Source organism: Calonectris borealis, unplaced genomic scaffold (genome assembly GCF_964195595.1).
Source record: "Calonectris borealis unplaced genomic scaffold, bCalBor7.hap1.2 HAP1_SCAFFOLD_50, whole genome shotgun sequence".
NCBI classification, from domain to species: Eukaryota; Metazoa; Chordata; class Aves; order Procellariiformes; family Procellariidae; genus Calonectris; species Calonectris borealis.
Genome location: NW_027441459.1, coordinates 268104 through 329051, shown reverse-complemented (window position 1 = coordinate 329051; position 60948 = coordinate 268104). Strand labels below are relative to the sequence as shown.

Below are 60948 nucleotides of genomic sequence, written 5' to 3'. Positions count from 1 at the left end.
CAGCCCTGGGCTGCAAAAAGGAGACTTTGCAAACTACAGCTGAGCCTTTGGACCATAAAAATGAGGCGCTGGAAGCCAAACCGAAGGTTTTGCAAAGTAAAACGCGGCTTTGGACACTCTAAAGATAGCTTTAGACCCTAAAACAAAGCTTTCTTCCCTAAAAAATGAGGGTTTAGACCCTCTAAGTAAAACTGTGGGCCCTAAAAAAAGGCTATGGGTCACAAAAGACACGTTGGGACCTGAAAAATGAGGATTTCGGCCCTAAGCAGGAGGCTTTGGGCACAAAGAAGGATGGCCGAGGTGCCACAAATGAGGCTTTTGACCCCGCAAAGGAGGGGAACTTCTTGGTTCCTCTCTGGCCCCCAGAAGGGAACCTTCGGTCCCTAAAATAGGGCTTTGGGCACTCCAATGGAGGCTTTGACCTGTAAATGAGAGTTTCCAAATGAGAGTTTGGACCCTCAAAAGGAGGGTTTCGGGCTTAGAGAATGCGGCTTTGGGCCTTAGAAATGGGGCTTTGGAAACGAAGTTGAGGCTTTGAACCCTGAAATTAGGTGTTGTGCCCTAAAATGATGCTTTGGTACCAAACGCTAAGGCTTTGCACCCCAAATATGGGCCATTCAAAGCTCAAAAGGCGGCTTTGGGCCATCCAAATTGCAGACTGCCTCCTAAAAATGAGGCGTTGCTCCCTGAAAAGGAGGCTTTGGAAGCTAAAAATGAGGGTTTGGACCCTCAAAATCAGTCTTTTGGCCTTAAAAATAACCAAAGGCTCTCGGCCCTTAAAATGAGTCTTGGAACCTGAAAAGGGCAGTTTGGAACTATAAATGAGGGTTTGTACCCTAAAAATGAGGCTTTGGGACCCAAAAGCAAGGCTTTCAAGCCTAGAATCACAGCTTTGCACTCTACAAATGACGCTGGGGAAAAATGTTCCACCACCCGCCGCCCCGGACAATGGCAGGGACTCACACTTGAGGATGGCGGCCTTCCTGCAGAGCCGGGCGCTGCCGGGTCAGAAGTGGCGCCAGGCGGCCTCGCTGTCGCACACCTCGTGGAGGTAGCGGCAGGTCTGGCCCAGGCTCAGCAGGTGGGACATGATGTGCAGCAGCTGTGGGGAGAGACGAGGGGGAGAGCATCAACCCTGGGACCCCCCCTGCTTTCAGGGGCAGACCCCCGCCCCGCCATCCCCCCCTGCTCAACTCACCATCTCAGGGGGAGACGCTGGGTGGCGGCCACGTCCTCCCCCTCCTCGCCACCCTTCAGGCTGCTGTGGGGTCCCTTGCGCTGCGTGGAGGGGGTGTGGGGGAGGTGATGGAAGGCGGCCCCACAACAAGCATCACCCCCTGCCACCCATCCTCGTGTACCCCACTCCCACCCCGGCGGCCTCACCGTCACGTCCTCGTCACCGTCGGTCGGATGCCAGAGGCGATGGTGGCGAGAAGCCCGGTGGCCCATGGCTGCCGTCCAGCGGCACGGCCACGGGACACTGACTCTCTGTGAGCCGGGGGCTCCCATGGAGTCAGGGGGGTCCAGAACATGGGGGCGGCCGGGGAGGGGGGCACGGGAGAGACGGGGTGGACGGGGGGAAGAGGGGCCCCGGGCCGGGGGCTGCTCGGCCTCGGGGCAGGCCCCACATGCACCATGCTGAAGCTCGGCCTGGCTGCCGCCGGAGCCCGCCTTCTTCTCACATCGGTCTTTGCCGGCATAGGTCGGGAGGGCTGTCAGTCTCCTCCCCTGAGGGGATGCTGCCTCTGATTGGCCCCAGGCGGTCAGGCTGCTGTGCTGCAGTGCCCGCCCTTCACTTGAGCTGATGACGTCCGATTGCTGCCTGGGGCTGTCACTCTGCCCTGGTTTCAGGCCTCCCTTGAGGTGATGCTCTCTCTTATTGGCTGCCTGAGAGGCCACTCCCCCCACCACCAGTGCCCGCCCTTCCCCGCGGTTCTGTTTCCTCTGATTGGCTCTCTGGCTACAGAGCAATCACAGGCCTTGCCCCCGCCTCCTCAAATGCCATTGGCTGTCCTGGGACCTCTCCCACGGACTTCCGGCAGATGTTGCCAGGTGACCAGCTCCGCCCTTCGGGTTTAGCCCCTCGAAAGGGAACCGCGGGCCCTAAGAAAGGCCATGGGTCACAAAAGACAGGTTGGGACCCGAAAACTGAGCATTTCAGCCCCAGAAAGGCGGCTTTGGGCACTAAACAGGATGGGCTGGATGCTTTGGTCCCGCTCTTCCCAGGCTCAGCCTCCCTCCTCCCTTCCCGACTCCTCGGCCCCCTCTCCCCGCCGAGCGGCGCAGCGGGACGGGGAATGGGGCTGCGGGCGGCCCACAGCGCCTCGTCTCTGCCGCCTCGTCTTCCTCACGCCGTTCCCCTGCTCCCGCCTGGGCCCCACGGGCCGCAGCTCCGGCCAGAGAACCTGCTGCTGCCTGGGCTCCTCTCCAGGGGCCGCAGCTCCTGCCAGGAGCCTGCTCCGGCTGGGCTCCTCTCCACGGGCTGCAGCTGCCTGGTGGAGCTGTCGATGGCCGCCTGAAGGGGACAGCGTTGGTGGCTGGATCCTCTTCTGGGCACCCATTTCACAGAATCACCGGCTACTTGAGGCTGGCCGGGAGGTCACCTGGAGGGTGAAGTCACCTGGTCCAGTCACCCCCCTGCTCAAGCAGGGCCACCTGCAGCCGGTTGTCCATGACCATGTCCAGAGAGCTGTGGAACACCTCCAAGGCTGGAGACTCCACAAGCTCCCCGGGCAGCCTGTGCCGGTGCTCCTCACCCGCACAGCACCCTTGGCACTTCCTCTTGCTGAACTGCATGAGCTCCCTGTCAGCCCATCTCTCCAGCCTGCCCAGGTGCCTCGCGATGGCAGCACGACCCCCTGGCCTAAGCGCCACTCCTCTTGGTCTGGTGTCATCTGCCAGCTTGTCGAGGGTGCACTCTGCCCCATCACCCAGACATTAATTAATGAAGGAAGAGGTTAAACGGGGTCGCACCCAGGACTGACCCCTGGGCAACACCGCTCGTTACTGGCCTCGCCCTGGACTTGGTGCCACTGAGCAGCACCCTCTGGGCCCGGCCGTTCAGCCGGTTTTCAGTCCCGCTCGCCGTCGCCTCGTCCAGCCCGTTTCCGTTCGAGTGACTTGAACTCCATATTTAAAAAGAAGAGACGGCAAGATGGGCACATGCAAGCACGCAGCTTTCAAAATCCCGCAACATAAACCTCCCACACTGGCTATTTCCACGATTTCCTCAAAACCTACAGAGAACAAAACACACCCTAAATGACACGTGCAAGGCCAACAAGTGTTTTTAATTCTGGCTTTGGCTCTTCTGACTGTTGGTACCACATGAGTGTTGTTCACGCAAGGCGATCCCAAAGCTCTTCCTGGAGGGACCTGTGGGCAGGCGGGCCAGCCGGCAGAGCCGGCCAACGCTCTGGAAGGTCTCTCTGAGCTCTTCCTGGCCAGAGGCAGCACTGGGAGGAGGGACAGGGCGGGCTGCTGGTGCCCTTTGTGCAGCTTGGTGCCTGCCGGGGGCACTTTTGGTGCTTCCTGGATTCTTCTTCCTCCTCCTCCTCCTCCTCCCCGGCATTGCAGGAGTCAGACGCTGTGCTCTTCCCTCATCCAGGGTCGCAGTCTGTTCCCGCCACCACTGCAGCGCCCCGAGTGTTTGTCTGACGTTCACCTTTCACTTTGCGCTGAAACCCTCCTCCTCCTCCCTGCTGAGGGGTCACAGCCTGCGGTGTCCACAAACGGTCTGCGGAGATCATAGCCCTGCCGCAGGGATCCGCTCTGCTCTCTCTGCATGGGCAGGGTTTGCTCCCGAGCAGCACTGGGTGCGGGAGCCGACTGGGAGCTGCCGTTGGCGGGCCCTGGAGCTGCGTCATCCCTGGAAGCGTGCTCACCACTTTGAGGACAAGTTCTCCTCCTTTTCCCTGCTGAGTGGTCGTAGTCCGTGGTGTCCATGAACCGGCTGCAGAGATCATTGCCCCGCCGCGGGGATCTGTTGTGGGCCCTCTCCCTGGCACCGTTCCTCTGGCAGCGGGAGGGAGGGCTGAATCCGTGCTCCTCTTTGCTGCTCTCTTCCTGCTCGGTCACATGGCTGACAGCAGACCGGGCACGCAGCCTTCCTTCTGGACACCAGCCTTATGCAGCTGCAGAAGAAGCGATGCAAGCACAAGCCCACACAGAAGATGATGCTGAGCCTGCCTGGCCCGATGGGGCTCGGCCATCCTGCAGATGCCTCCCGTGCACCTGCCCAGGTTAGCTGGCTTGTGCTGGCTGTTGTGGAGGAGCTGCTGTCCTCTGGAGAGTCCTGCGTGCCCACCGCCATGTCCTGCAAAGAGAGCTGTGAAAAGGTCCTGCCCTTTCCTCCTGAGAGGACCAGAACAGCAGGGAAACCCCAGAAGCTCTGTGAGGGGACAGCCCTCCTGGAGGGCTGCAAAGGCAGGAGGGCCAAAGGCGGACAAATGGGATGGAGCTAGGTGGGATGCTTTGAGAGGGAGCAGCGTTGCGGCTGGGAAGCAAGCTGCAGCGTGGGAGGGAAAAGCGAGCAACGCCAAGATCCCAGAAAGAAATCCACTGTCCAGCTGGTGCCCTGACCCACCCCCCAGAGTTACCTTAGTCCTACGAGGCAGACCCTGCGGTCCCACAGAACCCACCTGCTTGCTGTCGGCCGCCCACTGACTGAGGACAGAACGGGCATATGATGGTACCGCTGAGGAAGAAGCCCTTTCTCCAATTTTCAGATCAGAACGCCTGGAGAAACAAAGAGCGATCGCCATTTAAGGCTGTTCTTGCAGCCTCCTCTGGGGTTCAGTCCCAGCCTGTCATTTTCATGGAGCCATTTCTACGACGGAGAGAAGACGTAACCAAGGCTACAAAAGGGAAACTCGATTGGGGTCTTCCCAGCAGGTCCGCCCCTGTCGGAGCAAGACCTCGTCTTTATCCCCCCTACGGCCTCCATTTCATAGAAACAGAATGGTTTGGGTTGGAAGGAATCATCTAGTTCCAACTCCCCTGCCACCGGCAGGGACACCTTCCCCTAGATCCGGTTGCTCAAAGCCCCATCCAGCCTGGCCTTGAACACTGCCAGGGATGACGGGGCATCCACAACTTCTCTGGACAACCTCTTCCAGTGTCTCACCACCCCCACTGTAAAGAACTTCTTCCTCATATCTCATCTACACCTTCCCTCCTTCAGTTTAGGGCGTTACTCCTCGCCCTATCACTACACTCCCTGGTAACGAGGCCCTCCCCATCTTCCCTGTAGGCCCCCTTGAAGCGCTCTTCTCTACATCAGCCACCTTCAGACAGCAGACAAGTAGCAGTTTACACCAGGGCGGCAGCCTGAAGCCCAGGAGGGAAAAACAGTGATTGACCTGGGGTAGTTCAGATTCGAGAGGAGCGAGTGATGCAGGGAGTAATGGTCTCCTGGGACAGAAAGGCAAACACTCCGGAGGACGAGAAGACAGGCAGCAAAACTAGGAAAGGAAACCTATTCTAAACACGTTTGATTCCTTGTTATTACCTGACATAAAACAGTAGGTAAGCTTGCCGCCTGAGAACTGTGTCCATGTCCTGAAGAACCACAGACTTATCGTTCATCTCGTACCACAGTCCGTTGCTGGCCTGCGAAGAAAAGCATCGATATCTGGAGATGAACTGCATGGTTTCTCCCCAAAAACAGGCAGAAGACTGCAGAACCAAGAGTACGTCAAAACAAATCCAATGCAGCCGGGAAGGAGACCTTCTCACTTTGGCAACGAGTAAAACTGCCGTGAAAGTTGGTCTTCCCAAGCACACATTTTCCCCTTCTTAGGAAGGAAGTTGCTCTATACCTTTGTGTAGCAGAAATAGTGTCCTGCATGACAGCTGTCACCGCTATGCACCAGGACAGCGTATAAGGCGTAGAGGAGCGGTTCTCCAGCTGCCTGAGAGGTGTATGGGCGAAGATCCAAGTACTTGGGATATTCTACAACCTACGGAGAGACCAAGAGGGCTCAGAGACAATCCTGAAATACTACACGAAATAGCCTTCAACACGTGATGCTTTGGGTGGCAGGAAACTGTTCTCGGCCAAAGCAGCTCTGCCAGAGCAGAGTACATGCTCATCTTCCCACGGGAAGTCTCCTCATCCCGGAAGGGAACACGAAAAACCCAACATGGCCAGCTTGTGAAAGAGCGCATGCTTTGGGAAACCTGCTGCTCCAGGAAGAGAAAGTTGCGCTCCAGTTGCGTATACACCTTGGGGAACATGGGGTTTCTTGGCAGCCAGACAGAAGATAAAACTGCCAACACTGAGCAGAGTGGAGACAAGCCTGCACAAACCTCCATTGCTAAATCTGTATTTAAAAACCCAAAGGCTAAAACTTAACATGGCAGAGGTTGAGCAACAGGGGCCTGCACAGACATAAAGGACTGCAAGAGAGAAAGAAAAACACGAGCATGGAGTGCTAAATGCCTACACCTCGCATGTTATGTCTATGGCTGTGGAGTTAAAAGCTTATATATTTTATTATTTTTTAAGACATCTAAAGAGGAAGGTATCTATGTGAGAGGGTGTTTTAAAGGATTTGATATGTTCTAAAGTCTACTTGAACATTAAAATGATGAGAAAGTGTCAAAAGATTTCCCGACGGTGAAATCGTCAAACCTTTTCAGACACACCGTGAGAACCTTGGGCACACGATGGATTGTAAACCTCTTGGAGGCGGCAACCATCTTGTCACACCTTGAAACCAAGCACAGAGCCAAGTGCTGAAATGCACCCTGAAATGCAGCCTTTTTCCCCGCCAGAAGGCCACACAAGCTTTCATGTCTCACACATCCTTACGCTATTTTAAGGCTATTCAGTACCATAAGGCCAGGTTAAAAAAAAGCTGCGTCTCATTGTCCAGAGAAGGGCAACGAAGCTGCTAAAGGGTCTGGAGCACAAGTCTTGTGAGGAGCGGCTGAGGGAACTGGGACTGTTTAGTCTGGAGAAGAGGGGAGACCTCATCGCTCTCTACAACTACCTGAAAGGAGGTTGTAGCGAGGTGGCTGTTGGCCTCTTCTCCCAAGTAACTACCGATAGGACGAGAGGAAATGGCCTCAAGTTGCGCCAAGGGAGCTTTAGATTGGACATTAGGAAACGTTTCTTTACTGAAATAGCGGTCAAGCATCGGAACAGGCTGCCCAGGGAAGCAGCTGAGTCACCATCCCTGGAAGTATTTAAAAGATGTGTAGAAGTGGCGTTTAGGGACATGGTTAGTGGGCATCGTGGTGTTGGGCTGACGGTTGGACTCGATGATCTTACGGGTCTTTTCCAACCTTAATGATTCTATGATTCTATGATTATTGTGCATGAAGCCTTCGGGAAAAGCTAACATGCGTGATGACATGCAGCACCTTCACGCAGGATCTAGTACTAATATGTCGTTAGAAATCATCTTACTGGCTGCACTTAAAGCAGTTTTCGCCATCCAGCTGCTCCGGTTTCACAAAGTCCTCCAGAGCTGCGGTGACAGATGGTGTTGTCCGAAAAGTGGATTCGTGCCCGGCGTGCAAGTAACCAATTCCACACGCTCAGGAGAGATATTGTTTTATTCAGGCCTGGGTGCTCGGTGGACTTGCCACAAATCAAGCACACCTGGTCTAGTCACCTTTCTGTTTATATCCATGCTTCTCATACATAATTTAAATTTCCTTGTTACATATTCATTACATTTCCGAGAACTAATTATAATATTACATCATCTTAAACACATGCGCACTAAAGCCTTTAGGGTCTTCTTGGGGGTCTCGGGTGGGCTCTGGTGGTCGGCAGGGTAGTGAACTCTTCATGAACTTATTTCCTCTTTTACCTTATAGGGTCGCAATTTGTCCCTAAGCCATGCTTGGACCACGTTTGTTTATAGTTTCCATAGCTCACTACCTCTAAAACACACAGCTTATAATTAATTACTACTCCACACAATTACAAACACACACCTGTTAGTTATCTAACTTCTAAGCAACAAATCTGCATTGTTTAAAATTACAGAAGCGAGCAATATAGAATCCACAACAAACTATCTATCACCATAGTGTTCTTAAATTAAAACACATACATCTTGATCTCCTCCAATCAAACACCCACTCACTAGCTTCATCATTCTGGTTTCTTATTAACTGGTCTTTTAACCCAGTTCTGGGTGAGGGCTATACACAGGATGATACCACTTTAAAAATTAATGTTGATTAAGATTAACATTAACAATGGGGCTGCCTGGAGGAGTGAGAAAGGGGAGCCCTGAGCTCGGGGAAAGGCCCTCACCCAAACACTTGCTAGGAGTTTACGCAAAAACCTAGCTAGATGACGCGGAGGAGACCCACCCTGAAGCCACAAGCAGTGTCCCGAAGGAGGCAGAACGAGGGTGTTATGCTGAACGTTTCCCTCAATTCCCAGGGATTCCCGGGGCTATCAAGAGTGACCTCTCTGTGGCACCGCTCAGTTCAGCTATTGATGGTGTGGAGGAGGCTCATCCACAACGAATGGCGGCTCCTGAGGCGGCTCCAGCGCGGACTCGGGACCAGAGGACAGGCGCGGCGCCGACACTGGCACCGACACCATGGCTGGTGGTAAGGCGGGAAAGGACAGCGGGAAAGCCAAGGCGAAGGCGGTGTCGCGCTCACAGAGGGCCGGCCTGCAGTTCCCCGTGGGACGGATCCACAGGCACTTAAAGACTCGGCCCACCAGCCACGGGCGAGGGGGAGCCACCGCAGCCGTCTACAGCGCCGCCATCCAGGAGTACCTCACCGCCGAGGTGCTGGAGCTGGCGGGCAATGCCTCAAAGGATCTGAAAGTCAAGCGGATCACTCCCCGTCACCTGCAGCTGGCGATCCGCAGGGACAAGGAGTTGGATTCGCTGACCAAAGCCACCATTGCTGGTGGAGGCGTCATCCCGCACATTCACAAGTCTCTAATTGGAAAGAAGGGACAACAAAAAACGGCATAGAGGGGGAAAAAAAAAAGCCAAAGGAAGCGGCCCGTTCCCTCCCGTCGTCGTACTGTACCTGGGACAGAAGAAATCTTGGGGATACGTGGAATTTTTTTTTAAGGAATAGTTCAAAGGAAGAGCACAGGCGATTGACTGTACCAAACATTGGTATGGGCTTTAGATTCAAAGTTTGACGCAAAGTTGTACCTTGTGGGGGGGCGGCAGTCGGGGCGGTGGGCGAGGGGCTCGGCTGCTCCCCTGGGTTTTATACAAAAATGGAAGGGATAAACCATTTTTTAATTTAAAAAAAAAAAAAACAAAGGCCACCCCCAGAAGGAATGTGGCGACCCAGACCGAGCCCCCACGCAAACATACATCTGTCCAGGTCTCCGGCTGCAGGGAGTGCCTGAGCCTGTCCCTGGTACAGGAGGGCAGCAGAGACAACACCTGTGTGCGCTGTGACCAGGTGGATGATCTGCTCAGCCTGGTGGCAGAGCTGAAGGAGGAGGTGGAGAGGTTAAGGAGTATCAGGGAGTGTGAGAGGGAGATAGATTGGTGGAGCCGCACCCTACCATCCCTGAGGCAAGGGCAGCAAGTGGAGGCTCCACAAGAAGCGGAGGATCCCCCGCCCTCTTGCCACCAGGCAGAAGGAGGGGACCCAGGCGACGGGGGGGTGGGGAATGGACACAGGTCCCTGCTCGGGGCGCCAGGCGAACCCCCGCCCGGCCTCCCTCACCCCAACCTTCCCAGTTGCCCTTACAGAACAGATATGGGGCCCTGGAACTTGAGGGCCAGACAAACGAGGACGCAGATGAAGGCCCATCCAGGGGGTTGCCCGAGGCGAGGCAGTCAGCCCCACGCATGACGACTGCCTCCGGGAAGGAAAAAAGGAGGGTAATTGTCCTAGGTGATTCCCTTCTGAGGGGGACGGAGGGCCCAATTTGCCGGCCAGACCCATCCCACAGGGAAGTCTGCTGCCTCCCTGGGGCCCGGGTTAAGGACATTACTAGGAAGCTCCCCAGTCTGGTACAGCCCTCCGATCACTACCCGCTACTGGTTATACAGGCTGGCAGTGAGGAGGGTGCAGAGAGAAGTCCCAAAGCGATCAAAAGGGACTTCAGGGCGCTGGGGCGACTGGTGGGAGGATCGGGAGCACAGGTGGTGTTTCCCTCAATCCCTTCAGTGGCAGGGAGGAATACTGAAGGGAACAGAAAACTCATCGGATCAACACGTGGCTCAGGGGCTGGTGCCATCGGCAAAATTTTGGCTGCTTTGACCACGGGGAGGTTTACACGGCACCGGGGCTGCTGGCGACGGACGGAGTTCAGCTGTCTCACAGGGGGAAAAGGATTCTCGCCTATGAGTTGGCGGGGCTCATCGAGAGGGATTTAACCGAGGTTCGAAGGGGGAAGGGGATAAAACGCGTTTCTTCTGGCGATGGCTTTTGGCCATCGAGTGGAAACCATGGCCGGGTCCTCTTCTGGGAGGGCGACGACCACGAGTTGAGCTCACCTCTAGAGCCTGGGGGCGGCTGCGCCCTGCCCGCCCGCACTGCCCGCCCCACCTGAGGCGCCACGCCCTGTTTGCCCGCCCTGTTCGCCGCGCTCCGGGTCGCTCGCGCTCCCTGGGGGCTGCTCCTGTACCCGAGGGGGTTTGGCCGCCGTCCCGCCTGTCCCCGCCCGCGCTGAGTCAGAGCCGCCGCTCGTCAGGAGCTCGCTCCCCCGGCTCGGGGGAGGGGGCTGGGGCAGCCTCTCTCTCCCTGCGCTTTTGCCTTGGCGGTTTTTGCCGCGGTTTTGCCGCTTCAGGAAGGGTCCCCGGCGCGATGCTCCGCTCCGGAGCCCTTCGCCTCGGTGGTTTGGACCCTAGAATCAAAGCTTTGGGCCCTTCAAATGAGGCTTTGGGCCCTACAAATGAGGCTTTGAAAATGAAAATGAGACTTTGAACCCTCAAATCAGGCTTTGTGCCCTAAAATGATGCTTTGGTACCAAAACCTAAGGCTTTGCAACCTAAAAAAACCAGGAGGGCTTGCAGCCTAAAAAAACCAGGGGGGCTTCAACCTCTGAAAAAGGAGGATAGCAAGCGTATAAGAAGGAGGATAACGAGCCTAAAAAAGGCGGGCTTGGACCTTAAAAAAGGGGGGCTTGGTCCTCAGGAAAGGAAGGTTTGCAGCCTAATAAAAGGAGGGCTTGCAGCCTAAAAATAAGGAGGGCTTAGAGCCTAAAAAAACCAGGAGGGCTTGCAGCCTAAAAAAAAGGAGGGCTTGGAGCCTAAAAAAAAGGAGGGTAATCCTGCGGAGGGCAATCGTGCCTAAAAAAAGGAGGGCAATCGTGCCTAAAAAAAAGGCGGGTAATCGTGCCTAAAAAACAGGCGGGTTTGGAGCCTGCAAAAAAGGCGGGTTTGCAGCTTGAAAAAAAGGTGGGTAATCGAGCCTAAAAAAACCAGGAGGGCTTGCAGACTAAAAAAAAGGAGGGTAATCGTGCCAAAAAAAACCTTGAGGGCTTGCAGCCTAAAAGAACCAAGAGGGCTTGGACCCCTGAAAAAGGAGGGTATCGAGCCTAAAAAACAGGAAGGCATGCAGCTTTAAAAAAAGGAGGGCTTGGAGCCTAAAAAAGGAGGGTTTGGACCCTAGAATCAAAGCTTTGGGCCCTACAAATGAGGCTTTGGGCCCTACAAATCAGGCTTTGAAAATGAAAACGAGACTTTGAACCCTCAAATCAGGTTTTGTGCCCTAAAATGATGCTTTGGTACCAAAACGTAAGGCTTTGCACACTAAAAACTCATCTTTGGAGGCTGAAGAGGAGGATTTGGGCCTTCAGAATTGCAGTCTGACTCCTAAAAATGAGGCCTTGGTCCCTGAAAATAACTTGTAAATACGGGTTTGCCCTCTACAAATGACACTTTGGACCCTCACAGCCAGACTCTGGGCCTTCAAAGTGATGCTCTGGGTCCTTAAGATGAGTCTTTGGACATTAGAAGCAGGGCTTGCAACTTACAAATGAGGGTTGATACCCCAAAAAGGAGGGTTTATACCCTAGAATCAAAGCTTTGGACTCTCCAAATGAGGCTTTGGGCCCTAAGAGAGGGGGTTTGGACCATAAAAAGGAGGGTTTGGACACTCAAGATGCAGCTTGGAACCTGAAACCAACTGGCTGGATCCTAAAAATGCTGGTTAGGAGCCTGAAAATGAGGCTTCGGCAAGTAAAAATGCAGCCTTGGGCTGCGAAAAGGAGACTTTGCCAACTACAGCTGAGCCTTTGGACCATAAAAATGAGGCGCTGGAAGCCAAACCGAAGGCTTTGCAAAGTAAAACGCGGCTTTGGACACTCTGAAGATAGCTTTAGACCCTAAAACAAAGCTTTCTTCCCTAAAAAATGAGGGTTTAGACCCTCTAAGTAAAACTGTGGGCCCTAAAAAAAGGCTATGGGTCACAAAAGACACGTTGGGACCTGAAAAATGAGGATTTCAGCCCTTAGCAGGAGGCTTTGGGCACAAAGAAGGATAGCCGAGGTGCCACAAATGAGGCTTTTGACCCCGCAAAGGAGGGGAACTTCTTGGTTCCTCTCTGGCCCCCAGAAGGGAACCTTTGGTCCCTAAAATAGGGCTTTGGGCACTCCAATGGAGGCTTTGACCTGTAAATGAGAGTTTCCAAATGAGAGTTTGGACCCTCAAAAGGAGGGTTTCGGGCTTAGAGAATGCGGCTTTGGGCCTTAGAAATGGGGCTTTGGAAACGAAGTTGAGGCTTTGAACCCTGAAATTAGGTGTTGTGCCCTAAAATGATGCTTTGGTACCAAACGCTAAGGCTTTGCACCCCAAATATGGGCCTTTCAAAGCTCAAAAGGCGGCTTTGGGCCATCCAAATTGCAGACTGCCTCCTAAAAATGAGGCGTTGCTCCCTGAAAAGGAGGCTTTGGAAGCTAAAAATGAGGGTTTGGACCCTCAAAATCAGTCTTTTGGCCTTAAAAATAACCAATGGCTCTCGGCCCTTAAAATGAGTCTTGGAACCTGAAAAGGGCAGTTTGGAACTATAAATGAGGGTTTGTACCCTAAAAATGAGGCTTTGGGACCCAAAAGCAAGGCTTTCAAGCCTAGAATCACAGCTTTGCACTCTACAAATGACGCTGGGGAAAAAAGTTCCACCACCCCCCGCCCCGGACAATGGCACCGACTCACACTTGAGGATGGCGGCCTTCCTGCAGAGCCGGGCACTGCCGGGTCAGAAGTGGCGCCAGGCGGCCTCGCTGTCGCACACCTCGTGGAGGTAGCGGCAGGTCTGGCCCAGGCTCAGCAGGTGGGACATGATGTGCAGCAGCTGTGGGGAGAGACGGGGGGAGAGCATCAACCCTGGGACCCCCCCTGCTTTCAGGGGCAGACCCCCGCCCCGCCATCCCCCCGCGCTCAACTCACCATCTCGGGGGGAGACGCGGGGTGGCGGCCACGGCCTCCCCCTCCTCGCCACCCTTCAGGCTGCTGCGGGGTCCCTTGCGCTGCGTGGAGGGGGTGTGGGGGAGGTGATGGCGGGCGGCCCCACAACAAGCATCACCCCCCACCCATCCTCGTGTACCCCACTCCCACCCTGGCGGCCTCACCGTCACGTCCTCGTCACCGTTGGTCGGATGCCAGAGGCGATGGCGGCGAGAAGCCCGGTGGCCCATGGCTGCCGTCCAGCGGCACGGCCACGGGACACCGACTCTCTGTGAGCCGGGGGCTCCCATGGAGTCGGGGGGGTCCAGAACATGGGGGCGGCCGGGGAGGGGGCACGGGAGAGAGGGGGTGGACGGGGGGAAGAGGGGCCCCGGGCCTGGCCGGGGGCTGCTCGGCCTCGGGGCGGGCCCCATGTGCGCCATGCTGAAGCTCGGCCTGGCTGCCGCCGGAGCCCGCCTTCTTCTCAGATCCGTCTTCGCCGGCATAGGTCGGGAGGGCTGTCAGTCTCCTCCCCTGAGGGGATGCTGCCTCTGATTGGCCCCAGGCGGTCAGGCTGCTGTGCTGCAGTGCCCGCCCTTCCCTTGAGCTGATGGCCTCCGATTGCTGCCTGGGGCTGTCACTCTGCCCTGGTTTCAGGCCCACCCTCCCTTGAGGTGATGCTCTCTCTTATTGGCTGCCTGAGAAGCCACACCCCCCACCACTACTGCCCGCCCTTCCCTGCGGTTCTGTTTCCTCTGATTGGCTCTCTGGCTACAGAGCAATCACAGGCCTTGCCCCCACCTCCTCAAATGCCATTGGCTGTCCTGGGACCTCTCCCACGGACTTCCGGCAGATGTTGCCAGGTGACCAGCTCCGCCCTTCGGGTTTAGCCCCTCGAAAGGGAACCGCGGGCCCTAAGAAAGGCCATGGGTCACAAAAGACAGGTTGGGACCCGAAAACTGAGCATTTCAGCCCCAGAAAGGCGGCTTTGGGCACTGAAGAGGATGCGCTGGATGCTTTGGCCCCGCTCTTCCCAGGCTCAGCCTCCCTCCTCCCTTCCCGACTCCTCGGCCCCCTCTCCCCGCCGAGCGGCGCAGGGGGACGGGGAATGGGGCTGCGGGCGGCCCACAGCGCCTCGTCTCTGCCGCCCCGTCCTCCTCACGCCGTTCCCCTGCTCCCGCCTGGGCCCCATGGGCCGCAGCTCCGGCCAGAGAACCTGCTGCTGCGTGGGCTCCTCTCCAGGGGCCGCAGCTCCTGCCAGGAGCCTGCTCCGGCTGGGCTCCTCTCCACGGGCTGCAGCTGCCTGGTGGAGCTGTCGATGGCCGCCTGAGGGGGACAGCGTTGGCGGCTGGATCCTCTTCTGGGCACCCATTTCACAGAATCACCGGCTACCTGAGGCTGGCCGGGAGGTCACCTGGAGGGTGAAGTCACCTGGTCCAGTCACCCCCCTGCTCAAGCAGGGCCACCTGCAGCCGGTTGTCCATGACCATGTCCAGAGAGCTGTGGAACACCTCCAAGGCTGGAGACTCCACAAGCTCCCCGGGCAGCCTGTGCCGGTGCTCCTCACCCGCACAGCACCCTTGGCACTTCCCCTTGCTGAACTGCACGAGCTCCCTGTCAGCCCATCTCTCCAGCCTGCCCAGGTGCCTCGCGATGGCAGCACGACCCCCTGGCTTAAGCGCCACTCCTCTTGGTCTGGTGTCATCTGCCAGCTTGCTGAGGGTGCGCTCTGCCCCATCACCCAGACCATTAATTAATTAAGGAAGATGTGAAACGGGGTCGCACCCAAGACTGACCCCTGGGCAACACCGCTCCTTACTGGCCTCGCCCTAGACTTGGTGCCACTGAGCAGCACCCTCTGGGCCCGGCCGTTCAGCCGGTTTTCAGTCCCGCTCGCCGTCGCCTCGTCCAGCCCGTTTCCGTTCGAGTGACTTGAACTCCATATTTAAAAAGAAGAGACGGCAAGATGGGCACATGCAAGCACGCTGCTTTCAAAATCCCGCAACATAAACCTCCCACACTGGCTATTTCCACCAATTGCCTCAAAACCTACAGAGAACAAAACACCCTAAATGACACGTGCAAGGCCAACAAGTGTTTTTAATTCTGGCTTTGGCTCTTCTGACTGTTGGTACCACATGAGTGTTGTTTACGCAAGGCGATCCCAAAGCTCTTCCTGGAGGGACCCGTGGGCAGGCGGGCCAGGCGGCAGAGCCGGCCAACGCTCTGGAAGGTCTCTCTGAGCTCTTCCTGGCCAGAGGCAGCACTGGGAGGAGGGACAGGGCGGGCTGCTGGTGCCCTTTGTGCAGCTTGGTGCCTGCCGGGGGCACTTTTGGTGCTTCCTGGATTCTTCTTCCTCCTCCTCCTCCGCCTCCCCGGCATTGCAGGAGTCAGACGCTGTGCTCTTCCCTCATCCAGGGTCGCAATCTGCCCCCGTCACCACCGCAGCGCCCCGAGTGTTTGTCTGATGTTCACCTTTCACTTTGCACTGAAACCCTCCTCCTCCTCCCTGCTGAGGGGTCACAGCCTGCGGTGTCCACAAACAGTCTGCGGAGATCATAGCCCCGCCGCAGGGATCCGCTCTGCTCTCTCTGCATGGGCAGGGTTTGCTCCCGAGCAGCCCAGGGTGCGGGAGCCCACGGGGAGCTGCCGTTGGCGGGCCCTGGAGCTGCGTCATCCCTGGAAGCGTGCTCACCACTTGGAGGACAAGTTCTCCTCCTTTTCCCTGCTGAGTGGTCGTAGTCCGTGGTGTCCATGAACCGGCTGCAGAGATCATTGCCCCGCCGCGGGGATCTGTTGTGGGCCCTCTCCCTGGCACCGTTCCTCTGGCAGCGGGAGGGAGGGCTGAATCCGTGCTCCTCTTTGCTGCTCTCTTCCTGCTCGGTGTGCGGCACACGGTCACATGGCTGACAGCAGACCGGGCACGCAGCTTTCCTTCTGGACACCAGCCTTACGCAGCTGCAGAAGAAGCGATGCAAGCACAAGGCCATGATGCTGAGCCTGCCTGGCCCGATGGGGCAGGGCCATCCTGCAGATGCCTCCCGTGCACCTGCCCAGGTTAGCTGGCTTGTGCTGGCTGTTGCAGGGGAGCTGCTGTCCTCTGGAGAGTCCTGCGTGCCCACCGCCATGTCCTGCAAAGAGAGCTGTGAAAAGGTCCTGCCCTTTCCTCCTGAGAGGACCAAAACAGTGGGGAAACCCCAGAAGCTCTGTGAGGGGACAGCTAAGGGCCTCCCAAAGGCTCTCCTGGAGAGCTGCAAAGGCAGGAGGGCCAAAGGCGGACAAATGGGATGGAGCTGGGTGGGATGCTCTGAGAGGGAGCAGCGTTGCGGCTGGGAAGCAAGCTGCAGCGTGGGAGGGAAAAGCGAGCAACGCCAAGATCCCAGAAAGAAATCCACTGTCCAGCTGGTGCCCTGACCCACCCCCCAGAGTTACCTTAGTCCTACGAGGCAGACCCTGCGGTCCCACAGAACCCACCTGCTTGCTGTCGGCCGCCCACTGACTGAGGACAGAACGGGCATATGATGGTACCGCTGAGGAAGAAGCCCTTTCTCCAATTTTCAGATCAGAACGCCTGGAGAAACAAAGAGCGATCGCCATTTAAGGCTGTTCTTGCAGCCTCCTCTGGGGTTCAGTCCCAGCCTGTCATTTTCATGGAGCCATTTCTACGACGGAGAGAAGACGTAACCAAGGCTACAAAAGGGAAACTCGATTGGGGTCTTCCCAGCAGGTCCGCCCCTGTCGGAGCAAGACCTCGTCTTTATCCCCCCTACGGCCTCCATTTCATAGAAACAGAATGGTTTGGGTTGGAAGGAATCATCTAGTTCCAACTCCCCTGCCACCGGCAGAGACACCTTCCCCTAGATCCGGTTGCTCAAAGCCCCATCCAGCCTGGCCTTGAACACTGCCAGGGATGACGGGGCATCCACAACTTCTCTGGACAACCTCTTCCAGTGTCTCACCACCCCCACTGTAAAGAACTTCTTCCTCATATCTCATCTACACCTTCCCTCCTTCAGTTTAGGGCGTTACTCCTCGCCCTATCACTACACTCCCTGGTAACGAGGCCCTCCCCATCTTCCCTGTAGGCCCCCTTGAAGCGCTCTTCTCTACATCAGCCACCTTCAGACAGCAGACAAGTAGCAGTTTACACCAGGGCGGCAGCCTGAAGCCCAGGAGGGAAAAACAGTGATTGACCTGGGGTAGTTCAGATTCGAGAGGAGCGAGTGATGCAGGGAGTAATGGTCTCCTGGGACAGAAAGGCAAACACTCCGGAGGACGAGAAGACAGGCAGCAAAACTAGGAAAGGAAACCTATTCTAAACACGTTTGATTCCTTGTTATTACCTGACATAAAACAGTAGGTAAGCTTGCCGCCTGAGAACTGTGTCCATGTCCTGAAGAACCACAGACTTATCGTTCATCTCGTACCACAGTCCGTTGCTGGCCTGCGAAGAAAAGCATCGATATCTGGAGATGAACTGCATGGTTTCTCCCCAAAAACAGGCAGAAGACTGCAGAACCAAGAGTACGTCAAAACAAATCCAATGCAGCCGGGAAGGAGACCTTCTCACTTTGGCAACGAGTAAAACTGCCGTGAAAGTTGGTCTTCCCAAGCACACATTTTCCCCTTCTTAGGAAGGAAGTTGCTCTATACCTTTGTGTAGCAGAAATAGTGTCCTGCATGACAGCTGTCACCGCTATGCACCAGGACAGCGTATAAGGCGTAGAGGAGCGGTTCTCCAGCTGCCTGAGAGGTGTATGGGCGAAGATCCAAGTACTTGGGATATTCTACAACCTACGGAGAGACCAAGAGGGCTCAGAGACAATCCTGAAATACTACACGAAATAGCCTTCAACACGTGATGCTTTGGGTGGCAGGAAACTGTTCTCGGCCAAAGCAGCTCTGCCAGAGCAGAGTACATGCTCGTCTTCCCACGGGAAGTCTCCTCATCCCGGAAGGGAACACGAAAAACCCAACATGGCCAGCTTGTGAAAGAGCGCATGCTTTGGGAAACCTGCTGCTCCAGGAAGAGAAAGTTGCGCTCCAGTTGCGTATACACCTTGGGGAACATGGGGTTTCTTGGCAGCCAGACAGAAGATAAAACTGCCAACACTGAGCAGAGTGGAGACAAGCCTGCACAAACCTCCATTGCTAAATCTGTATTTAAAAACCCAAAGGCTAAAACTTAACATGGCAGAGGTTGAGCAACAGGGGCCTGCACAGACATAAAGGACTGCAAGAGAGAAAGAAAAACACGAGCATGGAGTGCTAAATGCCTACACCTCGCATGTTATGTCTATGGCTGTGGAGTTAAAAGCTTATATATTTTATTATTTTTTAAGACATCTAAAGAGGAAGGTATCTATGTGAGAGGGTGTTTTAAAGGATTTGATATGTTCTAAAGTCTACTTGAACATTAAAATGACCAGAAAGTGTCAAAAGATTTCCCGCCGGTGAAATCGTCAAACCTTTTCAGACACACCGTGAGAACCTTGGGCACGCGATGGATTGTAAACCTCTTGGAGGCGGCAACCATCTTGTCACACCTTGAAACCAAGCACAGAGCCAAGTGCTGAAATGCACCCTGAAATGCAGCCTTTTTCCCCGCCAGAAGGCCACACAAGCTTTCATGTCTCACACATCCTTACGCTATTTTAAGGCTATTCAGTACCATAAGGCCAGGTTAAAAAAAAGCTGCGTCTCATTGTCCAGAGAAGGGCAACGAAGCTGCTAAAGGGTCTGGAGCACAAGTCTTGTGAGGAGCGGCTGAGGGAACTGGGACTGTTTAGTCTGGAGAAGAGGGGAGACCTCATCGCTCTCTACAACTACCTGAAAGGAGGTTGTAGCGAGGTGGCTGTTGGCCTCTTCTCCCAAGCATCTACTGATAGGACAAGAGGAAATGGCCTCAAGTTGTGCCAAGGGAGCTTTAGATTGGACATTAGGAAACGTTTCTTTACTGAAATAGCGGTCAAGCATCGGAACAGGCTGCCCAGGGAAGCAGCTGAGTCACCATCCCTGGAAGTATTTAAAAGATGTGTAGAAGTGGCGTTTAGGGACATGGTTAGTGGGCATCGTGGTGTTGGGCTGACGGTTGGACTCGATGATCTTACGGGTCTTTTCCAACCTTAATGATTCTATGATTCTATGATTATTGTGCATGAAGCCTTCGGGAAAAGCTAACATGCGTGATGACATGCAGCACCTTCACGCAGGATCTAGTACTAATATGTCGTTAGAAATCATCTTACTGGCTGCACTTAAAGCAGTTTTCGCCATCCAGCTGCTCCGGTTTCACAAAGTCCTCCAGAGCTGCGGTGACAGATGGTGTTGTCCGAAAAGCGGATTCGTGCCCGGCGTGCAAGTAACCAATTCCACACGCTCAGGAGAGATATTGTTTTATTCAGGCCTGGGTGCTCGGTGGACTTGCCACAAATCAAGCACACCTGGTCTAGTCACCTTTCTGTTTATATCCATGCTTCTCATACATAATTTAAATTTCCTTGTTACATATTCATTACATTTCCGAGAACTAATTATAATATTACATCATCTTAAACACATGCGCACTAAAGCCTTTAGGGTCTTCTTGGGGGTCTCGGGTGGGCTCTGGTGGTCGGCAGGGTAGTGAACTCTTCATGAACTTATTTCCTCTTTTACCTTATAGGGTCGCAATTTGTCCCTAAGCCATGCTTGGACCACGTTTGTTTATAGTTTCCATAGCTCACTACCTCTAAAACACACAGCTTATAATTAATTACTACTCCACACAATTACAAACACACACCTGTTAGTTATCTAACTTCTAAGCAACAAATCTGCATTGTTTAAAATTACAGAAGCGAGCAATATAGAATCCACAACAAACTATCTATCACCATAGTGTTCTTAAATTAAAACACATACATCTTGATCTCCTCCAATCAAACACCCACTCACTAGCTTCATCATTCTGGTTTCTTATTAACTGGTCTTTTAACCCAGTTCTGGGTGAGGGCTATACACAGGATGATACCACTTTAAAAATTAATGTTGATTAAGATTAACATTAACAATGGGGCTGCCTGGAGGAGTGAGAAAGGGGAGCCCTGAGCTCGGGGAAAGGCCCTCACCCAAACACTTGCTAGGAGTTTACGCAAAAACCTAGCTAGATGACGCTGAGGAGACCCACCCTGAAGCCACAAGCAGTGTCCCGAAGGAGGCAGAACGAGGGTGTTATGCTGAACGTTTCCCTCAATTCCCAGGGATTCCCGGGGCTATCAAGAGTGACCTCTCTGTGGCACCGCTCAGTTCAGCTATTGATGGTGTGGAGGAGGCTCATCCACAACGAATGGCGGCTCCTGAGGCGGCTCCAGCGCGGACTCGGGACCAGAGGACAGGCGCGGCGCCGACACTGGCACCGACACCATGGCTGGTGGTAAGGCGGGAAAGGACAGCGGGAAAGCCAAGGCGAAGGCGGTGTCGCGCTCACAGAGGGCCGGCCTGCAGTTCCCCGTGGGACGGATCCACAGGCACTTAAAGACTCGGCCCACCAGCCACGGGCGAGGGGGAGCCACCGCAGCCGTCTACAGCGCCGCCATCCAGGAGTGCCTCACCGCCGAGGTGCTGGAGCTGGCGGGCAATGCCTCAAAGGATCTGAAAGTCAAGCGGATCACTCCCCGTCACCTGCAGCTGGCGATCCGCGGGGACAAGGAGTTGGATTCGCTGACCAAAGCCACCATTGCTGGTGGAGGCGTCATCCCGCACATTCACAAGTCTCTAATTGGAAAGAAGGGACAACAAAAAACGGCATAGAGGGGGAAAAAAAAAAGCCAAAGGAAGCGGCCCGTTCCCTCCCGTCGTCGTACTGTACCTGGGACAGAAGAAATCTTGGGGATACGTGGAATTTTTTTTTAAGGAATAGTTCAAAGGAAGAGCACAGGCGATTGACTGTACCAAACATTGGTATGGGCTTCAGATTCAAAGTTTGACGCAAAGTTGTACCTTGTGGGGGGGCGGCAGTCGGGGCGGTGGGCGAGGGGCTCGGCTGCTCCCCTGGGTTTTATACAAAAATGGAAGGGATAAACCATTTTTTAATTTAAAAAAAAAAAAAACAAAGGCCACCCCCAGAAGGAATGTGGCGACCCAGACCGAGCCCCCACGCAAACATACATCTGTCCAGGTCTCCGGCTGCAGGGAGTGCCTGAGCCTGTCCCTGGTACAGGAGGGCAGCAGAGACAACACCTGTGTGCGCTGTGACCAGGTGGATGATCTGCTCAGCCTGGTGGCAGAGCTGAAGGAGGAGGTGGAGAGGTTAAGGAGTATCAGGGAGTGTGAGAGGGAGATAGATTGGTGGAGCCGCACCCTACCATCCCTGAGGCAAGGGCAGCAAGTGGAGGCTCCACAAGAAGCGGAGGATCCCCCGCCCTCTTGCCACCAGGCAGAAGGAGGGGACCCAGGCGACGGGGGGGTGGGGAATGGACACAGGTCCCTGCTCGGGGCGCCAGGCGAACCCCCGCCCGGCCTCCCTCACCCCAACCTTCCCAGTTGCCCTTACAGAACAGATATGGGGCCCTGGAACTTGAGGGCCAGACAAACGAGGACGCAGATGAAGGCCCATCCAGGGGGTTGCCCGAGGCGAGGCAGTCAGCCCCACGCATGACGACTGCCTCCGGGAAGGAAAAAAGGAGGGTAATTGTCCTAGGTGATTCCCTTCTGAGGGGGACGGAGGGCCCAATTTGCCGGCCAGACCCATCCCACAGGGAAGTCTGCTGCCTCCCTGGGGCCCGGGTTAAGGACATTACTAGGAAGCTCCCCAGTCTGGTACAGCCCTCCGATCACTACCCGCTACTGGTTATACAGGCTGGCAGTGAGGAGGGTGCAGAGAGAAGTCCCAAAGCGATCAAAAGGGACTTCAGGGCGCTGGGGCGACTGGTGGGAGGATCGGGAGCACAGGTGGTGTTTCCCTCAATCCCTTCAGTGGCAGGGAGGAATACTGAAGGGAACAGAAAACTCATCGGATCAACACGTGGCTCAGGGGCTGGTGCCATCGGCAAAATTTTGGCTGCTTTGACCACGGGGAGGTTTACACGGCACCGGGGCTGCTGGCGACGGACGGAGTTCAGCTGTCTCACAGGGGGAAAAGGATTCTCGCCTATGAGTTGGCGGGGCTCATCGAGAGGGATTTAACCGAGGTTCGAAGGGGGAAGGGGATAAAACGCGTTTCTTCTGGCGATGGCTTTTGGCCATCGAGTGGAAACCATGGCCGGGTCCTCTTCTGGGAGGGCGACGACCACGAGTTGAGCCTCTAGAGCCTGGGGGGGGCTGCGCCCTGCCCGCCCGCACTGCCCGCCCCACCTGAGGCGCCGCGCCCTGTTTGCCCGCCCTGTTCGCCGCGCTCCGGGTCGCTCGCGCTCCCTGGGGGCTGCTCCTGTACCCGAGGGGGTTTGGCCGCCGTCCCGCCTGTCCCCGCCCGCGCTGAGTCAGAGCCGCCGCTCGTCAGGAGCTCGCTCCCCCGGCTCGGGGGAGGGGGCTGGGGCAGCCTCTCTCTCCCTGCGCTTTTGCCTTGGCGGTTTTTGCCGCGGTTTTGCCGCTTCAGGAAGGGTCCCCGGCGCGATGCTCCGCTCCGGAGCCCTTCGCCTCGGTGGTTTGGACCCTAGAATCAAAGCTTTGGGCCCTTCAAATGAGGCTTTGGGCCCTACAAATGAGGCTTTGAAAATGAAAATGAGACTTTGAACCCTCAAATCAGGCTTTGTGCCCTAAACTGATGCTTTGGTACCAAAACCTAAGGCTTTGCAACCTAAAAAAACCAGGAGGGCTTGCAGCCTAAAAAAACCAGGGGGGCTTCAACCTCTGAAAAAGGAGGATAGCAAGCGTATAAGAAGGAGGATAACGAGCCTAAAAAAGGCGGGCTTGGACCTTAAAAAAGGGGGGCTTGGTCCTCAGGAAAGGAAGGTTTGCAGCCTAATAAAAGGAGGGCTTGCAGCCTAAAAATAAGGAGGGCTTAGAGCCTAAAAAAACCAGGAGGGCTTGCAGCCTAAAAAAAAGGAGGGCTTGGAGCCTAAAAAAAAGGAGGGTAATCCTGCGGAGGGCAATCGTGCCTAAAAAAAGGAGGGCAATCGTGCCTAAAAAAAAGGCGGGTAATCGTGCCTAAAAAACAGGCGGGTTTGGAGCCTGCAAAAAAGGCGGGTTTGCAGCTTGAAAAAAAGGTGGGTAATCGAGCCTAAAAAAACCAGGAGGGCTTGCAGACAAAAAAAAAGGAGGGTAATCGTGCCAAAAAAAACCTTGAGGGCTTGCAGCCTAAACGAACCAAGAGGGCTTGGACCCCTGAAAAAGGAGGGTATCGAGCCTAAAAAACAGGAAGGCATGCAGCTTTAAAAAAAGGAGGGCTTGGAGCCTAAAAAAGGAGGGTTTGGACCCTAGAATCAAAGCTTTGGGCCCTACAAATGAGGCTTTGGGCCCTAAGAGAGGGGGTTTGGACCATAAAAAGGAGGGTTTGGACACTCAAGATGCAGCTTGGAACCTGAAACCAACTGGCTGGATCCTAAAAATGCTGGTTAGGAGCCTGAAAATGAGGCTTCGGCAAGTAAAAATGCAGCCTTGGGCTGCGAAAAGGAGACTTTGCCAACTACAGCTGAGCCTTTGGACCATAAAAATGAGGCGCTGGAAGCCAAACCGAAGGCTTTGCAAAGTAAAACGCGGCTTTGGACACTCTGAAGATAGCTTTAGACCCTAAAACAAAGCTTTCTTCCCTAAAAAATGAGGGTTTAGACCCTCTAAGTAAAACTGTGGGCCCTAAAAAAAGGCTATGGGTCACAAAAGACACGTTGGGACCTGAAAAATGAGGATTTCGGCCCTTAGCAGGAGGCTTTGGGCACAAAGAAGGATAGCCGAGGTGCCACAAATGAGGCTTTTGACCCCGCAAAGGAGGGGAACTTCTTGGTTCCTCTCTGGCCCCCAGAAGGGAACCTTTGGTCCCTAAAATAGGGCTTTGGGCACTCCAATGGAGGCTTTGACCTGTAAATGAGAGTTTCCAAATGAGAGTTTGGACCCTCAAAAGGAGGGTTTCGGGCTTAGAGAATGCGGCTTTGGGCCTTAGAAATGGGGCTTTGGAAACGAAGTTGAGGCTTTGAACCCTGAAATTAGGTGTTGTGCCCTAAAATGATGCTTTGGTACCAAACGCTAAGGCTTTGCACCCCAAATATGGGCCTTTCAAAGCTCAAAAGGCGGCTTTGGGCCATCCAAATTGCAGACTGCCTCCTAAAAATGAGGCGTTGCTCCCTGAAAAGGAGGCTTTGGAAGCTAAAAATGAGGGTTTGGACCCTCAAAATCAGTCTTTTGGCCTTAAAAATAACCAATGGCTCTCGGCCCTTAAAATGAGTCTTGGAACCTGAAAAGGGCAGTTTGGAACTATAAATGAGGGTTTGTACCCTAAAAATGAGGCTTTGGGACCCAAAAGCAAGGCTTTCAAGCCTAGAATCACAGCTTTGCACTCTACAAATGACGCTGGGGAAAAAAGTTCCACCACCCCCCGCCCCGGACAATGGCACCGACTCACACTTGAGGATGGCGGCCTTCCTGCAGAGCCGGGCACTGCCGGGTCAGAAGTGGCGCCAGGCGGCCTCGCTGTCGCACACCTCGTGGAGGTAGCGGCAGGTCTGGCCCAGGCTCAGCAGGTGGGACATGATGTGCAGCAGCTGTGGGGAGAGACGGGGGGAGAGCATCAACCCTGGGACCCCCCCTGCTTTCAGGGGCAGACCCCCGCCCCGCCATCCCCCCGCGCTCAACTCACCATCTCGGGGGGAGACGCGGGGTGGCGGCCACGGCCTCCCCCTCCTCGCCACCCTTCAGGCTGCTGCGGGGTCCCTTGCGCTGCGTGGAGGGGGTGTGGGGGAGGTGATGGCGGGCGGCCCCACAACAAGCATCACCCCCCACCCATCCTCGTGTACCCCACTCCCACCCTGGCGGCCTCACCGTCACGTCCTCGTCACCGTTGGTCGGATGCCAGAGGCGATGGCGGCGAGAAGCCCGGTGGCCCATGGCTGCCGTCCAGCGGCACGGCCACGGGACACCGACTCTCTGTGAGCCGGGGGCTCCCATGGAGTCGGGGGGGTCCAGAACATGGGGGCGGCCGGGGAGGGGGCACGGGAGAGAGGGGGTGGACGGGGGGAAGAGGGGCCCCGGGCCTGGCCGGGGGCTGCTCGGCCTCGGGGCGGGCCCCATGTGCGCCATGCTGAAGCTCGTGCTGGCTGCCGCCGGAGCCCGCCTTCTTCTCAGATCCGCCTTCGCCGGCATAGGTCGGGAGGGCTGTCAGTCTCCTCCCCTGAGGGGATGCTGCCTCTGATTGGCCCCAGGCGGTCAGGCTGCTGTGCTGCAGTGCCCGCCCTTCCCTTGAGCTGATGGCCTCCGATTGCTGCCTGGGGCTGTCACTCTGCCCTGGTTTCAGGCCCACCCTCCCTTGAGGTGATGCTCTCTCTTATTGGCTGCCTGAGAAGCCACACCCCCCACCACTACTGCCCGCCCTTCCCTGCGGTTCTGTTTCCTCTGATTGGCTCTCTGGCTACAGAGCAATCACAGGCCTTGCCCCCACCTCCTCAAATGCCATTGGCTGTCCTGGGACCTCTCCCACGGACTTCCGGCAGATGTTGCCAGGTGACCAGCTCCGCCCTTCGGGTTTAGCCCCTCGAAAGGGAACCGCGGGCCCTAAGAAAGGCCATGGGTCACAAAAGACAGGCTGGGACCCGAAAACTGAGCATTTCAGCCCCAGAAAGGCGGCTTTGGGCACTGAAGAGGATGCGCTGGATGCTTTGGCCCCGCTCTTCCCAGGCTCAGCCTCCCTCCTCCCTTCCCGACTCCTCGGCCCCCTCTCCCCGCCGAGCGGCGCAGGGGGACGGGGAATGGGGCTGCGGGCGGCCCACAGCGCCTCGTCTCTGCCGCCCCGTCCTCCTCACGCCGTTCCCCTGCTCCCGCCTGGGCCCCATGGGCCGCAGCTCCGGCCAGAGAACCTGCTGCTGCGTGGGCTCCTCTCCAGGGGCCGCAGCTCCTGCCAGGAGCCTGCTCCGGCTGGGCTCCTCTCCACGGGCTGCAGCTGCCTGGTGGAGCTGTCGATGGCCGCCTGAGGGGGACAGCGTTGGCGGCTGGATCCTCTTCTGGGCACCCATTTCACAGAATCACCGGCTACCTGAGGCTGGCCGGGAGGTCACCTGGAGGGTGAAGTCACCTGGTCCAGTCACCCCCCTGCTCAAGCAGGGCCACCTGCAGCCGGTTGTCCATGACCATGTCCAGAGAGCTGTGGAACACCTCCAAGGCTGGAGACTCCACAAGCTCCCCGGGCAGCCTGTGCCGGTGCTCCTCACCCGCACAGCACCCTTGGCACTTCCCCTTGCTGAACTGCACGAGCTCCCTGTCAGCCCATCTCTCCAGCCTGCCCAGGTGCCTCGCGATGGCAGCACGACCCCCTGGCTTAAGCGCCACTCCTCTTGGTCTGGTGTCATCTGCCAGCTTGCTGAGGGTGCGCTCTGCCCCATCACCCAGACCATTAATTAATTAAGGAAGATGTGAAACGGGGTCGCACCCAAGACTGACCCCTGGGCAACACCGCTCCTTACTGGCCTCGCCCTAGACTTGGTGCCACTGAGCAGCACCCTCTGGGCCCGGCCGTTCAGCCGGTTTTCAGTCCCGCTCGCCGTCGCCTCGTCCAGCCCGTTTCCGTTCGAGTGACTTGAACTCCATATTTAAAAAGAAGAGACGGCAAGATGGGCACATGCAAGCACGCTGCTTTCAAAATCCCGCAACATAAACCTCCCACACTGGCTATTTCCACCAATTGCCTCAAAACCTACAGAGAACAAAACACCCTAAATGACACGTGCAAGGCCAACAAGTGTTTTTAATTCTGGCTTTGGCTCTTCTGACTGTTGGTACCACATGAGTGTTGTTTACGCAAGGCGATCCCAAAGCTCTTCCTGGAGGGACCCGTGGGCAGGCGGGCCAGGCGGCAGAGCCGGCCAACGCTCTGGAAGGTCTCTCTGAGCTCTTCCTGGCCAGAGGCAGCACTGGGAGGAGGGACAGGGCGGGCTGCTGGTGCCCTTTGTGCAGCTTGGTGCCTGCCGGGGGCACTTTTGGTGCTTCCTGGATTCTTCTTCCTCCTCCTCCTCCGCCTCCCCGGCATTGCAGGAGTCAGACGCTGTGCTCTTCCCTCATCCAGGGTCGCAATCTGCCCCCGTCACCACCGCAGCGCCCCGAGTGTTTGTCTGATGTTCACCTTTCACTTTGCACTGAAACCCTCCTCCTCCTCCCTGCTGAGGGGTCACAGCCTGCGGTGTCCACAAACAGTCTGCGGAGATCATAGCCCCGCCGCAGGGATCCGCTCTGCTCTCTCTGCATGGGCAGGGTTTGCTCCCGAGCAGCCCAGGGTGCGGGAGCCCACGGGGAGCTGCCGTTGGCGGGCCCTGGAGCTGCGTCATCCCTGGAAGCGTGCTCACCACTTGGAGGACAAGTTCTCCTCCTTTTCCCTGCTGAGTGGTCGTAGTCCGTGGTGTCCATGAACCGGCTGCAGAGATCATTGCCCCGCCGCGGGGATCTGTTGTGGGCCCTCTCCCTGGCACCGTTCCTCTGGCAGCGGGAGGGAGGGCTGAATCCGTGCTCCTCTTTGCTGCTCTCTTCCTGCTCGGTGTGCGGCACACGGTCACATGGCTGACAGCAGACCGGGCACGCAGCTTTCCTTCTGGACACCAGCCTTACGCAGCTGCAGAAGAAGCGATGCAAGCACAAGGCCATGATGCTGAGCCTGCCTGGCCCGATGGGGCAGGGCCATCCTGCAGATGCCTCCCGTGCACCTGCCCAGGTTAGCTGGCTTGTGCTGGCTGTTGCAGGGGAGCTGCTGTCCTCTGGAGAGTCCTGCGTGCCCACCGCCATGTCCTGCAAAGAGAGCTGTGAAAAGGTCCTGCCCTTTCCTCCTGAGAGGACCAAAACAGTGGGGAAACCCCAGAAGCTCTGTGAGGGGACAGCTAAGGGCCTCCCAAAGGCTCTCCTGGAGAGCTGCAAAGGCAGGAGGGCCAAAGGCGGACAAATGGGATGGAGCTGGGTGGGATGCTCTGAGAGGGAGCAGCGTTGCGGCTGGGAAGCAAGCTGCAGCGTGGGAGGGAAAAGCGAGCAACGCCAAGATCCCAGAAAGAAATCCACTGTCCAGCTGGTGCCCTGACCCACCCCCCAGAGTTACCTTAGTCCTACGAGGCAGACCCTGCGGTCCCACAGAACCCACCTGCTTGCTGCCGGCCGCCCACTGACTGAGGACAGAACGGGCATATGATGGTACCGCTGAGGAAGAAGCCCTTTCTCCAATTTTCAGATCAGAATGCCTGGAGAAACAAAGAGCGATCGCCATTTAAGGCTGTTCTTGCAGCCTCCTCTGGGGTTCAGTCCCAGCCTGTCATTTTCTTGGAGCCGTTTCTACGACGGAGAGAAGACGTAACCAAGGCTACAAAAGGGAAACTCGATTGGGGTCTTCCCAGCAGGTCCGCCCCTGTCGGAGCAAGACCTCATCTTTATCCCCCCTACGGCCTCCATTTCATAGAAACAGAATGGTTTGGGTTGGAAGGAATCATCTAGTTCCAACTCCCCTGCCACCGGCAGGGACACCTTCCCCTAGATCCGGTTGCTCAAAGCCCCATCCAGCCTGGCCTTGAACACTGCCAGGGATGACGGGGCATCCACAACTTCTCTGGACAACCTCTTCCAGTGTCTCACCACCCCCACTGTAAAGAACTTCTTCCTCATATCTAATCCACGTCTTCCCTCCTTCAGTTTAAAGCCGTTACCCCTCGCCCTATCACTACACCCCCTGGTAACGAGGCCCTCCCCATCTTCCCTGTAGGCCCCCTTGAAGCGCTCTTCTCTACATCAGCCACCTTCAGACAGCAGACAAGTAGCAGTTTACACCAGGGCGGCAGCCTGAAGCCCAGGAGGGAAAAACAGTGATTGACCTGGGGTAGTTCAGATTCGAGAGGAGCGAGTGATGCAGGGAGTAACGGTCTCCTGGGACAGAAAGGGAAACACTCCGGAGGACGAGAAGACAGGCAGCAAAACTAGGAAAGGAAACCTATTCTAAACACGTTTGATTCCTTGTTATTACCTGACATAAAACAGTAGGTAAGCTTGCTGCCTGAGAACTGTGTCCATGTCCTGAAGAACCACAGACTCATCGTTCATCTTGTACCACAGTCCGTTGCTGGCCTGCGAAGAAAGGCATCGATATCTGGAGATGAACTGCATGGTTTCTCCCCCAAAACGGGCAGAAAACTGCAGAACCAAGAGGACGTCAAAATAAATCCAATGCAGCCAGGAAGGAGACCTTCTCACTTTGGCAACGAGTAAAACTGCCGTGAAAGTTGGTCTTCCCAAGCACACATTTTCCCCTTCTTAGGAAGGAAGTTGCTCTATACCTTTGTGTAGCAGAAATAGTGTCCTGCATGACAGCTGTCACCGCTATGCACCAGGACAGCGTATAAGGCGTAGAGGAGCGGTTCTCCAGCTGCCTGAGAGGTGTATGGGCGAAGATCCAAGTACTCGGGATATTCTACAACCTACGGAGAGACCAAGAGGGCTCAGAGACAATCCTGAAATACTACACGAAATAGCCTTCAACACGTGATGCTTTGGGTGGCAGGAAACTGTTCTCGGCCAAAGCAGCTCTGCCAGAGCAGAGTACATGCTCGTCTTCCCACGGGAAGTCTCCTCATCCCGGAAGGGAACACGAAAAACCCAACATGGCCAGCTTGTGAAAGAGCGCATGCTTTGGGAAACCTGCTGCTCCAGGAAGAGAAAGTTGCGCTCCAGTTGCGTATACACCTTGGGGAACATGGGGTTTCTTGGCAGCCAGACAGAAGATAAAACTGCCAACACTGAGCAGAGTGGAGACAAGCCTGCACAAACCTCCATTGCTAAATCTGTATTTAAAAACCCAAAGGCTAAAACTTAACATGGCAGAGGTTGAGCAACAGGGGCCTGCACAGACATAAAGGACTGCAAGAGAGAAAGAAAAACACGAGCATGGAGTGCTAAATGCCTACACCTCGCATGTTATGTCTATGGCTGTGGAGTTAAAAGCTTATATATTTTATTATTTTTTAAGACATCTAAAGAGGAAGGTATCTATGTGAGAGGGTGTTTTAAAGGATTTGATATGTTCTAAAGTCTACTTGAACATTAAAATGACCAGAAAGTGTCAAAAGATTTCCCGCCGGTGAAATCGTCAAACCTTTTCAGACACACCGTGAGAACCTTGGGCACGCGATGGATTGTAAACCTCTTGGAGGCGGCAACCATCTTGTCACACCTTGAAACCAAGCACAGAGCCAAGTGCTGAAATGCACCCTGAAATGCAGCCTTTTTCCCCGCCAGAAGGCCACACAAGCTTTCATGTCTCACACATCCTTACGCTATTTTAAGGCTATTCAGTACCATAAGGCCAGGTTAAAAAAAAGCTGCGTCTCATTGTCCAGAGAAGGGCAACGAAGCTGCTAAAGGGTCTGGAGCACAAGTCTTGTGAGGAGCGGCTGAGGGAACTGGGACTGTTTAGTCTGGAGAAGAGGGGAGACCTCATCGCTCTCTACAACTACCTGAAAGGAGGTTGTAGCGAGGTGGCTGTTGGCCTCTTCTCCCAAGTAACTACCGATAGGACGAGAGGAAATGGCCTCAAGTTGCGCCAAGGGAGCTTTAGATTGGACATTAGGAAACGTTTCTTTACTGAAATAGCGGTCAAGCATCGGAACAGGCTGCCAGGGAAGCAGCTGAGTCACCATCCCTGGAAGTATTTAAAAGACGTGTAGATGTGGTGCTTAGGGACATGGTTAGTGGGCATCGTGGTGTTGGGCTGACGGTTGGACTCGATGATCTTATGGGTCTTTTCCAACCTTAATGATTCTATGATTATTGTGCATGAAGCCTTCGGGAAAAGCTAACATGCGTCATGACATGCAGCACCTTCACGCAGGATCTAGTACTAATATGTCGTTAGAAATCATCTTACTGGCTGCACTTAAAGCAGTTTTCGCCATCCAGCTGCTCCGGTTTCACAAAGTCCTCCAGAGCTGCGGTGACAGATGGTGTTGTCCGAAAAGCGGATTCGTGCCCGGCGTGCAAGTAACCAATTCCACACGCTCAGGAGAGATATTGTTTTATTCAGGCCTGGGTGCTCGGTGGACTTGCCACAAATCAAGCACACCTGGTCTAGTCACCTTTCTGTTTATATCCATGCTTCTCATACATAATTTAAATTTCCTTGTTACATATTCATTACATTTCCGAGAACTAATTATAATATTACATCATCTTAAACACATGCGCACTAAAGCCTTTAGGGTCTTCTTGGGGGTCTCGGGTGGGCTCTGGTGGTCGGCAGGGTAGTGAACTCTTCATGAACTTATTTCCTCTTTTACCTTATAGGGTCGCAATTTGTCCCTAAGCCATGCTTGGACCACGTTTGTTTATAGTTTCCATAGCTCACTACCTCTAAAACACACAGCTTATAATTAATTACTACTCCACACAATTACAAACACACACCTGTTAGTTATCTAACTTCTAAGCAACAAATCTGCATTGTTTAAAATTACAGAAGCGAGCAATATAGAATCCACAACAAACTATCTATCACCATAGTGTTCTTAAATTAAAACACATACATCTTGATCTCCTCCAATCAAACACCCACTCACTAGCTTCATCATTCTGGTTTCTTATTAACTGGTCTTTTAACCCAGTTCTGGGTGAGGGCTATACACAGGATGATACCACTTTAAAAATTAATGTTGATTAAGATTAACATTAACAATGGGGCTGCCTGGAGGAGTGAGAAAGGGGAGCCCTGAGCTCGGGGAAAGGCCCTCACCCAAACACTTGCTAGGAGTTTACGCAAAAACCTAGCTAGATGACGCTGAGGAGACCCACCCTGAAGCCACAAGCAGTGTCCCGAAGGAGGCAGAACGAGGGTGTTATGCTGAACGTTTCCCTCAATTCCCAGGGATTCCCGGGGCTATCAAGAGTGACCTCTCTGTGGCACCGCTCAGTTCAGCTATTGATGGTGTGGAGGAGGCTCATCCACAACGAATGGCGGCTCCTGAGGCGGCTCCAGCGCGGACTCGGGACCAGAGGACAGGCGCGGCGCCGACACTGGCACCGACACCATGGCTGGTGGTAAGGCGGGAAAGGACAGCGGGAAAGGCAAGGCGAAGGCGGTGTCGCGCTCACAGAGGGCTGGCCTGCAGTTCCCCGTGGGACGGATCCACAGGCACTTAAAGACTCGGCCCACCAGCCACGGGCGAGGGGGAGCCACCGCAGCCGTCTACAGCGCCGCCATCCAGGAGTACCTCACCGCCGAGGTGCTGGAGCTGGCGGGCAATGCCTCAAAGGATCTGAAAGTCAAGCGGATCACTCCCCGTCACCTGCAGCTGGCGATCCGCAGGGACAAGGAGTTGGATTCGCTGACCAAAGCCACCATTGCTGGTGGAGGCGTCATCCCGCACATTCACAAGTCTCTAATTGGAAAGAAGGGACAACAAAAAACGGCATAGAGGGGGAAAAAAAAAAGCCAAAGGAAGCGGCCCGTTCCCTCCCGTCGTCGTACTGTACCTGGGACAGAAGAAATCTTGGGGATACGTGGAATTTTTTTTTAAGGAATAGTTCAAAGGAAGAGCACAGGCGATTGACTGTACCAAACATTGGTATGGGCTTCAGATTCAAAGTTTGACGCAAAGTTGTACCTTGTGGGGGGGCGGCAGTCGGGGCGGTGGGCGAGGGGCTCGGCTGCTCCCCTGGGTTTTGTACAAAAATGGAAGGGATAAACCATTTTTTAATTTAAAAAAAAAAAAAACAAAGGCCACCCCCAGAAGGAATGTGGCGACCCACCCAGACCGAGCCCCCACGCAAACACACATCTGTCCAGGTCTCTGGCTGCAGGGAGTGCCTGAGCCTGTCCCTGGTACAGGAGGGCAGCAGAGACAACACCTGTGTGCGCTGTGACCAGGTGGATGATCTGCTCAGCCTGGTGGCAGAGCTGAAGGAGGAGGTGGAGAGGTTAAGGAGTATCAGGGAGTGTGAGAGGGAGATAGATTGGTGGAGCCGCACCCTACCATCCCTGAGGCAAGGGCAGCAAGTGGAGGCTCCACAAGAAGCGGAGGATCCCCCGCCCTCTTGCCACCAGGCAGAAGGAGGGGACCTAGGCGACGGGGGGGGGAATGGACACAGGTCCCTGCTCGGGGCGCCAGGCGAACCCCCGCCCGGCCTCCCTCACCCCAACCTTCCCAGTTGCCCTTACAGAACAGATATGGGGCCCTGGAACTTGAGGGCCAGACAAACGAGGACGCAGATGAAGGCCCATCCAGGGGGTTGCCTGAGGCGAGGCAGTCAGCCCCACGCATGACGACTGCCTCCGGGAAGGAAAAAAGGAGGGTAATTGTCCTAGGTGATTCCCTTCTGAGGGGGACGGAGGGCCCAATTTGCCGGCCAGACCCATCCCACAGGGAAGTCTGCTGCCTCCCTGGGGCCCGGGTTAAGGACATTACTAGGAAGCTCCCCAGTCTGGTACAGCCCTCCGATCACTACCCGCTACTGGTTATACAGGCTGGCAGTGAGGAGGGTGCAGAGAGAAGTCCGGAAGCGATCAAAAGGGACTTCAGGGCGCTGGGGCGACTGGTGGGAGGATCGGGAGCACAGGTGGTGTTTCCCTCGATCCCTTCAGTGGCAGGGAGGAATACTGAAGGGAACAGAAAACTCATCGGATCAACACGTGGCTCAGGGGCTGGTGCCGTCGGTGAAATTTTGGCTGCTTTGACCACGGGGAGGTTTACACGGCACCGGGGCTGCTGGCGACGGATGGAGTTCAGCTGTCTCACAGGGGGAAAAGGATTCTCGCCTATGAGTTGGCGGGGCTCATCGAGGGGGATTTAACCGAGGTTCGAAGGGGGAAGGGGATAAAACGCGTTTCTTCTGGCGATGGCTTTTGGCCATCGAGTGGAAACCATGGCCGGGTCTCCTCTTCTGGGAGGGCGACGACCACGAGCTGAGCTCACCTCTAGAGCCTGGGGGGGGCTGCGCCCTGCCCGCCCGCACTGCCCGCCCCACCTGAGGCGCCACGCCCTGTTTGCCCGCCCTGTTCGCCGCGCTCCGGGTCGCTCGCGCTCCCTGGGGGCTGCTCCTGTACCTGAGGGGGTTTGGCCGCCGTCCCGCCTGTCCCCGCCCGCGCTGAGTCAGAGCCGCCGCTCGTCAGGAGCTCGCTCCCCGGCTCGGGGGAGGGGGCTGGGGCACCCTCTCGCTCCTGCGCTTTTGCCTTGGCGGTTTTTGCCGCGGTTTTGCCGCTTCAGGAAGGGTCCCCTGGCGGGATGCTCCGCTCCGGAGCCCTTCGCCTCGGTGGCTTCTCTGAAACGGCGGGTACCCCGGGTTTTAAACGGCCGCCGTCCCCCCCGCCCGCGCTGAGTCAGAGCCGCCGCTCGTCAGGAGCTCGCTCCCCGGCTCGGGGGAGGGGGCTGGGGCAGCCTCTCTCTCCCTGCGCTTTTGCCTTGGCGGTTTTTGCCGCGGTTTTGCCGCTTCAGGAAGGGTCCCCCCGCGCGATGCTCCGCTCCGGAGCCCTTCGCCTCGGTGGTTTGGACCCTAGAATCAAAGCTTTGGGCCCTTCAAATGAGGCTTTGGGCCCTACAAATGAGGCTTTGAAAATGAAAACGAGACTTTGAACCCTCAAATCAGGCTTTGTGCCCTAAACTGATGCTTTGGTACCAAAACCTAAGGCTTTGCAACCTAAAAAAACCAGGAGGGCTTGCAGCCTGAAAAAACCAGGGGGGCTTCAACCTCTGAAAAAGGAGGATAGCAAGCCTAAAAGAAGGAGGATAATGAGCCTAAAAAAGTCGGGCTTGGACCTTAAAAAAGGGGGGCTTGGTCCTCAGGAAAGGAAGGTTTGCAGCCTAATAAAAGGAGGGCTTGCAGCCTAAAAAAAAGGAGGGCTTAGAGCCTAAAAAAACCAGGAGGGCTTGCAGCCTAAAAAAAAGGAGGGCTTGGAGCCTAAAAAAAAGGAGGGTAATCCTGCGGCGGAGGGCAATCGTGCCTAAAAAAAGGAGGGCAATCGTGCCTAAAAAAAAGGCGGGTAATCGTGCCTAAAAAACAGGCGGGTTTGGAGCCTGCAAAAAAGGCGGGTTTGCAGCTTGAAAAAAAGGTGGGTAATCGAGCCTAAAAAAACCAGGAGGGCTTGCAGACTGAAAAAGGAGGGTAATCGTGCCAAAAAGAACTTTGAGGGCTTGCAGCCTAAAAGAACCAAGAGGGCTTGGACCCCTGAAAAAGGAGGGTATCGAGCCTAAAAAACAGGAGGGTATGCAGCTTTAAAAAAAGGAGGGCTTGCAGCTTTAAAAAAAGGAGGGCTTGGAGCCTAAAAAAGGAGGGTTTGGACCCTAGAATCAAAGCTTTGGGCCCTACAAATGAGGCTTTGGGCCCTACAAATCAGGCTTTGAAAATGAAAACGAGACTTTGAACCCTCAAATCTGGTTTGTGCCCTAAAATGATGCTTTGGTACCAAAACCTAAGGCTTTGCACGCTAAAAACTCATCTTTGGAGGCTGAAGAGGAGGATTTGGGCCTTCAGAATTGCAGTCTGTCTCCTAAAAATGAGGCCTTGGTCCCTGAAAATAACTTGTAAATAAGGGTTTGCCCTCTACAAATGACACTTTGGACCTTCACAGTCAGACTCTGGGCCTTCAAAGTGATGCTCTGGGTCCTTAAGATGAGTCTTTGGACATTAGAAGTGGGGCTTGCAACTTACAAATGAGGGTTGATACCCCAAAAAGGAGGGTTTATACCCTAGAATCAAAGCTTTGGACTCTGCAAATGAGGCTTTGGGCCCTAAGAGAGGGGGTTTGGACCATAAAAGGAGGGTTTGGACACTCAAGATGCAGCTTGGAACCTGAAACCAACTGGCTGGATCCTAAAAATGCTGGTTAGGAGCCTGAAAATGAGGCTTCGGCAAGTAAAAATGCAGCCCTGGGCTCCGAAAAGGAGACTTTGCAAACTACAGCTGAGCCTTTGGACCATAAAAATGAGGCGCTGGAAGCCAAACCGAAGGCTTTGCAAAGTAAAACGCGGCTTTGGACACTCTAAAGATAGCTTTAGACCCTAAAACAAAGCTTTCTTCCCTAAAAAATGAGGGTTTAGACCCTCTAAGTAAAACTGTGGGCCCTAAAAAAAGGCTATGGGTCACAAAAGACACGTTGGGACCTGAAAAATGAGGATTTCGGCCCTTAGCAGGAGGCTTTGGGCACAAAGAAGGATGGCCGAGGTGCCACAAACAAGGCTTTTGACCCCGCAAAGGAGGGGAACTTCTTGGTTCCTCTCTGGCCCCCAGAAGGGAACCTTCGGTCCCTAAAATAGGGCTTTGGGCACTCCAATGGAGGCTTTGACCTGTAAATGAGAGTTTCCAAATGAGAGTTTGGACCCTCAAAAGGAGGGTTTCGGGCTTAGAGAATGTGGCTTTGGGCCTTAGAAATGGGGCTTTGGAAACGAAGTTGAGGCTTTGAACCCTGAAATTAGGTGTTGTGCCCTAAAATGATGCTTTGGTACCAAACGCTAAGGCTTTGCACCCCAAATATGGGCCATTCAAAGCTCAAAAGGCGGCTTTGGGCCATCCAAATTGCAGACTGCCTCCTAAAAATGAGGCGTTGCTCCCTGAAAAGGAGGCTTTGGAAGCTAAAAATGAGGGTTTGGACCCTCAAAATCAGTCTTTTGGCCTTAAAAATAACCAAAGGCTCTCGGCCCTTAAAATGAGTCTTGGAACCTGAAAAGGGCAGTTTGGAACTATAAATGAGGGTTTGTACCCTAAAAATGAGGCTTTGGGACCCAAAAGCAAGGCTTTCAAGCCTAGAATCACAGCTTTGCACTCTACAAATGACGCTGGGGAAAAAAGTTCCACCACCCCCCGCCCCGGACAATGGCACCGACTCACACTTGAGGATGGCGGCCTTCCTGCAGAGCCGGGCGCTGCCGGGTCAGAAGTGGCGCCAGGCGGCCTCGCTGTCGCACACCTCATGGAGGTAGCGGCAGGTCTGGCCCAGGCTCAGCAGGTGGGACATGATGTGCAGCAGCTGTGGGGAGAGACGAGGGGGAGAGCATCAACCCTGGGACCCCCCCTGCTTGCAGGGGCAGACCCCCGCCCCGCCATCCCCCCCTGCTCAACTCACCATCTCAGGGGGAGACGCTGGGTGACGGCCACGTCCTCCCCCTCCTCGCCACCCTTCAGGCTGCTGCGGGGTCCCTTGCGCTGTGTGGAGGGGGTGTGGGGGAGGTGATGGCAGGCGGCCCCACAACAAGCATCACCCCCTGCCACCCATCCTCGTGTACCCCACTCCCACCCCGGCGGCCTCACCGTCACGTCCTCGTCACCGTCGGTCGGATGCCAGAGGCGATGGCGGCGAGAAGCCCGGTGGCCCATGGCTGCCGTCCAGCGGCACGGCCACGGGACACTGACTCTCTGTGAGCCGGGGGCTCCCATGGAGTCAGGGGGGTCCAGAACATGGGGGCGGCCGGGGAGGGGGCACGGGAGAGAGGGGGTGGACGGGGGGAAGAGGGGCCCCGGGCCGGGGGCTGCTCGGCCTCGGGGCAGGCCCCACATGCACCATGCTGAAGCTCGGCCTGGCTGCCGCCGGAGCCCGCCTTCTTCTCACATCGGTCTTTGCCGGCATAGGTCGGGAGGGCTGTCAGTCTCCTCCCCTGAGGGGATGCTGCCTCTGATTGGCCCCAGGCGGTCAGGCTGCTGTGCTGCAGTGCCCGCCCTTCCCTTGAGCTGATGACCTCCGATTGCTGCCTGGGGCTGTCACTCTGCCCTGGTTTCAGGCCTCCCTTGAGGTGATGCTCTCTCTTATTGGCTGCCTGAGAGGCCACTCCCCCCACCACCAGTGCCCGCCCTTCCCCGCGGTTCTGTTTCCTCTGATTGGCTCTCTGGCTACAGAGCAATCACAGGCCTTGCCCCCGCCTCCTCAAATGCCATTGGCTGTCCTGGGACCTCTCCCACGGACTTCCGGCAGATGTTGCCAGGTGACCAGCTCCGCCCTTCGGGTTTAGCCCCTCGAAAGGGAACCGCGGGCCCTAAGAAAGGCCATGGGTCACAAAAGACAGGTTGGGACCCGAAAACTGAGCATTTCAGCCCCAGAAAGGCGGCTTTGGGCACTAAACAGGATGGGCTGGATGCTTTGGTCCCGCTCTTCCCAGGCTCAGCCTCCCTCCTCCCTTCCCGACTCCTCGGCCCCCTCTCCCCGCCGAGCGGCGCAGCGGGACGGGGAATGGGGCTGCGGGCGGCCCACAGCGCCTCGTCTCTGCCGCCTCGTCTTCCTCACGCCGTTCCCCTGCTCCCGCCTGGGCCCCACGGGCCACAGCTCCGGCCAGAGAACCTGCTGCTGCGTGGGCTCCTCTCCAGGGGCCGCAGCTCCTGCCAGGAGCCTGCTCCGGCTGGGCTCCTCTCCACGGGCTGCAGCTGCCTGGTGGAGCTGTCGATGGCCGCCTGAGGGGGACAGCGTTGGCGGCTGGATCCTCTTCTGGGCACCCATTTCACAGAATCACCGGCTACCTGAGGCTGGCCGGGAGGTCACCTGGAGGGTGAAGTCACCTGGTCCAGTCACCCCCCTGCTCAAGCAGGGCCACCTGCAGCCGGTTGTCCATGACCATGTCCAGAGAGCTGTGGAACACCTCCAAGGCTGGAGACTCCACAAGCTCCCCGGGCAGCCTGTGCCGGTGCTCCTCACCCGCACAGCACCCTTGGCACTTCCTCTTGCTGAACTGCACGAGCTCCCTGTCAGCCCATCTCTCCAGCTTGCCCAGGTGCCTCGCGATGGCAGCACGACCCCCTGGCCTAAGCGCCACTCCTCTTGGTCTGGTGTCATCTGCCAGCTTGTCGAGGGTGCGCTCTGCCCCATCACCCAGACATTAATTAATGAAGGAAGAGGTTAAACAGGGTCGCACCCAGGACTGACCCCTGGGCAACACCGCTCGTTACTGGCCTCGCCCTGGACTTGGTGCCACTGAGCAGCACCCTCTGGGCCCGGCCGTTCAGCCGGTTTTCAGTCCCGCTCGCCGTCGCCTCGTCCAGCCCGTTTCCGTTCGAGTGACTTGAACTCCATATTTAAAAAGAAGAGACGGCAAGATGGGCACATGCAAGCACGCAGCTTTCAAAATCCCGCAACATAAACCTCCCACACTGGCTATTTCCACGATTTCCTCAAAACCTACAGAGAACAAAACACCCCCTAAATGACACGTGCAAGACCAACAAGTGTTTTTAATTCTGGCTTTGGCTCTTCTGACTGTTGGTACCACATGAGTGTTGTTTACGCAAGGCGATCCCAAAGCTCTTCCTGGAGGGACCTGTGGGTAGGCGGGCCAGCCGGCAGAGCTGTCCAACGCTCTGCAAGGTCTCTCTGAGCTCTTCCTGTCCAGAGGCAGCACTGGGAGGAGGGACAGGGCGGGCTGCTGGTGCCCTTTGTGCAGCTTGGTGCCTGCCGGGGGCACTTTTGGTGCTTCCTGGATTCTTCTTCCTCCTCCTCCTCCTCCTCCCCGGCATTGCAGGAGTCAGACGCTGTGCTCTTCCCTCATCCAGGGTCGCAGTCTGTTCCCGCCACCACTGCAGCGCCCCGAGTGTTTGTCTGACGTTCACCTTTCACTTTGCGCTGAAACCCTCCTCCTCCTCCCTGCTGAGGGGTCACAGCCTGCGGTGTCCACAAACGGTCTGCGGAGATCATAGCCCTGCTGCAGGGATCCGCTCTGCTCTCTCTGCATGGGCAGGGTTTGCTCCCGAGCAGCACTGGGTGCGGGAGCCGACTGGGAGCTGCCGTTGGCGGGCCCTGGAGCTGCGTCATCCCTGGAAGCGTGCTCACCACTTGGAGGACAAGTTCTCCTCCTTTTCCCTGCTGAGTGGTCGTAGTCCGTGGTGTCCATGAACCGGCTGCAGAGATCATTGCCCCGCCGCGGGGATCTGTTGTGGGCCCTCTCCCTGGCACCGTTCCTCTGGCAGCGGGAGGGAGGGCTGAATCCGTGCTCCTCTTTGCTGCTCTCTTCCTGCTCGGTGTGCGGGACACGGTCACATGGCTGACAGCAGACCGGGCACGCAGCCTTCCTTCTGGACACCAGCCTTATGCAGCTGCAGAAGAAGCGATGCAAGCACAAGCCCACACAGAAGATGATGCTGAGCCTGCCTGGCCCGATGGGGCTCGGCCATCCTGCAGATGCCTCCCGTGCACCTGCCCAGGTTAGCTGGCTTGTGCTGGCTGTTGCGGAGGAGCTGCTGTCCTCTGGAGAGTCCTGCGTGCCCACCGCCATGTCCTGCAAAGAGAGCTGTGAAAAGGTCCTGCCCTTTCCTCCTGAGAGGACCAGAACAGCAGGGAAACCCCAGAAGCTCTGTGAGGGGACAGCCCTCCTGGAGGGCTGCAAAGGCAGGAGGGCCAAAGGCGGACAAATGGGATGGAGCTAGGTGGGATGCTTTGAGAGGGAGCAGCGTTGCGGCTGGGAAGCAAGCTGCAGCGTGGGAGGGAAAAGCGAGCAACGCCAAGATCCCAGAAAGAAATCCACTGTCCAGCTGGTGCCCTGACCCACCCCCCAGAGTTACCTTAGTCCTACGAGGCAGACCCTGCGGTCCCACAGAACCCACCTGCTTGCTGTCGGCCGCCCACTGACTGAGGACAGAACGGGCATATGATGGTACCGCTGAGGAAGAAGCCCTTTCTCCAATTTTCAGATCAGAACGCCTGGAGAAACAAAGAGCGATCGCCATTTAAGGCTGTTCTTGCAGCCTCCTCTGGGGTTCAGTCCCAGCCTGTCATTTTCATGGAGCCATTTCTACGACGGAGAGAAGACGTAACCAAGGCTACAAAAGGGAAACTCGATTGGGGTCTTCCCAGCAGGTCCGCCCCTGTCGGAGCAAGACCTCGTCTTTATCCCCCCTACGGCCTCCATTTCATAGAAACAGAATGGTTTGGGTTGGAAGGAATCATCTAGTTCCAACTCCCCTGCCACCGGCAGGGACACCTTCCCCTAGATCCGGCTGCTCAAAGCCCCATCCAGCCTGGCCTTGAACACTGCCAGGGATGACGGGGCATCCACAACTTCTCTGGACAACCTCTTCCAGTGTCTCACCACCCCCACTGTAAAGAACTTCTTCCTCATATCTAATCCACGTCTTCCCTCCTTCAGTTTAAAGCCGTTACCCCTCGCCCTAAATAGGGAAACCTATTCTAAACACATTTCATTCCTTGTTATTACCTGACTTAAAAGAGTAGGTAAGCTTGCTGCCTGAGAACTGTGTCCATGTCCTGAAGAACCACAGACTCATTGTTCATCTTGTACCACAGTCCGTTGCTGGCCTGCGAAGAAAGGCATCGATATCTGGAGATTAACTGCATGGTTTCTCCCCCAAAACGGGCAGAAAACTGCAGAACCAAGAGGACGTCAAAATAAATCCAATGCAGCCGGGAAGGAGACCTTCTCACCTTGGCAACGAGTAAAACTGCCGTGAAAGTTGGTCTTCCCAAGCACACATTTTCCCCTTCTTAGGAAGGAAGTTGCTCTATACCTTTGTGTAGCAGAAATAGTGTCCTGCATGACAGCTGTCACCGCTATGCACCAGGACAGCGTATAAGGCGTAGAGGAGCGGTTCTCCAGCTGCCTGAGAGGTGTATGGGCGAAGATCCAAGTACTCAGGATATTCTACAACCTACGGAGAGACCAAGAGGGCTCAGAGACAATCCTGAAATACTACACGAAATAGCCTTCAACACGTGATGCTTTGGGTGGCAGGAAACTGTTCTCGGCCAAAGCAGCTCTGCCAGAGCAGAGTACATGCTCGTCTTCCCACGGGAAGTCTCCTCATCCCGGAAGGGAACACGAAAAACCCAACATGGCCAGCTTGTGAAAGAGCGCATGCTTTGGGAAACCTGCTGCTCCAGGAAGAGAAAGTTGCGCTCCAGTTGCGTATACACCTTGGGGAACATGGGGTTTCTTGGCAGCCAGACAGAAGATAAAACTGCCAACACTGAGCAGAGTGGAGACAAGCCTGCACAAACCTCCATTGCTAAATCTGTATTTAAAAACCCAAAGGCTAAAACTTAACATGGCAGAGGTTGAGCAACAGGGGCCTGCACAGACATAAAGGACTGCAAGAGAGAAAGAAAAACACGAGCATGGAGTGCTAAATGCCTACACCTCGCATGTTATGTCTATGGCTGTGGAGTTAAAAGCTTATATATTTTATTATTTTTTAAGACATCTAAAGAGGAAGGTATCTATGTGAGAGGGTGTTTTAAAGGATTTGATATGTTCTAAAGTCTACTTGAACATTAAAATGACCAGAAAGTGTCAAAAGATTTCCCGCCGGTGAAATCGTCAAACCTTTTCAGACACACCGTGAGAACCTTGGGCACACGATGGATTGTAAACCTCTTGGAGGCGGCAACCATCTTGTCACACCTTGAAACCAAGCACAGAGCCAAGTGCTGAAATGCACCCTGAAATGCAGCCTTTTTCCCCGCCAGAAGGCCACACAAGCTTTCATGTCTCACACATCCTTACGCTATTTTAAGGCTATTCAGTACCATAAGGCCAGGTTAAAAAAAAGCTGCGTCTCATTGTCCAGAGAAGGGCAACGAAGCTGCTAAAGGGTCTGGAGCACAAGTCTTGTGAGGAGCGGCTGAGGGAACTGGGACTGTTTAGTCTGGAGAAGAGGGGAGACCTCATCGCTCTCTACAACTACCTGAAAGGAGGTTGTAGCGAGGTGGCTGTTGGCCTCTTCTCCCAAGTAACTACCGATAGGACGAGAGGAAATGGCCTCAAGTTGCGCCAAGGGAGCTTTAGATTGGACATTAGGAAACGTTTCTTTACTGAAATAGCGGTCAAGCATCGGAACAGGCTGCCAGGGAAGCAGCTGAGTCACCATCCCTGGAAGTATTTAAAAGACGTGTAGATGTGGTGCTTAGGGACATGGTTAGTGGGCATCGTGGTGTTGGGCTGACGGTTGGACTCGATGATCTTATGGGTCTTTTCCAACCTTAATGATTCTATGATTATTGTGCATGAAGCCTTCGGGAAAAGCTAACATGCGTCATGACATGCAGCACCTTCACGCAGGATCTAGTACTAATATGTCGTTAGAAATCATCTTACTGGCTGCACTTAAAGCAGTTTTCGCCATCCAGCTGCTCCGGTTTCACAAAGTCCTCCAGAGCTGCGGTGACAGATGGTGTTGTCCGAAAAGCGGATTCGTGCCCGGCGTGCAAGTAACCAATTCCACACGCTCAGGAGAGATATTGTTTTATTCAGGCCTGGGTGCTCGGTGGACTTGCCACAAATCAAGCACACCTGGTCTAGTCACCTTTCTGTTTATATCCATGCTTCTCATACATAATTTAAATTTCCTTGTTACATATTCATTACATTTCCGAGAACTAATAATATTACATCATCTTAAACACATGCGCACTAAAGCCTTTAGGGTCTTCTTGGGGGTCTCGGGTGGGCTCTGGTGGTCGGCAGGGTAGTGAACTCTTCATGAACTTATTTCCTCTTTTACCTTATAGGGTCGCAATTTGTCCCTAAGCCATGCTTGGACCACGTTTGTTTATAGTTTCCATAGCTCACTACCTCTAAAACACACAGCTTATAATTAATTACTACTCCACACAATTACAAACACACACCTGTTAGTTATCTAACTTCTAAGCAACAAATCTGCATTGTTTAAAATTACAGAAGCGAGCAATATAGAATCCACAACAAACTATCTATCACCATAGTGTTCTTAAATTAAAACACATACATCTTGATCTCCTCCAATCAAACACCCACTCACTAGCTTCATCATTCTGGTTTCTTATTAACTGGTCTTTTAACCCAGTTCTGGGTGAGGGCTATACACAGGATGATACCACTTTAAAAATTAATGTTGATTAAGATTAACATTAACAATGGGGCTGCCTGGAGGAGTGAGAAAGGGGAGCCCTGAGCTCGGGGAAAGGCCCTCACCCAAACACTTGCTAGGAGTTTACGCAAAAACCTAGCTAGATGACCCTGAGGAGACCCACCCTGAAGCCACAAGCAGTGTCCCGAAGGAGGCAGAACGAGGGTGTTATGCTGAACGTTTCCCTCAATTCCCAGGGATTCCCGGGGCTATCAAGAGTGACCTCTCTGTGGCACCGCTCAGTTCAGCTATTGATGGTGTGGAGGAGGGTCATCCACAACGAATGGCGGCTCCTGAGGCGGCTCCAGCGCGGACTCGGGACCAGAGGACAGGCGCGGCGCCGACACTGGCACCGACACCATGGCTGGTGGTAAGGCGGGAAAGGACAGCGGGAAAGCCAAGGCGAAGGCGGTGTCGCGCTCACAGAGGGCTGGCCTGCAGTTCCCCGTGGGACGGATCCACAGGCACTTAAAGACTCGGCCCACCAGCCACGGGCGAGGGGGAGCCACCGCAGCCGTCTACAGCGCCGCCATCCAGGAGTACCTCACCGCCGAGGTGCTGGAGCTGGCGGGCAATGCCTCAAAGGATCTGAAAGTCAAGCGGATCACTCCCCGTCACCTGCAGCTGGCGATCCGCAGGGACAAGGAGTTGGATTCGCTGACCAAAGCCACCATTGCTGGTGGAGGCGTCATCCCGCACATTCACAAGTCTCTAATTGGAAAGAAGGGACAACAAAAAACGGCATAGAGGGGGAAAAAAAAAAGCCAAAGGAAGCGGCCCGTTCCCTCCCGTCGTCGTACTGTACCTGGGACAGAAGAAATCTTGGGGATACGTGGAATTTTTTTTTAAGGAATAGTTCAAAGGAAGAGCACAGGCGATTGACTGTACCAAACATTGGTATGGGCTTCAGATTCAAAGTTTGACGCAAAGTTGTACCTTGTGGGGGGGCGGCAGTCGGGGCGGTGGGCGAGGGGCTCGGCTGCTCCCCTGGGTTTTGTACAAAAATGGAAGGGATAAACCATTTTTTAATTTAAAAAAAAAAAAAACAAAGGCCACCCCCAGAAGGAATGTGGCGACCCACCCAGACCGAGCCCCCACGCAAACACACATCTGTCCAGGTCTCTGGCTGCAGGGAGTGCCTGAGCCTGTCCCTGGTACAGGAGGGCAGCAGAGACAACACCTGTGTGCGCTGTGACCAGGTGGATGATCTGCTCAGCCTGGTGGCAGAGCTGAAGGAGGAGGTGGAGAGGTTAAGGAGTATCAGGGAGTGTGAGAGGGAGATAGATTGGTGGAGCCGCACCCTACCATCCCTGAGGCAAGGGCAGCAAGTGGAGGCTCCACAAGAAGCGGAGGATCCCCCGCCCTCTTGCCACCAGGCAGAAGGAGGGGACCCAGGCGACGACGGGGGGGGGAATGGACACAGGTCCCTGCTCGGGGCGCCAGGCGAACCCCCGCCCGGCCTCCCTCACCCCAACCTTCCCAGTTGCCCTTACAGAACAGATATGGGGCCCTGGAACTTGAGGGCCAGACAAACGAGGACGCAGATGAAGGCCCATCCAGGGGGTTGCCTGAGGCGAGGCAGTCAGCCCCACGCATGACGACTGCCTCCGGGAAGGAAAAAAGGAGGGTAATTGTCCTAGGTGATTCCCTTCTGAGGGGGACGGAGGGCCCAATTTGCCGGCCAGACCCATCCCACAGGGAAGTCTGCTGCCTCCCTGGGGCCCGGGTTAAGGACATTACTAGGAAGCTCCCCAGTCTGGTACAGCCCTCCGATCACTACCCGCTACTGGTTATACAGGCTGGCAGTGAGGAGGGTGCAGAGAGAAGTCCGGAAGCGATCAAAAGGGACTTCAGGGCGCTGGGGCGACTGGTGGGAGGATCGGGAGCACAGGTGGTGTTTCCCTCGATCCCTTCAGTGGCAGGGAGGAATACTGAAGGGAACAGAAAACTCATCGGATCAACACGTGGCTCAGGGGCTGGTGCCGTCGGTGAAATTTTGGCTGCTTTGACCACGGGGAGGTTTACACGGCACCGGGGCTGCTGGCGACGGATGGAGTTCAGCTGTCTCACAGGGGGAAAAGGATTCTCGCCTATGAGTTGGCGGGGCTCATCGAGGGGGATTTAACTGAGGTTCGAAGGGGGAAGGGGATAAAACGCGTTTCTTCTGGCGATGGCTTTTGGCCATCGAGTGGAAACCATGGCCGGGTCTCCTCTTCTGGGAGGGCGACGACCACGAGCTGAGCTCACCTCTAGAGCCTGGGGGGGGTTGCGCCCTGCCCGCCCGCACTGCCCGCCCCACCTGAGGCGCCACGCCCTGTTTGCCCGCCCTGTTCGCCGCGCTCCGGGTCGCTCGCGCTCCCTGGGGGCTGCTCCTGTACCTGAGGGGGTTTGGCCGCCGTCCCGCCTGTCCCCGCCCGCGCTGAGTCAGAGCCGCCGCTCGTCAGGAGCTCGCTCCCCGGCTCGGGGGAGGGGGCTGGGGCACCCTCTCGCTCCTGCGCTTTTGCCTTGGCGGTTTTTGCCGCGGTTTTGCCGCTTCAGGAAGGGTCCCCTGGCGGGATGCTCCGCTCCGGAGCCCTTCGCCTCGGTGGCTTCTCTGAAACGGCGGGTACCCCGGGTTTTAAACGGCCGCCGTCCCCCCCGCCCGCGCTGAGTCAGAGCCGCCGCTCGTCAGGAGCTTGCTCCCCGGCTCGGGGGAGGGGGCTGGGGCAGCCTCTCTCTCCCTGCGCTTTTGCCTTGGCGGTTTTTGCCGCGGTTTTGCCGCTTCAGGAAGGGTCCCCCCGCGCGATGCTCCGCTCCGGAGCCCTTCGCCTCGGTGGTTTGGACCCTAGAATCAAAGCTTTGGGCCCTTCAAATGAGGCTTTGGGCCCTACAAATGAGGCTTTGAAAATGAAAACGAGACTTTGAACCCTCAAATCAGGCTTTGTGCCCTAAACTGATGCTTTGGTACCAAAACCTAAGGCTTTGCAACCTAAAAAAACCAGGAGGGCTTGCAGCCTGAAAAAACCAGGGGGGCTTCAACCTCTGAAAAAGGAGGATAGCAAGCCTAAAAGAAGGAGGATAACGAGCCTAAAAAAGTCGGGCTTGGACCTTAAAAAAGGGGGGCTTGGTCCTCAGGAAAGGAAGGTTTGCAGCCTAATAAAAGGAGGGCTTGCAGCCTAAAAAAAAGGAGGGCTTAGAGCCTAAAAAAACCAGGAGGGCTTGCAGCCTAAAAAAAAGGAGGGCTTGGAGCCTAAAAAAAAGGAGGGTAATCCTGCGGAGGGCAATCGTGCCTAAAAAAAGGAGGGCAATCGTGCCTAAAAAAAAGGCGGGTAATCGTGCCTAAAAAACAGGCGGGTTTGGAGCCTGCAAAAAAGGCGGGTTTGCAGCTTGAAAAAAAGGTGGGTAATCGAGCCTAAAAAAACCAGGAGGGCTTGCAGACTGAAAAAAGGAGGGTAATCGTGCCAAAAAGAACTTTGAGGGCTTGCAGCCTAAAAGAACCAAGAGGGCTTGGACCCCTGAAAAAGGAGGGTATCGAGCCTAAAAAACAGGAGGGTATGCAGCTTTAAAAAAAGGAGGGCTTGCAGCTTTAAAAAAAGGAGGGCTTGGAGCCTAAAAAAGGAGGGTTTGGACCCTAGAATCAAAGCTTTGGGCCCTACAAATGAGGCTTTGGGCCCTACAAATCAGGCTTTGAAAATGAAAACGAGACTTTGAACCCTCAAATCAGGTTTTGTGCCCTAAAATGATGCTTTGGTACCAAAACCTAAGGCTTTGCACGCTAAAAACTCATCTTTGGAGGCTGAAGAGGAGGATTTGGGCCTTCAGAATTGCAGTCTGTCTCCTAAAAATGAGGCCTTGGTCCCTGAAAATAACTTGTAAATAAGGGTTTGCCCTCTACAAATGACACTTTGGACCTTCACAGTCAGACTCTGGGCCTTCAAAGTGATGCTCTGGGTCCTTAAGATGAGTCTTTGGACATTAGAAGTGGGGCTTGCAACTTACAAATGAGGGTTGATACCCCAAAAAGGAGGGTTTATACCCTAGAATCAAAGCTTTGGACTCTGCAAATGAGGCTTTGGGCCCTAAGAGAGGGGGTTTGGACCATAAAAAGGAGGGTTTGGACACTCAAGATGCAGCTTGGAACCTGAAACCAACTGGCTGGATCCTAAAAATGCTGGTTAGGAGCCTGAAAATGAGGCTTCGGCAAGTAAAAATGCAGCCCTGGGCTCCGAAAAGGAGACTTTGCAAACTACAGCTGAGCCTTTGGACCATAAAAATGAGGCGCTGGAAGCCAAACCGAAGGCTTTGCAAAGTAAAACGCGGCTTTGGACACTCTAAAGATAGCTTTAGACCCTAAAACAAAGCTTTCTTCCCTAAAAAATGAGGGTTTAGACCCTCTAAGTAAAACTGTGGGCCCTAAAAAAAGGCTATGGGTCACAAAAGACACGTTGGGACCTGAAAAATGAGGATTTCGGCCCTTAGCAGGAGGCTTTGGGCACAAAGAAGGATGGCCGAGGTGCCACAAACAAGGCTTTTGACCCCGCAAAGGAGGGGAACTTCTTGGTTCCTCTCTGGCCCCCAGAAGGGAACCTTCGGTCCCTAAAATAGGGCTTTGGGCACTCCAATGGAGGCTTTGACCTGTAAATGAGAGTTTCCAAATGAGAGTTTGGACCCTCAAAAGGAGGGTTTCGGGCTTAGAGAATGTGGCTTTGGGCCTTAGAAATGGGGCTTTGGAAACGAAGTTGAGGCTTTGAACCCTGAAATTAGGTGTTGTGCCCTAAAATGATGCTTTGGTACCAAACGCTAAGGCTTTGCACCCCAAATATGGGCCATTCAAAGCTCAAAAGGCGGCTTTGGGCCATCCAAATTGCAGACTGCCTCCTAAAACTGAGGCGTTGCTCCCTGAAAAGGAGGCTTTGGAAGCTAAAAATGAGGGTTTGGACCCTCAAAATCAGTCTTTTGGCCTTAAAAATAACCAAAGGCTCTCGGCCCTTAAAATGAGTCTTGGAACCTGAAAAGGGCAGTTTGGAACTATAAATGAGGGTTTGTACCCTAAAAATGAGGCTTTGGGACCCAAAAGCAAGGCTTTCAAGCCTAGAATCACAGCTTTGCACTCTACAAATGACGCTGGGGAAAAAAGTTCCACCACCCCCCGCCCCGGACAATGGCAGGGACTCACACTTGAGGATGGCGGCCTTCCTGCAGAGCCGGGCGCTGCCGGGTCAGAAGTGGCGCCAGGCGGCCTCGCTGTCGCACACCTCGTGGAGGTAGCGGCAGGTCTGGCCCAGGCTCAGCAGGTGGGACATGATGTGCAGCAGCTGTGGGGAGAGACGAGGGGGAGAGCATCAACCCTGGGACCCCCCCTGCTTGCAGGGGCAGACCCCCGCCCCGCCATCCCCCCCTGCTCAACTCACCATCTCGGGGGGAGACGCTGGGTGGCGGCCACGGCCTCCCCCTCCTCGCCACCCTTCAGGCTGCTGCGGGGTCCCTTGCGCTGCGGGGAGGGGGTGTGGGGGAGGTGATGGCAGGCGGCCCCACAACAAGCATCACCCCCTGCCACCCATCCTCGTGTACCCCACTCCCACCCCGGCGGCCTCACCGTCACGTCCTCGTCACCGTCGGTCGGATGCCAGAGGCGATGGCGGCGAGAAGCCCGGTGGCCCATGGCTGCCGTCCAGCGGCACGGCCACGGGACACTGACTCTCTGTGAGCCGGGGGCTCCCATGGAGTCAGGGGGGTCCAGAACATGGGGGCGGCCGGGGAGGGGGCACGGGAGAGACAGGGTGGACGGGGGGAAGAGGGGCCCCGGGCCGGGGGCTGCTCGGCCTCGGGGCAGGCCCCACATGCACCATGCTGAAGCTCGGCCTGGCTGCCGCCGGAGCCCGCCTTCTTCTCACATCGGTCTTTGCCGGCATAGGTCGGGAGGGCTGTCAGTCTCCTCCCCTGAGGGGATGCTGCCTCTGATTGGCCCCAGGCGGTCAGGCTGCTGTGCTGCAGTGCCCGCCCTTCCCTTGAGCTGATGACCTCCGATTGCTGCCTGGGGCTGTCACTCTGCCCTGGTTTCAGGCCTCCCTTGAGGTGATGCTCTCTCTTATTGGCTGCCTGAGAGGCCACTCCCCCCACCACCAGTGCCCGCCCTTCCCCGCGGTTCTGTTTCCTCTGATTGGCTCTCTGGCTACAGAGCAATCACAGGCCTTGCCCCCGCCTCCTCAAATGCCATTGGCTGTCCTGGGACCTCTCCCACGGACTTCCGGCAGATGTTGCCAGGTGACCAGCTCCGCCCTTCGGGTTTAGCCCCTCGAAAGGGAACCGCGGGCCCTAAGAAAGGCCATGGGTCACAAAAGACAGGTTGGGACCCGAAAACTGAGCATTTCAGCCCCAGAAAGGCGGCTTTGGGCACTAAACAGGATGGGCTGGATGCTTTGGTCCCGCTCTTCCCAGGCTCAGCCTCCCTCCTCCCTTCCCGACTCCTCGGCCCCCTCTCCCCGCCGAGCGGCGCAGGGGGACGGGGAATGGGGCTGCGGGCGGCCCACAGCGCCTCGTCTCTGCCGCCTCGTCTTCCTCACGCCGTTCCCCTGCTCCCGCCTGGGCCCCACGGGCCACAGCTCCGGCCAGAGAACCTGCTGCTGCGTGGGCTCCTCTCCAGGGGCCGCAGCTCCTGCCAGGAGCCTGCTCCGGCTGGGCTCCTCTGCACGGGCTGCAGCTGCCTGGTGGAGCTGTCGATGGCCGCCTGAGGGGGACAGCGTTGGTGGCTGGATCCTCTTCTGGGCACCCATTTCACAGAATCACCGGCTACTTGAGGCTGTCCGGGAGGTCACCTGGAGGGTGAAGTCACCTGGTCCAGTCACCCCCCTGCTCAAGCAGGGCCACCTGCAGCCGGTTGTCCATGACCATGTCCAGAGAGCTGTGGAACACCTCCAAGGCTGGAGACTCCACAAGCTCCCCGGGCAGCCTGTGCCGGTGCTCCTCACCCGCACAGCACCCTTGGCACTTCCTCTTGCTGAACTGCACGAGCTCCCTGTCAGCCCATCTCTCCAGCCTGCCCAGGTGCCTCGCGATGGCAGCACGACCCCCTGGCCTAAGCGCCACTCCTCTTGGTCTGGTGTCATCTGCCAGCTTGTCGAGGGTGCGCTCTGCCCCATCACCCAGACATTAATTAATGAAGGAAGAGGTTAAACAGGGTCGCACCCAGGACTGACCCCTGGGCAACACCGCTCGTTACTGGCCTCGCCCTGGACTTGGTGCCACTGAGCAGCACCCTCTGGGCCCGGCCGTTCAGCCGGTTTTCAGTCCCGCTCGCCGTCGCCTCGTCCAGCCCGTTTCCGTTCGAGTGACTTGAACTCCATATTTAAAAAGAAGAGACGGCAAGATGGGCACATGCAAGCACGCAGCTTTCAAAATCCCGCAACATAAACCTCCCACACTGGCTATTTCCACGATTTCCTCAAAACCTACAGAGAACAAAACACCCCCTAAATGACACGTGCAAGACCAACAAGTGTTTTTAATTCTGGCTTTGGCTCTTCTGACTGTTGGTACCACATGAGTGTTGTTTACGCAAGGCGATCCCAAAGCTCTTCCTGGAGGGACCTGTGGGTAGGCGGGCCAGCCGGCAGAGCTGTCCAACGCTCTGCAAGGTCTCTCTGAGCTCTTCCTGTCCAGAGGCAGCACTGGGAGGAGGGACAGGGCGGGCTGCTGGTGCCCTTTGTGCAGCTTGGTGCCTGCCGGGGGCACTTTTGGTGCTTCCTGGATTCTTCTTCCTCCTCCTCCTCCTCCTCCCCGGCATTGCAGGAGTCAGACGCTGTGCTCTTCCCTCATCCAGGGTCGCAGTCTGTTCCCGCCACCACTGCAGCGCCCCGAGTGTTTGTCTGACGTTCACCTTTCACTTTGCGCTGAAACCCTCCTCCTCCTCCCTGCTGAGGGGTCACAGCCTGCGGTGTCCACAAACGGTCTGCGGAGATCATAGCCCTGCCGCAGGGATCCGCTCTGCTCTCTCTGCATGGGCAGGGTTTGCTCCCGAGCAGCACTGGGTGCGGGAGCCGACTGGGAGCTGCCGTTGGCGGGCCCTGGAGCTGCGTCATCCCTGGAAGCGTGCTCACCACTTGGAGGACAAGTTCTCCTCCTTTTCCCTGCTGAGTGGTCGTAGTCCGTGGTGTCCATGAACCGGCTGCAGAGATCATTGCCCCGCCGCGGGGATCTGTTGTGGGCCCTCTCCCTGGCACCGTTCCTCTGGCAGCGGGAGGGAGGGCTGAATCCGTGCTCCTCTTTGCTGCTCTCTTCCTGCTCGGTGTGCGGGACACGGTCACATGGCTGACAGCAGACCGGGCACGCAGCCTTCCTTCTGGACACCAGCCTTATGCAGCTGCAGAAGAAGCGATGCAAGCACAAGCCCACACAGAAGATGATGCTGAGCCTGCCTGGCCCGATGGGGCAGGGCCAGCCTGCAGATGCCTCCCGTGCACCTGCCCAGGTTAGCTGGCTTGTGCTGGCTGTTGCGGAGGAGCTGCTGTCCTCTGGAGAGTCCTGCGTGCCCACCGCCATGTCCTGCAAAGAGAGCTGTGAAAAGGTCCTGCCCTTTCCTCCTGAGAGGACCAGAACAGCAGGGAAACCCCAGAAGCTCTGTGAGGGGACAGCCCTCCTGGAGGGCTGCAAAGGCAGGAGGGCCAAAGGCGGACAAATGGGATGGAGCTAGGTGGGATGCTTTGAGAGGGAGCAGCGTTGCGGCTGGGAAGCAAGCTGCAGCGTGGGAGGGAAAAGCGAGCAACGCCAAGATCCCAGAAAGAAATCCACTGTCCAGCTGGTGCCCTGACCCACCCCCCAGAGTTACCTTAGTCCTACGAGGCAGACCCTGCGGTCCCACAGAACCCACCTGCTTGCTGTCGGCCGCCCACTGACTGAGGACAGAACGGGCATATGATGGTACCGCTGAGGAAGAAGCCCTTTCTCCAATTTTCAGATCAGAACGCCTGGAGAAACAAAGAGCGATCGCCATTTAAGGCTGTTCTTGCAGCCTCCTCTGGGGTTCAGTCCCAGCCTGTCATTTTCATGGAGCCATTTCTACGACGGAGAGAAGACGTAACCAAGGCTACAAAAGGGAAACTCGATTGGGGTCTTCCCAGCAGGTCCGCCCCTGTCGGAGCAAGACCTCGTCTTTATCCCCCCTATGGCCTCCATTTCATAGAAACAGAATGGTTTGGGTTGGAAGGAATCATCTAGTTCCAACTCCCCTGCCACCGGCAGGGACACCTTCCCCTAGATCCGGCTGCTCAAAGCCCCATCCAGCCTGGCCTTGAACACTGCCAGGGATGACGGGGCATCCACAACTTCTCTGGACAACCTCTTCCAGTGTCTCACCACCCCCACTGTAAAGAACTTCTTCCTCATATCTAATCCACGTCTTCCCTCCTTCAGTTTAAAGCCGTTACCCCTCGCCCTAAATAGGGAAACCTATTCTAAACACATTTCATTCCTTGTTATTACCTGACTTAAAAGAGTAGGTAAGCTTGCTGCCTGAGAACTGTGTCCATGTCCTGAAGAACCACAGACTCATTGTTCATCTTGTACCACAGTCCGTTGCTGGCCTGCGAAGAAAGGCATCGATATCTGGAGATGAACTGCATGGTTTCTCCCCCAAAACGGGCAGAAAACTGCAGAACCAAGAGGACGTCAAAATAAATCCAATGCAGCCGGGAAGGAGACCTTCTCACCTTGGCAACGAGTAAAACTGCCGTGAAAGTTGGTCTTCCCAAGCACACATTTTCCCCTTCTTAGGAAGGAAGTTGCTCTATACCTTTGTGTAGCAGAAATAGTGTCCTGCATGACAGCTGTCACCGCTATGCACCAGGACAGCGTATAAGGCGTAGAGGAGCGGTTCTCCAGCTGCCTGAGAGGTGTATGGGCGAAGATCCAAGTACTTGGGATATTCTACAACCTACGGAGAGACCAAGAGGGCTCAGAGACAATCCTGAAATACTACACGAAATAGCCTTCAACACGTGATGCTTTGGGTGGCAGGAAACTGTTCTCGGCCAAAGCAGCTCTGCCAGAGCAGAGTACATGCTCGTCTTCCCACGGGAAGTCTCCTCATCCCGGAAGGGAACACGAAAAACCCAACATGGCCAGCTTGTGAAAGAGCGCATGCTTTGGGAAACCTGCTGCTCCAGGAAGAGAAAGTTGCGCTCCAGTTGCGTATACACCTTGGGGAACATGGGGTTTCTTGGCAGCCAGACAGAAGATAAAACTGCCAACACTGAGCAGAGTGGAGACAAGCCTGCACAAACCTCCATTGCTAAATCTGTATTTAAAAACCCAAAGGCTAAAACTTAACATGGCAGAGGTTGAGCAACAGGGGCCTGCACAGACATAAAGGACTGCAAGAGAGAAAGAAAAACACGAGCATGGAGTGCTAAATGCCTACACCTCGCATGTTATGTCTATGGCTGTGGAGTTAAAAGCTTATATATTTTATTATTTTTTAAGACATCTAAAGAGGAAGGTATCTATGTGAGAGGGTGTTTTAAAGGATTTGATATGTTCTAAAGTCTACTTGAACATTAAAATGACGAGAAAGTGTCAAAAGATTTCCCGCCGGTGAAATCGTCAAACCTTTTCAGACACACCGTGAGAACCTTGGGCACACGATGGATTGTAAACCTCTTGGAGGTGGCAACCATCTTGTCACACCTTGAAACCAAGCACAGAGCCAAGTGCTGAAATGCACCCTGAAATGCAGCCTTTTTCCCCGCCAGAAGGCCACACAAGCTTTCATGTCTCACACATCCTTACGCTATTTTAAGGCTATTCAGTACCATAAGGCCAGGTTAAAAAAAAGCTGCGTCTCATTGTCCAGAGAAGGGCAACGAAGCTGCTAAAGGGTCTGGAGCACAAGTCTTGTGAGGAGCGGCTGAGGGAACTGGGACTGTTTAGTCTGGAGAAGAGGGGAGACCTCATCGCTCTCTACAACTACCTGAAAGGAGGTTGTAGCGAGGTGGCTGTTGGCCTCTTCTCCCAAGTAACTACCGATAGGACGAGAGGAAATGGCCTCAAGTTGCGCCAAGGGAGCTTTAGATTGGACATTAGGAAACGTTTCTTTACTGAAATAGCGGTCAAGCATCGGAACAGGCTGCCCAGGGAAGCAGCTGAGTCCCATCCCTGGAAGTATTTAAAAGACGTGTAGATGTGGCGCTTAGGGACATGGTTAGTGGGCATCGTGGTGTTGGGCTGACGGTTGGACTCGATGATCTTACGGGTCTTTTCCAACCTTAATGATTCTATGATTCTATGATTATTGTGCATGAAGCCTTCGGGAAAAGCTAACATGCGTCATGACATGCAGCACCTTCACGCAGGATCTAGTACTAATATGTCGTTAGAAATCATCTTACTGGCTGCACTTAAAGCAGTTTTCGCCATCCAGCTGCTCCGGTTTCACAAAGTCCTCCAGAGCTGCGGTGACAGATGGTGTTGTCCGAAAAGCGGATTCGTGCCCGGCGTGCAAGTAACCAATTCCACACACTCAGGAGAGATATTGTTTTATTCAGGCCTGGGTGCTCGGTGGACTTGCCACAAATCAAGCACACCTGGTCTAGTCACCTTTCTGTTTATATCCATGCTTCTCATACATAATTTAAATTTCCTTGTTACATATTCATTACATTTCCGAGAACTAATTATAATATTACATCATCTTAAACACATGCGCACTAAAGCCTTTAGGGTCTTCTTGGGGGTCTCGGGTGGGCTCTGGTGGTCGGCAGGGTAGTGAACTCTTCATGAACTTATTTCCTCTTTTACCTTATAGGGTCGCAATTTGTCCCTAAGCCATGCTTGGACCACGTTTGTTTATAGTTTCCATAGCTCACTACCTCTAAAACACACAGCTTATAATTAATTACTACTCCACACAATTACAAACACACACCTGTTAGTTATCTAACTTCTAAGCAACAAATCTGCATTGTTTAAAATTACAGAAGCGAGCAATATAGAATCCACAACAAACTATCTATCACCATAGTGTTCTTAAATTAAAACACATACATCTTGATCTCCTCCAATCAAACACCCACTCACTAGCTTCATCATTCTGGTTTCTTATTAACTGGTCTTTTAACCCAGTTCTGGGTGAGGGCTATACACAGGATGATACCACTTTAAAAATTAATGTTGATTAAGATTAACATTAACAATGGGGCTGCCTGGAGGAGTGAGAAAGGGGAGCCCTGAGCTCGGGGAAAGGCCCTCACCCAAACACTTGCTAGGAGTTTACGCAAAAACCTAGCTAGATGACGCTGAGGAGACCCACCCTGAAGCCACAAGCAGTGTCCCGAAGGAGGCAGAACGAGGGTGTTATGCTGAACGTTTCCCTCAATTCCCAGGGATTCCCGGGGCTATCAAGAGTGACCTCTCTGTGGCACCGCTCAGTTCAGCTATTGATGGTGTGGAGGAGGGTCATCCACAACGAATGGCGGCTCCTGAGGCGGCTCCAGCGCGGACTCGGGACCAGAGGACAGGCGCGGCGCCGACACTGGCACCGACACCATGGCTGGTGGTAAGGCGGGAAAGGACAGCGGGAAAGCCAAGGCGAAGGCGGTGTCGCGCTCACAGAGGGCTGGCCTGCAGTTCCCCGTGGGACGGATCCACAGGCACTTAAAGACTCGGCCCACCAGCCACGGGCGAGGGGGAGCCACCGCAGCCGTCTACAGCGCCGCCATCCAGGAGTACCTCACCGCCGAGGTGCTGGAGCTGGCGGGCAATGCCTCAAAGGATCTGAAAGTCAAGCGGATCACTCCCCGTCACCTGCAGCTGGCGATCCGCAGGGACAAGGAGTTGGATTCGCTGACCAAAGCCACCATTGCTGATGGAGGCGTCATCCCGCACATTCACAAGTCTCTAATTGGAAAGAAGGGACAACAAAAAACGGCATAGAGGGGGAAAAAAAAAAGCCAAAGGAAGCGGCCCGTTCCCTCCCGTCGTCGTACTGTACCTGGGACAGAAGAAATCTTGGGGATACGTGGAATTTTTTTTTAAGGAATAGTTCAAAGGAAGAGCACAGGCGATTGACTGTACCAAACATTGGTATGGGCTTCAGATTCAAAGTTTGACGCAAAGTTGTACCTTGTGGGGGGGCGGCAGTCGGGGCGGTGGGCGAGGGGCTCGGCTGCTCCCCTGGGTTTTGTACAAAAATGGAAGGGATAAACCATTTTTTAATTTAAAAAAAAAAAAAACAAAGGCCACCCCCAGAAGGAATGTGGCGACCCACCCAGACCGAGCCCCCACGCAAACACACATCTGTCCAGGTCTCCGGCTGCAGGGAGTGCCTGAGCCTGTCCCTGGTACAGGAGGGCAGCAGAGACAACACCTGTGTGCGCTGTGACCAGGTGGATGATCTGCTCAGCCTGGTGGCAGAGCTGAAGGAGGAGGTGGAGAGGTTAAGGAGTATCAGGGAGTGTGAGAGGGAGATAGATTGGTGGAGCCGCACCCTACCATCCCTGAGGCAAGGGCAGCAAGTGGAGGCTCCACAAGAAGCGGAGGATCCCCCGCCCTCTTGCCACCAGGCAGAAGGAGGGGACCCAGGCGACGACGGGGGGGGGGGGGAATGGACACAGGTCCCTGCTCGGGGCGCCAGGCGAACCCCCGCCCGGCCTCCCTCACCCCAACCTTCCCAGTTGCCCTTACAGAACAGATATGGGGCCCTGGAACTTGAGGGCCAGACAAACGAGGACGCAGATGAAGGCCCATCCAGGGGGTTGCCTGAGGCGAGGCAGTCAGCCCCACGCATGACGACTGCCTCCGGGAAGGAAAAAAGGAGGGTAATTGTCCTAGGTGATTCCCTTCTGAGGGGGACGGAGGGCCCAATTTGCCGGCCAGACCCATCCCACAGGGAAGTCTGCTGCCTCCCTGGGGCCCGGGTTAAGGACATTACTAGGAAGCTCCCCAGTCTGGTACAGCCCTCCGATCACTACCCGCTACTGGTTACACAGGCTGGCAGTGAGGAGGGTGCAGAGAGAAGTCCGGAAGCGATCAAAAGGGACTTCAGGGCGCTGGGGCGACTGGTGGGAGGATCGGGAGCACAGGTGGTGTTTCCCTCGATCCCTTCAGTGGCAGGGAGGAATACTGAAGGGAACAGAAAACTCATCGGATCAGCACGTGGCTCAGGGGCTGGTGCCATCGGCAAAATTTTGGCTGCTTTGACCACGGGGAGGTTTACACGGCACCGGGGCTGCTGGCGACGGACGGAGTTCAGCTGTCTCACAGGGGGAAAAGGATTCTCGCCTATGAGTTGGCGGGGCTCATCGAGAGGGATTTAACCGAGGTTCGAAGGGGGAAGGGGATAAAACGCGTTTCTTCTGGCGATGGCTTTTGGCCATCGAGTGGAAACCATGGCCGGGTCCTCTTCTGGGAGGGCGACGACCACGAGTTGAGCTCACCTCTAGAGCCTGGGGGGGGCTGCGCCCTGCCCGCCCGCACTGCCCGCCCCACCTGAGGCGCCGCGCCCTGTTTGCCCGCCCTGTTCGCCGCGCTCCGGGTCGCTCGCGCTCCCTGGGGGCTGCTCCTGTACCTGAGGGGGTTTGGCCGCCGTCCCGCCTGTCCCCGCCCGCGCTGAGTCAGAGCCGCCGCTCGTCAGGAGCTCGCTCCCCGGCTCGGGGGAGGGGGCTGGGGCACCTTCTCGCTCCTGCGCTTTTGCCTTGGCGGTTTTTGCCGCGGTTTTGCCGCTTCAGGAAGGGTCCCCTGGCGGGATGCTCCGCTCCGGAGCCCTTCGCCTCGGTGGCTTCTCTGAAACGGCGGGTACCCCGGGTTTTAAACGGCCGCCGTCCCCCCCGCCCGCGCTGAGTCAGAGCTGCCGCTCGGCGGGAGCTCACTGCCCCGGCTCGGGGGAGGGGGCTGGGGCAGCCTCTCTCTCCCTGCGCTTTTGCCTTGGCGGTTTTTGCCGCGGTTTTGCCGCTTCAGGAAGGGTCCCCGGCGCGATGCTCCGCTCCGGAGCCCTTCGCCTCGGTGGTTTGGACCCTAGAATCAAAGCTTTGGGCCCTTCAAATGAGGCTTTGGGCCCTACAAAAAAGGCTTTGAAAATGAAAATGAGACTTTGAACCCTCAAATCAGGCTTTGTGCCCTAAAATGATGCTTTGGTACCAAAACCTAAGGCTTTGCAACCTAAAAAAACCAGGAGGGCTTGCAGCCTAAAAAAACCAGGGGGGCTTCAACCTCTGAAAAAGGAGGATAGCAAGCGTATAAGAAGGAGGATAACGAGCCTAAAAAAGTCGGGCTTGGACCTTAAAAAAGGGGGGCTTGGTCCTCAGGAAAGGAAGGTTTGCAGCCTAATAAAAGGAGGGCTTGCAGCCTAAAAATAAGGAGGGCTTAGAGCCTAAAAAAACCAGGAGGGCTTGCAGCCTAAAAAAAAGGAGGGCTTGGAGCCTAAAAAAAAGGAGGGTAATCCTGCGGAGGGCAATCGTGCCTAAAAAAAGGAGGGCAATCGTGCCTAAAAAAAAGGCGGGTAATCGTGCCTAAAAAACAGGCGGGTTTGGAGCCTGCAAAAAAGGCGGGTTTGCAGCTTGAAAAAAAGGCGGGTAATCGAGCCTAAGAACACCAGGAGGGCTTGCAGACTAAAAAAAAGGAGGGTAATCGTGCCAAAAAAAACCTTGAGGGCTTGCAGCCTAAACGAACCAAGAGGGCTTGGACCCCTGAAAAAGGAGGGTATCGAGCCTAAAAAACAGGAGGGCATGCAGCTTTAAAAAAAGGAGGGCTTGGAGCCTAAAAAAGGAGGGTTTGGACCCTAGAATCAAAGCTTTGGGCCCTACAAATGAGGCTTTGGGCCCTACAAATCAGGCTTTGAAAATGAAAACGAGACTTTGAACCCTCAAATCAGGTTTTGTGCCCTAAAATGATGCTTTGGTACCAAAACGTAAGGCTTTGCACACTAAAAACTCATCTTTGGAGGCTGAAGAGGAGGATTTGGGCCTTCAGAATTGCAGTCTGTCTCCTAAAAATGAGGCCTTGGTCCCTGAAATTAACTTGTAAATAAGGGTTTGCCCTCTGGAAATGACACTTTGGACCTTCACAGTCAGACTCTGGGCCTTCAAAGTGATGCTCTGGGTCCTTAAGATGAGTCTTTGGACATTAGAAGCAGGGCTTGCAACTTACAAATGAGGGTTGATACCCCAAAAAGGAGGGTTTATACCCTAGAATCAAAGCTTTGGACTCTCCAAATGAGGCTTTGGGCCCTAAGAGAGGGGGTTTGGACCATAAAAAGGAGGGTTTGGACACTCAAGATGCAGCTTGGAACCTGAAACCAACTGGCTGGATCCTAAAAATGCTGGTTAGGAGCCTGAAAATGAGGCTTCGGCAAGTAAAAATGCAGCCTTGGGCTGCGAAAAGGAGACTTTGCCAACTACAGCTGAGCCTTTGGACCATAAAAATGAGGCGCTGGAAGCCAAACCGAAGGCTTTGCAAAGTAAAACGCGGCTTTGGACACTCTGAAGATAGCTTTAGACCCTAAAACAAAGCTTTCTTCCCTAAAAAATGAGGGTTTAGACCCTCTAAGTAAAACTGTGGGCCCTAAAAAAAGGCTATGGGTCACAAAAGACACGTTGGGACCCGAAAAATGAGGATTTCGGCCCTAAGCAGGAGGCTTTGGGCACAAAGAAGGATGGCCGAGGTGCCACAAATGAGGCTTTTGACCCCGCAAAGGAGGGGA

The 60948-nt window shown here is 55.3% G+C and overlaps 1 long non-coding RNA gene and 5 pseudogenes across 1 annotated transcript; 5 read left to right on the top strand and 1 right to left on the bottom strand.

Annotated features, from left to right (window-relative positions):
- Positions 1–8381: 8381 nt before the first annotated feature.
- On the top strand, positions 8382–9238 carry LOC142076455 (histone H2A.V-like; annotated as a pseudogene).
- An 11406-nt stretch (positions 9239–20644) lies between these two features.
- LOC142076456 (histone H2A.V-like) lies at positions 20645–21261 on the top strand (annotated as a pseudogene).
- Positions 21262–32398: 11137 nt separating this feature from the next.
- LOC142076457 (histone H2A.V-like) lies at positions 32399–33450 on the top strand (annotated as a pseudogene).
- Positions 33451–44424: 10974 nt separating this feature from the next.
- LOC142076452 (histone H2A.V-like) lies at positions 44425–45394 on the top strand (annotated as a pseudogene).
- Positions 45395–45469: 75 nt separating this feature from the next.
- LOC142076453 (uncharacterized) lies at positions 45470–49485 on the bottom strand. The gene is made up of 3 exons (XR_012671186.1): positions 49438–49485; positions 46661–46875; positions 45470–45511 (listed from the first exon to the last, which is right to left on the bottom strand). It is a non-coding gene; the product is annotated as an uncharacterized LOC142076453 (long non-coding RNA).
- Positions 49486–56455: 6970 nt separating this feature from the next.
- On the top strand, positions 56456–57751 carry LOC142076460 (histone H2A.V-like; annotated as a pseudogene).
- Positions 57752–60948: the final 3197 nt, after the last annotated feature.